Source organism: Pseudorca crassidens, chromosome 17 (genome assembly GCF_039906515.1).
Source record: "Pseudorca crassidens isolate mPseCra1 chromosome 17, mPseCra1.hap1, whole genome shotgun sequence".
NCBI lineage: Eukaryota > Metazoa > Chordata > Mammalia > Artiodactyla > Delphinidae > Pseudorca > Pseudorca crassidens.
In genome coordinates this window covers 49,981,873-50,052,501 of record NC_090312.1, presented here as the reverse complement: position 1 = coordinate 50,052,501, position 70,629 = coordinate 49,981,873, and positions in this window count along the sequence as shown.

Genomic DNA, 70,629 nt, shown 5'->3' with positions numbered 1-70,629 from the left:
CTCTGTGCATGCCGCGTGATGGGCAACACCCTGTACGTTCCTTGAGGAGAGGTACATTTCCACAGTCTTCGAACAGCCTCAGGACAACATTTCTGGAGAGTCCGACTTTGTCATGGCCCTTGTGTGAGCTTCCGTGAGAAAACAGTGTGCTTTGAGTACTTCGAGGACCTCGTACCCGAAGTCACTCTGCCTGAGGAGAAAGTCAGCATCTCACCATGCGTTGTCGCTAACGGCACACCCAGCCTGAACAGATGCCTGGAAGTAAGGCCCTGATTTGCCGTGCACAAGCGGAGGCGTGCAGCAGTTTCCATGAGGCGGTGGCCTCTGCTCTGGGTAACTTCCACGGCAGCACAGTTTTCTGGACACCTAGGAGGCTAGCGTGGGCACCCTGCTCCCGGCAGGAACACTGAGTACCCCCAGGCCCACCTGGGTCTGCTAAGCAACATCCAGGCCCGTAGCCCTTTAGAGCCCCTCTGTGTATGCCGAGAGTAGGGAAACGCACTGCACTCTCTTTGGGAGCAGCTTAATTTCCTCAGCACTCGCACACGTTCACGAACACCGTTGTGGCACGTCCCTCATGGCGTCGAAGTCTGACGCATTGCCCTAGTCTGACCTGAACTCAGAGTAACCCTCGGCTTCGCATTCCATCCAGGAGCTCCTGCCTGAAGTCACCGTGCCTCCCAGAGATAGTGGGCGTGCGTTCTAACTGCCATTTAAGACAGTCCTGCTCTTCCTGTGACACTGCAGGCTTTTGGATAGCCACAGGCCCAGAGGAGCAGCTGCGGCGTTCCTTGGTTGAGGCAGTTCGCTTGATGCAGAACACCCTACTTCGAGAAGTTGATTCAGGGGAGGAAACACAGGGTAACCTGTGTCTCTTTAGACTTGGTAGAAACCACACGGGTGTTTGCTGCATGTGCCCATGGAAACGGGGGCCTGCTGGAACTAGCCTTGCTTTCCCATTTTGAAGGCTGCATTCATGCTGCCTTGAAGCTACCTGACATTCCCTGCTCTTGACAGGCCTGTCAACCCTGTAAGAATGCTTCGCTGAAAAGTATGAGTCTGTTCTGTCTGAGCCAGATGCTTCCGTGGCCGCGGTTGTGGTCTGCCTGACAAGCTCTAGAGCTAAAGGGAATCTCAACGTGAAAACTTGCCTCCAGGTTAGGTCACTAGTAGCCGTGCAGAAAGGGAGGCAGGCAGCTGTTTCCATCAGTTCTTAGTCGCTTACATGCTTGATGTGAAAGGAAGTACACTTTTGAGGACTTGTAGGCCTCTCGGGTACGTATCACTTTCCTCCAAGTTCACTGAGTACCTCCACACCCCCGTGGGCCTGCTGAGCCACTTCGAGACCCGTTGGTTGATCCCTCGGAGGCCCTCTGTGCATGCCGCGTGATGGGCAACACCCTGTACGTTCCTTGAGGAGAGGTACATTTCCACAGTCTTCGAACAGCCTCAGGACAACATTTCTGGAGAGTCCGACTTTGTCATGGCCCTTGTGTGAGCTTCCGTGAGAAAAGAGTGTGCTTTGAGTACTTCGAGGACCTCGTACCCGAAGTCACTCTGCCTGAGGAGAAAGTCAGCATCTCACCATGCGTTGTCGCTAACGGCACACCCAGCCTGAACAGATGCCTGGAAGTAAGGCCCTGATTTGCCGTGCACAAGCGGAGGCGTGCAGCAGTTTCCATGAGGCGGTGGCCTCTGCTCTGGGTAACTTCCACGGCAGCACAGTTTTCTGGACACCTAGGAGGCTAGCGTGGGCACCCTGCTCCCGGCAGGAACACTGAGTACCCCCAGGCCCACCTGGGTCTGCTAAGCAACATCCAGGCCCGTAGCCCTTTAGAGCCCCTCTGTGTATGCCGAGAGTAGGGAAACGCACTGCACTCTCTTTGGGAGCAGCTTAATTTCCTCAGCACTCGCACACGTTCACGAACACCGTTGTGGCACGTCCCTCATGGCGTCGAAGTCTGACGCATTGCCCTAGTCTGACCTGAACTCAGAGTAACCCTCGGCTTCGCATTCCATCCAGGAGCTCCTGCCTGAAGTCACCGTGCCTCCCAGAGATAGTGGGCGTGCGTTCTAACTGCCATTTAAGACAGTCCTGCTCTTCCTGTGACACTGCAGGCTTTTGGATAGCCACAGGCCCAGAGGAGCAGCTGCGGCGTTCCTTGGTTGAGGCAGTTCGCTTGATGCAGAACACCCTACTTCGAGAAGTTGATTCAGGGGAGGAAACACAGGGTAACCTGTGTCTCTTTAGACTTGGTAGAAACCACAGGAGTGTATGCTGAGTGTGCCCATGGAAACGGGTTCCTGCTGGAACTAGCCTTGCTGTCCCATTTTGAAGGCTGCATTCATGCTGCCTTGAAGCTACCTGACATTCCCTGCTCTTGACAGGCCTGTCAACCCTGTAAGAATGCTTTGCGGAAAAGTATGCGTCCGTTCTGTCTGAACCAGGTGCTTCCGTGGCCGCGGTTGTGGTCCGCCTGACAAGCTCTAGCGCTATAGGGAATCTCAACGTGAAAACTTGCCTCCAGGTTTGGCCCCTAGTAGCCGTGCAGAAAGGGAGGCAGGCAGCTGTTTCCATCAGTTCTTAGTCGCTTACATGCTTTATGTGAAAGGAAGTACACTTTTGAGGACTTGTAGGCCTCTCGGGTACGTATCACTTTCCTCCAAGTTCAGTACCTCCACACCCCCGTGGGCCTGCTGAGCCACTTCGAGACCCGTTGGTTGATCCCTCGGAGGCCCTCTGTGCATGCCGCGTGATGGGCAACACCCTGTACGTTCCTTGAGGAGAGGTACATTTCCACAGTCTTCGAACAGCCTCAGGACAACATTTCTGGAGAGTCCGACTTTGTCATGGCCCTTGTGTGAGCTTCCGTGAGAAAACAGTGTGCTTTGAGTACTTCGAGGACCTCGTACCCGAAGTCACTCTGCCTGAGGAGAAAGTCAGCATCTCACCATGCGTTGTCGCTAACGGCACACCCAGCCTGAACAGATGCCTGGAAGTAAGGCCCTGATTTGCCGTGCACAAGCGGAGGCGTGCAGCAGTTTCCATGAGGCGGTGGCCTCTGCTCTGGGTAACTTCCACGGCAGCACAGTTTTCTGGACACCTAGGAGGCTAGCGTGGGCACCCTGCTCCCGGCAGGAACACTGAGTACCCCCAGGCCCACCTGGGTCTGCTAAGCAACATCCAGGCCCGTAGCCCTTTAGAGCCCCTCTGTGTATGCCGAGAGTAGGGAAACGCACTGCACTCTCTTTGGGAGCAGCTTAATTTCCTCAGCACTCGCACACGTTCACGAACACCGTTGTGGCACGTCCCTCATGGCGTCGAAGTCTGACGCATTGCCCTAGTCTGACCTGAACTCAGAGTAACCCTCGGCTTCGCATTCCATCCAGGAGCTCCTGCCTGAAGTCACCGTGCCTCCCAGAGATAGTGGGCGTACGTTCTAACTGCCATTTAAGACAGTCCTGCTCTTCCTGGGACACTGCAGGCTTTTGGATAGCCACAGGCCCAGAGGAGCAGCTGCGGCGTTCCTTGGTTGAGGCAGTTCGCTTGATGCAGAACACCCTACTTCGAGAAGTTGATTCAGGGGAGGAAACACAGGGTAACCTGTGTCTCTTTAGACTTGGTAGAAACCACAGAAGTGTATGCTGAGTGTGCCCATGGAAACGGGTTTCTGCTGGAACTAGCCTTGCTGTCCCATTTTGAAGGCTGCATTCATGCTGCCTTGAAGCTACCTGACATTCCCTGCTCTTGACAGGCCTGTCAACCCTGTAAGAATGCTTTGCGGAAAAGTATGCGTCCGTTCTGTCTGAACCAGGTGCTTCCGTGGCCGCGGTTGTGGTCCGCCTGACAAGCTCTAGCGCTATAGGGAATCTCAACGTGAAAACTTGCCTCCAGGTTTGGCCCCTAGTAGCCGTGCAGAAAGGGAGGCAGGCAGCTGTTTCCATCAGTTCTTAGTCGCTTACATGCTTGATGTGAAAGGAAGTACACTTTTGAGGACTTGTAGGCCTCTCGGGTACGTATCACTTTCCTCCAAGTTCACTGAGTACCTCCACACCCCCGTGGGCCTGCTGAGCCACTTCGAGACCCGTTGGTTGATCCCTCGGAGGCCCTCTGTGCATGCCGCGTGATGGGCAACACCCTGTACGTTCCTTGAGGAGAGGTACATTTCCACAGTCTTCGAACAGCCTCAGGACAACATTTCTGGAGAGTCCGACTTTGTCATGGCCCTTGTGTGAGCTTCCGTGAGAAAAGAGTGTGCTTTGAGTACTTCGAGGACCTCGTACCCGAAGTCACTCTGCCTGAGGAGAAAGTCAGCATCTCACCATGCGTTGTCGCTAACGGCACACCCAGCCTGAACAGATGCCTGGAAGTAAGGCCCTGATTTGCCGTGCACAAGCGGAGGCGTGCAGCAGTTTCCATGAGGCGGTGGCCTCTGCTCTGGGTAACTTCCACGGCAGCACAGTTTTCTGGACACCTAGGAGGCTAGCGTGGGCACCCTGCTCCCGGCAGGAACACTGAGTACCCCCAGGCCCACCTGGGTCTGCTAAGCAACATCCAGGCCCGTAGCCCTTTAGAGCCCCTCTGTGTATGCCGAGAGTAGGGAAACGCACTGCACTCTCTTTGGGAGCAGCTTAATTTCCTCAGCACTCGCACACGTTCACGAACACCGTTGTGGCACGTCCCTCATGGCGTCGAAGTCTGACGCATTGCCCTAGTCTGACCTGAACTCAGAGTAACCCTCGGCTTCGCATTCCATCCAGGAGCTCCTGCCTGAAGTCACCGTGCCTCCCAGAGATAGTGGGCGTGCGTTCTAACTGCCATTTAAGACAGTCCTGCTCTTCCTGTGACACTGCAGGCTTTTGGATAGCCACAGGCCCAGAGGAGCAGCTGCGGCGTTCCTTGGTTGAGGCAGTTCGCTTGATGCAGAACACCCTACTTCGAGAAGTTGATTCAGGGGAGGAAACACAGGGTAACCTGTGTCTCTTTAGACTTGGTAGAAACCACACGGGTGTTTGCTGCATGTGCCCATGGAAACGGGGGCCTGCTGGAACTAGCCTTGCTTTCCCATTTTGAAGGCTGCATTCATGCTGCCTTGAAGCTACCTGACATTCCCTGCTCTTGACAGGCCTGTCAACCCTGTAAGAATGCTTCGCTGAAAAGTATGAGTCTGTTCTGTCTGAGCCAGATGCTTCCGTGGCCGCGGTTGTGGTCTGCCTGACAAGCTCTAGAGCTAAAGGGAATCTCAACGTGAAAACTTGCCTCCAGGTTAGGTCACTAGTAGCCGTGCAGAAAGGGAGGCAGGCAGCTGTTTCCATCAGTTCTTAGTCGCTTACATGCTTGATGTGAAAGGAAGTACACTTTTGAGGACTTGTAGGCCTCTCGGGTACGTATCACTTTCCTCCAAGTTCACTGAGTACCTCCACACCCCCGTGGGCCTGCTGAGCCACTTCGAGACCCGTTGGTTGATCCCTCGGAGGCCCTCTGTGCATGCCGCGTGATGGGCAACACCCTGTACGTTCCTTGAGGAGAGGTACATTTCCACAGTCTTCGAACAGCCTCAGGACAACATTTCTGGAGAGTCCGACTTTGTCATGGCCCTTGTGTGAGCTTCCGTGAGAAAACAGTGTGCTTTGAGTACTTCGAGGACCTCGTACCCGAAGTCACTCTGCCTGAGGAGAAAGTCAGCATCTCACCATGCGTTGTCGCTAACGGCACACCCAGCCTGAACAGATGCCTGGAAGTAAGGCCCTGATTTGCCGTGCACAAGCGGAGGCGTGCAGCAGTTTCCATGAGGCGGTGGCCTCTGCTCTGGGTAACTTCCACGGCAGCACAGTTTTCTGGACACCTAGGAGGCTAGCGTGGGCACCCTGCTCCCGGCAGGAACACTGAGTACCCCCAGGCCCACCTGGGTCTGCTAAGCAACATCCAGGCCCGTAGCCCTTTAGAGCCCCTCTGTGTATGCCGAGAGTAGGGAAACGCACTGCACTCTCTTTGGGAGCAGCTTAATTTCCTCAGCACTCGCACACGTTCACGAACACCGTTGTGGCACGTCCCTCATGGCGTCGAAGTCTGACGCATTGCCCTAGTCTGACCTGAACTCAGAGTAACCCTCGGCTTCGCATTCCATCCAGGAGCTCCTGCCTGAAGTCACCGTGCCTCCCAGAGATAGTGGGCGTGCGTTCTAACTGCCATTTAAGACAGTCCTGCTCTTCCTGTGACACTGCAGGCTTTTGGATAGCCACAGGCCCAGAGGAGCAGCTGCGGCGTTCCTTGGTTGAGGCAGTTCGCTTGATGCAGAACACCCTACTTCGAGAAGTTGATTCAGGGGAGGAAACACAGGGTAACCTGTGTCTCTTTAGACTTGGTAGAAACCACAGGAGTGTATGCTGAGTGTGCCCATGGAAACGGGTTCCTGCTGGAACTAGCCTTGCTGTCCCATTTTGAAGGCTGCATTCATGCTGCCTTGAAGCTACCTGACATTCCCTGCTCTTGACAGGCCTGTCAACCCTGTAAGAATGCTTTGCGGAAAAGTATGCGTCCGTTCTGTCTGAACCAGGTGCTTCCGTGGCCGCGGTTGTGGTCCGCCTGACAAGCTCTAGCGCTATAGGGAATCTCAACGTGAAAACTTGCCTCCAGGTTTGGCCCCTAGTAGCCGTGCAGAAAGGGAGGCAGGCAGCTGTTTCCATCAGTTCTTAGTCGCTTACATGCTTTATGTGAAAGGAAGTACACTTTTGAGGACTTGTAGGCCTCTCGGGTACGTATCACTTTCCTCCAAGTTCAGTACCTCCACACCCCCGTGGGCCTGCTGAGCCACTTCGAGACCCGTTGGTTGATCCCTCGGAGGCCCTCTGTGCATGCCGCGTGATGGGCAACACCCTGTACGTTCCTTGAGGAGAGGTACATTTCCACAGTCTTCGAACAGCCTCAGGACAACATTTCTGGAGAGTCCGACTTTGTCATGGCCCTTGTGTGAGCTTCCGTGAGAAAAGAGTGTGCTTTGAGTACTTCGAGGACCTCGTACCCGAAGTCACTCTGCCTGAGGAGAAAGTCAGCATCTCACCATGCGTTGTCGCTAACGGCACACCCAGCCTGAACAGATGCCTGGAAGTAAGGCCCTGACCTGCCGTGCACAAGCGGAGGCGTGCAGCAGTTTCCATGAGGCGGTGGCCTCTGCTCTGGGTAACTTCCACGGCAGCACAGTTTTCTGGACACCTAGGAGGCTAGCGTGGGCACCCTGCTCCCGGCAGGAACACTGAGTACCCCCAGGCCCACCTGGGTCTGCTAAGCAACATCCAGGCCCGTAGCCCTTTAGAGCCCCTCTGTGTATGCCGAGAGTAGGGAAACGCACTGCACTCTCTTTGGGAGCAGCTTAATTTCCTCAGCACTCGCACACGTTCACGAACACCGTTGTGGCACGTCCCTCATGGCGTCGAAGTCTGACGCATTGCCCTAGTCTGACCTGAACTCAGAGTAACCCTCGGCTTCGCATTCCATCCAGGAGCTCCTGCCTGAAGTCACCGTGCCTCCCAGAGATAGTGGGCGTGCGTTCTAACTGCCATTTAAGACAGTCCTGCTCTTCCTGTGACACTGCAGGCTTTTGGATAGCCACAGGCCCAGAGGAGCAGCTGCGGCGTTCCTTGGTTGAGGCAGTTCGCTTGATGCAGAACACCCTACTTCGAGAAGTTGATTCAGGGGAGGAAACACAGGGTAACCTGTGTCTCTTTAGACTTGGTAGAAACCACAGGAGTGTATGCTGAGTGTGCCCATGGAAACGGGTTCCTGCTGGAACTAGCCTTGCTGTCCCATTTTGAAGGCTGCATTCATGCTGCCTTGAAGCTACCTGACATTCCCTGCTCTTGACAGGCCTGTCAACCCTGTAAGAATGCTTCGCTGAAAAGTATGAGTCTGTTCTGTCTGAGCCAGATGCTTCCGTGGCCGCGGTTGTGGTCTGCCTGACAAGCTCTAGAGCTAAAGGGAATCTCAACGTGAAAACTTGCCTCCAGGTTAGGTCACTAGTAGCCGTGCAGAAAGGGAGGCAGGCAGCTGTTTCCATCAGTTCTTAGTCGCTTACATGCTTGATGTGAAAGGAAGTACACTTTTGAGGACTTGTAGGCCTCTCGGGTACGTATCACTTTCCTCCAAGTTCACTGAGTACCTCCACACCCCCGTGGGCCTGCTGAGCCACTTCGAGACCCGTTGGTTGATCCCTCGGAGGCCCTCTGTGCATGCCGCGTGATGGGCAACACCCTGTACGTTCCTTGAGGAGAGGTACATTTCCACAGTCTTCGAACAGCCTCAGGACAACATTTCTGGAGAGTCCGACTTTGTCATGGCCCTTGTGTGAGCTTCCGAGAGAAAAGAGTGTGCTTTGAGTACTTCGAGGACCTCGTACCCGAAGTCACTCTGCCTGAGGAGAAAGTCAGCATCTCACCATGCGTTGTCGCTAACGGCACACCCAGCCTGAACAGATGCCTGGAAGTAAGGCCCTGATTTGCCGTGCACAAGCGGAGGCGTGCAGCAGTTTCCATGAGGCGGTGGCCTCTGCTCTGGGTAACTTCCACGGCAGCACAGTTTTCTGGACACCTAGGAGGCTAGCGTGGGCACCCTGCTCCCGGCAGGAACACTGAGTACCCCCAGGCCCACCTGGGTCTGCTAAGCAACATCCAGGCCCGTAGCCCTTTAGAGCCCCTCTGTGTATGCCGAGAGTAGGGAAACGCACTGCACTCTCTTTGGGAGCAGCTTAATTTCCTCAGCACTCGCACACGTTCACGAACACCGTTGTGGCACGTCCCTCATGGCGTCGAAGTCTGACGCATTGCCCTAGTCTGACCTGAACTCAGAGTAACCCTCGGCTTCGCATTCCATCCAGGAGCTCCTGCCTGAAGTCACCGTGCCTCCCAGAGATAGTGGGCGTGCGTTCTAACTGCCATTTAAGACAGTCCTGCTCTTCCTGTGACACTGCAGGCTTTTGGATAGCCACAGGCCCAGAGGAGCAGCTGCGGCGTTCCTTGGTTGAGGCAGTTCGCTTGATGCAGAACACCCTACTTCGAGAAGTTGATTCAGGGGAGGAAACACAGGGTAACCTGTGTCTCTTTAGACTTGGTAGAAACCACAGAAGTGTATGCTGAGTGTGCCCATGGAAACGGGTTTCTGCTGGAACTAGCCTTGCTGTCCCATTTTGAAGGCTGCATTCATGCTGCCTTGAAGCTACCTGACATTCCCTGCTCTTGACAGGCCTGTCAACCCTGTAAGAATGCTTTGCGGAAAAGTATGCGTCCGTTCTGTCTGAACCAGGTGCTTCCGTGGCCGCGGTTGTGGTCCGCCTGACAAGCTCTAGCGCTATAGGGAATCTCAACGTGAAAACTTGCCTCCAGGTTTGGCCCCTAGTAGCCGTGCAGAAAGGGAGGCAGGCAGCTGTTTCCATCAGTTCTTAGTCGCTTACATGCTTGATGTGAAAGGAAGTACACTTTTGAGGACTTGTAGGCCTCTCGGGTACGTATCACTTTCCTCCAAGTTCACTGAGTACCTCCACACCCCCGTGGGCCTGCTGAGCCACTTCGAGACCCGTTGGTTGATCCCTCGGAGGCCCTCTGTGCATGCCGCGTGATGGGCAACACCCTGTACGTTCCTTGAGGAGAGGTACATTTCCACAGTCTTCGAACAGCCTCAGGACAACATTTCTGGAGAGTCCGACTTTGTCATGGCCCTTGTGTGAGCTTCCGTGAGAAAAGAGTGTGCTTTGAGTACTTCGAGGACCTCGTACCCGAAGTCACTCTGCCTGAGGAGAAAGTCAGCATCTCACCATGCGTTGTCGCTAACGGCACACCCAGCCTGAACAGATGCCTGGAAGTAAGGCCCTGATTTGCCGTGCACAAGCGGAGGCGTGCAGCAGTTTCCATGAGGCGGTGGCCTCTGCTCTGGGTAACTTCCACGGCAGCACAGTTTTCTGGACACCTAGGAGGCTAGCGTGGGCACCCTGCTCCCGGCAGGAACACTGAGTACCCCCAGGCCCACCTGGGTCTGCTAAGCAACATCCAGGCCCGTAGCCCTTTAGAGCCCCTCTGTGTATGCCGAGAGTAGGGAAACGCACTGCACTCTCTTTGGGAGCAGCTTAATTTCCTCAGCACTCGCACACGTTCACGAACACCGTTGTGGCACGTCCCTCATGGCGTCGAAGTCTGACGCATTGCCCTAGTCTGACCTGAACTCAGAGTAACCCTCGGCTTCGCATTCCATCCAGGAGCTCCTGCCTGAAGTCACCGTGCCTCCCAGAGATAGTGGGCGTGCGTTCTAACTGCCATTTAAGACAGTCCTGCTCTTCCTGTGACACTGCAGGCTTTTGGATAGCCACAGGCCCAGAGGAGCAGCTGCGGCGTTCCTTGGTTGAGGCAGTTCGCTTGATGCAGAACACCCTACTTCGAGAAGTTGATTCAGGGGAGGAAACACAGGGTAACCTGTGTCTCTTTAGACTTGGTAGAAACCACAGAAGTGTATGCTGAGTGTGCCCATGGAAACGGGTTTCTGCTGGAACTAGCCTTGCTGTCCCATTTTGAAGGCTGCATTCATGCTGCCTTGAAGCTACCTGACATTCCCTGCTCTTGACAGGCCTGTCAACCCTGTAAGAATGCTTTGCGGAAAAGTATGCGTCCGTTCTGTCTGAACCAGGTGCTTCCGTGGCCGCGGTTGTGGTCCGCCTGACAAGCTCTAGCGCTATAGGGAATCTCAACGTGAAAACTTGCCTCCAGGTTTGGCCCCTAGTAGCCGTGCAGAAAGGGAGGCAGGCAGCTGTTTCCATCAGTTCTTAGTCGCTTACATGCTTGATGTGAAAGGAAGTACACTTTTGAGGACTTGTAGGCCTCTCGGGTACGTATCACTTTCCTCCAAGTTCACTGAGTACCTCCACACCCCCGTGGGCCTGCTGAGCCACTTCGAGACCCGTTGGTTGATCCCTCGGAGGCCCTCTGTGCATGCCGCGTGATGGGCAACACCCTGTACGTTCCTTGAGGAGAGGTACATTTCCACAGTCTTCGAACAGCCTCAGGACAACATTTCTGGAGAGTCCGACTTTGTCATGGCCCTTGTGTGAGCTTCCGTGAGAAAAGAGTGTGCTTTGAGTACTTCGAGGACCTCGTACCCGAAGTCACTCTGCCTGAGGAGAAAGTCAGCATCTCACCATGCGTTGTCGCTAACGGCACACCCAGCCTGAACAGATGCCTGGAAGTAAGGCCCTGATTTGCCGTGCACAAGCGGAGGCGTGCAGCAGTTTCCATGAGGCGGTGGCCTCTGCTCTGGGTAACTTCCACGGCAGCACAGTTTTCTGGACACCTAGGAGGCTAGCGTGGGCACCCTGCTCCCGGCAGGAACACTGAGTACCCCCAGGCCCACCTGGGTCTGCTAAGCAACATCCAGGCCCGTAGCCCTTTAGAGCCCCTCTGTGTATGCCGAGAGTAGGGAAACGCACTGCACTCTCTTTGGGAGCAGCTTAATTTCCTCAGCACTCGCACACGTTCACGAACACCGTTGTGGCACGTCCCTCATGGCGTCGAAGTCTGACGCATTGCCCTAGTCTGACCTGAACTCAGAGTAACCCTCGGCTTCGCATTCCATCCAGGAGCTCCTGCCTGAAGTCACCGTGCCTCCCAGAGATAGTGGGCGTGCGTTCTAACTGCCATTTAAGACAGTCCTGCTCTTCCTGTGACACTGCAGGCTTTTGGATAGCCACAGGCCCAGAGGAGCAGCTGCGGCGTTCCTTGGTTGAGGCAGTTCGCTTGATGCAGAACACCCTACTTCGAGAAGTTGATTCAGGGGAGGAAACACAGGGTAACCTGTGTCTCTTTAGACTTGGTAGAAACCACAGGAGTGTATGCTGAGTGTGCCCATGGAAACGGGTTCCTGCTGGAACTAGCCTTGCTGTCCCATTTTGAAGGCTGCATTCATGCTGCCTTGAAGCTACCTGACATTCCCTGCTCTTGACAGGCCTGTCAACCCTGTAAGAATGCTTTGCGGAAAAGTATGCGTCCGTTCTGTCTGAACCAGGTGCTTCCGTGGCCGCGGTTGTGGTCCGCCTGACAAGCTCTAGCGCTATAGGGAATCTCAACGTGAAAACTTGCCTCCAGGTTTGGCCCCTAGTAGCCGTGCAGAAAGGGAGGCAGGCAGCTGTTTCCATCAGTTCTTAGTCGCTTACATGCTTTATGTGAAAGGAAGTACACTTTTGAGGACTTGTAGGCCTCTCGGGTACGTATCACTTTCCTCCAAGTTCAGTACCTCCACACCCCCGTGGGCCTGCTGAGCCACTTCGAGACCCGTTGGTTGATCCCTCGGAGGCCCTCTGTGCATGCCGCGTGATGGGCAACACCCTGTACGTTCCTTGAGGAGAGGTACATTTCCACAGTCTTCGAACAGCCTCAGGACAACATTTCTGGAGAGTCCGACTTTGTCATGGCCCTTGTGTGAGCTTCCGTGAGAAAACAGTGTGCTTTGAGTACTTCGAGGACCTCGTACCCGAAGTCACTCTGCCTGAGGAGAAAGTCAGCATCTCACCATGCGTTGTCGCTAACGGCACACCCAGCCTGAACAGATGCCTGGAAGTAAGGCCCTGATTTGCCGTGCACAAGCGGAGGCGTGCAGCAGTTTCCATGAGGCGGTGGCCTCTGCTCTGGGTAACTTCCACGGCAGCACAGTTTTCTGGACACCTAGGAGGCTAGCGTGGGCACCCTGCTCCCGGCAGGAACACTGAGTACCCCCAGGCCCACCTGGGTCTGCTAAGCAACATCCAGGCCCGTAGCCCTTTAGAGCCCCTCTGTGTATGCCGAGAGTAGGGAAACGCACTGCACTCTCTTTGGGAGCAGCTTAATTTCCTCAGCACTCGCACACGTTCACGAACACCGTTGTGGCACGTCCCTCATGGCGTCGAAGTCTGACGCATTGCCCTAGTCTGACCTGAACTCAGAGTAACCCTCGGCTTCGCATTCCATCCAGGAGCTCCTGCCTGAAGTCACCGTGCCTCCCAGAGATAGTGGGCGTGCGTTCTAACTGCCATTTAAGACAGTCCTGCTCTTCCTGGGACACTGCAGGCTTTTGGATAGCCACAGGCCCAGAGGAGCAGCTGCGGCGTTCCTTGGTTGAGGCAGTTCGCTTGATGCAGAACACCCTACTTCGAGAAGTTGATTCAGGGGAGGAAACACAGGGTAACCTGTGTCTCTTTAGACTTGGTAGAAACCACAGGAGTGTATGCTGAGTGTGCCCATGGAAACGGGTTCCTGCTGGAACTAGCCTTGCTGTCCCATTTTGAAGGCTGCATTCATGCTGCCTTGAAGCTACCTGACATTCCCTGCTCTTGACAGGCCTGTCAACCCTGTAAGAATGCTTTGCGGAAAAGTATGCGTCCGTTCTGTCTGAACCAGGTGCTTCCGTGGCCGCGGTTGTGGTCCGCCTGACAAGCTCTAGCGCTATAGGGAATCTCAACGTGAAAACTTGCCTCCAGGTTTGGCCCCTAGTAGCCGTGCAGAAAGGGAGGCAGGCAGCTGTTTCCATCAGTTCTTAGTCGCTTACATGCTTTATGTGAAAGGAAGTACACTTTTGAGGACTTGTAGGCCTCTCGGGTACGTATCACTTTCCTCCAAGTTCAGTACCTCCACACCCCCGTGGGCCTGCTGAGCCACTTCGAGACCCGTTGGTTGATCCCTCGGAGGCCCTCTGTGCATGCCGCGTGATGGGCAACACCCTGTACGTTCCTTGAGGAGAGGTACATTTCCACAGTCTTCGAACAGCCTCAGGACAACATTTATGGCGAGTCCGACTTTGTCATGGCCCTTGTGTGAGCTTCCGTGAGAAAACAGTGTGCTTTGAGTACTTCGAGGACCTCGTACCCGAAGTCACTCTGCCTGAGGAGAAAGTCAGCATCTCACCATGCGGTGTCGCTAACGGCACACCCAGCCTGAACAGATGCCTGGAAGTAAGGCCCTGATTTGCCGTGCACAAGCGGAGGCGTGCAGCAGTTTCCATGAGGCGGTGGCCTCTGCTCTGGGTAACTTCCACGGCAGCACAGTTTTCTGGACACCTAGGAGGCTAGCGTGGGCACCCTGCTCCCGGCAGGAACACTGAGTACCCCCAGGCCCACCTGGGTCTGCTAAGCAACATCCAGGCCCGTAGCCCTTTAGAGCCCCTCTGTGTATGCCGAGAGTAGGGAAACGCACTGCACTCTCTTTGGGAGCAGCTTAATTTCCTCAGCACTCGCACACGTTCACGAACACCGTTGTGGCACGTCCCTCATGGCGTCGAAGTCTGACGCATTGCCCTAGTCTGACCTGAACTCAGAGTAACCCTCGGCTTCGCATTCCATCCAGGAGCTCCTGCCTGAAGTCACCGTGCCTCCCAGAGATAGTGGGCGTGCGTTCTAACTGCCATTTAAGACAGTCCTGCTCTTCCTGTGACACTGCAGGCTTTTGGATAGCCACAGGCCCAGAGGAGCAGCTGCGGCGTTCCTTGGTTGAGGCAGTTCGCTTGATGCAGAACACCCTACTTCGAGAAGTTGATTCAGGGGAGGAAACACAGGGTAACCTGTGTCTCTTTAGACTTGGTAGAAACCACAGAAGTGTATGCTGAGTGTGCCCATGGAAACGGGTTTCTGCTGGAACTAGCCTTGCTGTCCCATTTTGAAGGCTGCATTCATGCTGCCTTGAAGCTACCTGACATTCCCTGCTCTTGACAGGCCTGTCAACCCTGTAAGAATGCTTTGCGGAAAAGTATGCGTCCGTTCTGTCTGAACCAGGTGCTTCCGTGGCCGCGGTTGTGGTCCGCCTGACAAGCTCTAGCGCTATAGGGAATCTCAACGTGAAAACTTGCCTCCAGGTTTGGCCCCTAGTAGCCGTGCAGAAAGGGAGGCAGGCAGCTGTTTCCATCAGTTCTTAGTCGCTTACATGCTTGATGTGAAAGGAAGTACACTTTTGAGGACTTGTAGGCCTCTCGGGTACGTATCACTTTCCTCCAAGTTCACTGAGTACCTCCACACCCCCGTGGGCCTGCTGAGCCACTTCGAGACCCGTTGGTTGATCCCTCGGAGGCCCTCTGTGCATGCCGCGTGATGGGCAACACCCTGTACGTTCCTTGAGGAGAGGTACATTTCCACAGTCTTCGAACAGCCTCAGGACAACATTTCTGGAGAGTCCGACTTTGTCATGGCCCTTGTGTGAGCTTCCGTGAGAAAAGAGTGTGCTTTGAGTACTTCGAGGACCTCGTACCCGAAGTCACTCTGCCTGAGGAGAAAGTCAGCATCTCACCATGCGTTGTCGCTAACGGCACACCCAGCCTGAACAGATGCCTGGAAGTAAGGCCCTGATTTGCCGTGCACAAGCGGAGGCGTGCAGCAGTTTCCATGAGGCGGTGGCCTCTGCTCTGGGTAACTTCCACGGCAGCACAGTTTTCTGGACACCTAGGAGGCTAGCGTGGGCACCCTGCTCCCGGCAGGAACACTGAGTACCCCCAGGCCCACCTGGGTCTGCTAAGCAACATCCAGGCCCGTAGCCCTTTAGAGCCCCTCTGTGTATGCCGAGAGTAGGGAAACGCACTGCACTCTCTTTGGGAGCAGCTTAATTTCCTCAGCACTCGCACACGTTCACGAACACCGTTGTGGCACGTCCCTCATGGCGTCGAAGTCTGACGCATTGCCCTAGTCTGACCTGAACTCAGAGTAACCCTCGGCTTCGCATTCCATCCAGGAGCTCCTGCCTGAAGTCACCGTGCCTCCCAGAGATAGTGGGCGTGCGTTCTAACTGCCATTTAAGACAGTCCTGCTCTTCCTGTGACACTGCAGGCTTTTGGATAGCCACAGGCCCAGAGGAGCAGCTGCGGCGTTCCTTGGTTGAGGCAGTTCGCTTGATGCAGAACACCCTACTTCGAGAAGTTGATTCAGGGGAGGAAACACAGGGTAACCTGTGTCTCTTTAGACTTGGTAGAAACCACAGGAGTGTATGCTGAGTGTGCCCATGGAAACGGGTTCCTGCTGGAACTAGCCTTGCTGTCCCATTTTGAAGGCTGCATTCATGCTGCCTTGAAGCTACCTGACATTCCCTGCTCTTGACAGGCCTGTCAACCCTGTAAGAATGCTTTGCGGAAAAGTATGCGTCCGTTCTGTCTGAACCAGGTGCTTCCGTGGCCGCGGTTGTGGTCCGCCTGACAAGCTCTAGCGCTATAGGGAATCTCAACGTGAAAACTTGCCTCCAGGTTTGGCCCCTAGTAGCCGTGCAGAAAGGGAGGCAGGCAGCTGTTTCCATCAGTTCTTAGTCGCTTACATGCTTTATGTGAAAGGAAGTACACTTTTGAGGACTTGTAGGCCTCTCGGGTACGTATCACTTTCCTCCAAGTTCAGTACCTCCACACCCCCGTGGGCCTGCTGAGCCACTTCGAGACCCGTTGGTTGATCCCTCGGAGGCCCTCTGTGCATGCCGCGTGATGGGCAACACCCTGTACGTTCCTTGAGGAGAGGTACATTTCCACAGTCTTCGAACAGCCTCAGGACAACATTTCTGGAGAGTCCGACTTTGTCATGGCCCTTGTGTGAGCTTCCGTGAGAAAACAGTGTGCTTTGAGTACTTCGAGGACCTCGTACCCGAAGTCACTCTGCCTGAGGAGAAAGTCAGCATCTCACCATGCGTTGTCGCTAACGGCACACCCAGCCTGAACAGATGCCTGGAAGTAAGGCCCTGATTTGCCGTGCACAAGCGGAGGCGTGCAGCAGTTTCCATGAGGCGGTGGCCTCTGCTCTGGGTAACTTCCACGGCAGCACAGTTTTCTGGACACCTAGGAGGCTAGCGTGGGCACCCTGCTCCCGGCAGGAACACTGAGTACCCCCAGGCCCACCTGGGTCTGCTAAGCAACATCCAGGCCCGTAGCCCTTTAGAGCCCCTCTGTGTATGCCGAGAGTAGGGAAACGCACTGCACTCTCTTTGGGAGCAGCTTAATTTCCTCAGCACTCGCACACGTTCACGAACACCGTTGTGGCACGTCCCTCATGGCGTCGAAGTCTGACGCATTGCCCTAGTCTGACCTGAACTCAGAGTAACCCTCGGCTTCGCATTCCATCCAGGAGCTCCTGCCTGAAGTCACCGTGCCTCCCAGAGATAGTGGGCGTGCGTTCTAACTGCCATTTAAGACAGTCCTGCTCTTCCTGGGACACTGCAGGCTTTTGGATAGCCACAGGCCCAGAGGAGCAGCTGCGGCGTTCCTTGGTTGAGGCAGTTCGCTTGATGCAGAACACCCTACTTCGAGAAGTTGATTCAGGGGAGGAAACACAGGGTAACCTGTGTCTCTTTAGACTTGGTAGAAACCACAGGAGTGTATGCTGAGTGTGCCCATGGAAACGGGTTCCTGCTGGAACTAGCCTTGCTGTCCCATTTTGAAGGCTGCATTCATGCTGCCTTGAAGCTACCTGACATTCCCTGCTCTTGACAGGCCTGTCAACCCTGTAAGAATGCTTTGCGGAAAAGTATGCGTCCGTTCTGTCTGAACCAGGTGCTTCCGTGGCCGCGGTTGTGGTCCGCCTGACAAGCTCTAGCGCTATAGGGAATCTCAACGTGAAAACTTGCCTCCAGGTTTGGCCCCTAGTAGCCGTGCAGAAAGGGAGGCAGGCAGCTGTTTCCATCAGTTCTTAGTCGCTTACATGCTTTATGTGAAAGGAAGTACACTTTTGAGGACTTGTAGGCCTCTCGGGTACGTATCACTTTCCTCCAAGTTCAGTACCTCCACACCCCCGTGGGCCTGCTGAGCCACTTCGAGACCCGTTGGTTGATCCCTCGGAGGCCCTCTGTGCATGCCGCGTGATGGGCAACACCCTGTACGTTCCTTGAGGAGAGGTACATTTCCACAGTCTTCGAACAGCCTCAGGACAACATTTATGGCGAGTCCGACTTTGTCATGGCCCTTGTGTGAGCTTCCGTGAGAAAACAGTGTGCTTTGAGTACTTCGAGGACCTCGTACCCGAAGTCACTCTGCCTGAGGAGAAAGTCAGCATCTCACCATGCGTTGTCGCTAACGGCACACCCAGCCTGAACAGATGCCTGGAAGTAAGGCCCTGATTTGCCGTGCACAAGCGGAGGCGTGCAGCAGTTTCCATGAGGCGGTGGCCTCTGCTCTGGGTAACTTCCACGGCAGCACAGTTTTCTGGACACCTAGGAGGCTAGCGTGGGCACCCTGCTCCCGGCAGGAACACTGAGTACCCCCAGGCCCACCTGGGTCTGCTAAGCAACATCCAGGCCCGTAGCCCTTTAGAGCCCCTCTGTGTATGCCGAGAGTAGGGAAACGCACTGCACTCTCTTTGGGAGCAGCTTAATTTCCTCAGCACTCGCACACGTTCACGAACACCGTTGTGGCACGTCCCTCATGGCGTCGAAGTCTGACGCATTGCCCTAGTCTGACCTGAACTCAGAGTAACCCTCGGCTTCGCATTCCATCCAGGAGCTCCTGCCTGAAGTCACCGTGCCTCCCAGAGATAGTGGGCGTGCGTTCTAACTGCCATTTAAGACAGTCCTGCTCTTCCTGTGACACTGCAGGCTTTTGGATAGCCACAGGCCCAGAGGAGCAGCTGCGGCGTTCCTTGGTTGAGGCAGTTCGCTTGATGCAGAACACCCTACTTCGAGAAGTTGATTCAGGGGAGGAAACACAGGGTAACCTGTGTCTCTTTAGACTTGGTAGAAACCACACGGGTGTTTGCTGCATGTGCCCATGGAAACGGGGGCCTGCTGGAACTAGCCTTGCTTTCCCATTTTGAAGGCTGCATTCATGCTGCCTTGAAGCTACCTGACATTCCCTGCTCTTGACAGGCCTGTCAACCCTGTAAGAATGCTTCGCTGAAAAGTATGAGTCTGTTCTGTCTGAGCCAGATGCTTCCGTGGCCGCGGTTGTGGTCTGCCTGACAAGCTCTAGAGCTAAAGGGAATCTCAACGTGAAAACTTGCCTCCAGGTTAGGTCACTAGTAGCCGTGCAGAAAGGGAGGCAGGCAGCTGTTTCCATCAGTTCTTAGTCGCTTACATGCTTGATGTGAAAGGAAGTACACTTTTGAGGACTTGTAGGCCTCTCGGGTACGTATCACTTTCCTCCAAGTTCACTGAGTACCTCCACACCCCCGTGGGCCTGCTGAGCCACTTCGAGACCCGTTGGTTGATCCCTCGGAGGCCCTCTGTGCATGCCGCGTGATGGGCAACACCCTGTACGTTCCTTGATGAGAGGTACATTTCCACAGTCTTCGAACAGCCTCAGGACAACATTTCTGGAGAGTCCGACTTTGTCATGGCCCTTGTGTGAGCTTCCGTGAGAAAACAGTGTGCTTTGAGTACTTCGAGGACCTCGTACCCGAAGTCACTCTGCCTGAGGAGAAAGTCAGCATCTCACCATGCGTTGTCGCTAACGGCACACCCAGCCTGAACAGATGCCTGGAAGTAAGGCCCTGATTTGCCGTGCACAAGCGGAGGCGTGCAGCAGTTTCCATGAGGCGGTGGCCTCTGCTCTGGGTAACTTCCACGGCAGCACAGTTTTCTGGACACCTAGGAGGCTAGCGTGGGCACCCTGCTCCCGGCAGGAACACTGAGTACCCCCAGGCCCACCTGGGTCTGCTAAGCAACATCCAGGCCCGTAGCCCTTTAGAGCCCCTCTGTGTATGCCGAGAGTAGGGAAACGCACTGCACTCTCTTTGGGAGCAGCTTAATTTCCTCAGCACTCGCACACGTTCACGAACACCGTTGTGGCACGTCCCTCATGGCGTCGAAGTCTGACGCATTGCCCTAGTCTGACCTGAACTCAGAGTAACCCTCGGCTTCGCATTCCATCCAGGAGCTCCTGCCTGAAGTCACCGTGCCTCCCAGAGATAGTGGGCGTGCGTTCTAACTGCCATTTAAGACAGTCCTGCTCTTCCTGTGACACTGCAGGCTTTTGGATAGCCACAGGCCCAGAGGAGCAGCTGCGGCGTTCCTTGGTTGAGGCAGTTCGCTTGATGCAGAACACCCTACTTCGAGAAGTTGATTCAGGGGAGGAAACACAGGGTAACCTGTGTCTCTTTAGACTTGGTAGAAACCACAGGAGTGTATGCTGAGTGTGCCCATGGAAACGGGTTCCTGCTGGAACTAGCCTTGCTGTCCCATTTTGAAGGCTGCATTCATGCTGCCTTGAAGCTACCTGACATTCCCTGCTCTTGACAGGCCTGTCAACCCTGTAAGAATGCTTTGCGGAAAAGTATGCGTCCGTTCTGTCTGAACCAGGTGCTTCCGTGGCCGCGGTTGTGGTCCGCCTGACAAGCTCTAGCGCTATAGGGAATCTCAACGTGAAAACTTGCCTCCAGGTTTGGCCCCTAGTAGCCGTGCAGAAAGGGAGGCAGGCAGCTGTTTCCATCAGTTCTTAGTCGCTTACATGCTTTATGTGAAAGGAAGTACACTTTTGAGGACTTGTAGGCCTCTCGGGTACGTATCACTTTCCTCCAAGTTCACTGAGTACCTCCACACCCCCGTGGGCCTGCTGAGCCACTTCGAGACCCGTTGGTTGATCCCTCGGAGGCCCTCTGTGCATGCCGCGTGATGGGCAACACCCTGTACGTTCCTTGAGGAGAGGTACATTTCCACAGTCTTCGAACAGCCTCAGGACAACATTTCTGGAGAGTCCGACTTTGTCATGGCCCTTGTGTGAGCTTCCGTGAGAAAACAGTGTGCTTTGAGTACTTCGAGGACCTCGTACCCGAAGTCACTCTGCCTGAGGAGAAAGTCAGCATCTCACCATGCGTTGTCGCTAACGGCACACCCAGCCTGAACAGATGCCTGGAAGTAAGGCCCTGATTTGCCGTGCACAAGCGGAGGCGTGCAGCAGTTTCCATGAGGCGGTGGCCTCTGCTCTGGGTAACTTCCACGGCAGCACAGTTTTCTGGACACCTAGGAGGCTAGCGTGGGCACCCTGCTCCCGGCAGGAACACTGAGTACCCCCAGGCCCACCTGGGTCTGCTAAGCAACATCCAGGCCCGTAGCCCTTTAGAGCCCCTCTCTGTATGCCGAGAGTAGGGAAACGCACTGCACTCTCTTTGGGAGCAGCTTAATTTCCTCAGCACTCGCACACGTTCACGAACACCGTTGTGGCACGTCCCTCATGGCGTCGAAGTCTGACGCATTGCCCTAGTCTGACCTGAACTCAGAGTAACCCTCGGCTTCGCATTCCATCCAGGAGCTCCTGCCTGAAGTCACCGTGCCTCCCAGAGATAGTGGGCGTGCGTTCTAACTGCCATTTAAGACAGTCCTGCTCTTCCTGTGACACTGCAGGCTTTTGGATAGCCACAGGCCCAGAGGAGCAGCTGCGGCGTTCCTTGGTTGAGACAGTTCGCTTGATGCAGAACACCCTACTTCGAGAAGTTGATTCAGGGGAGGAAACACAGGGTAACCTGTGTCTCTTTAGACTTGGTAGAAACCACACGGGTGTTTGCTGCATGTGCCCATGGAAACGGGGGCCTGCTGGAACTAGCCTTGCTTTCCCATTTTGAAGGCTGCATTCATGCTGCCTTGAAGCTACCTGACATTCCCTGCTCTTGACAGGCCTGTCAACCCTGTAAGAATGCTTCGCTGAAAAGTATGAGTCTGTTCTGTCTGAGCCAGATGCTTCCGTGGCCGCGGTTGTGGTCTGCCTGACAAGCTCTAGAGCTAAAGGGAATCTCAACGTGAAAACTTGCCTCCAGGTTAGGTCACTAGTAGCCGTGCAGAAAGGGAGGCAGGCAGCTGTTTCCATCAGTTCTTAGTCGCTTACATGCTTGATGTGAAAGGAAGTACACTTTTGAGGACTTGTAGGCCTCTCGGGTACGTATCACTTTCCTCCAAGTTCACTGAGTACCTCCACACCCCCGTGGGCCTGCTGAGCCACTTCGAGACCTGTTGGTTGATCCCTCGGAGGCCCTCTGTGCATGCCGCGTGATGGGCAACACCCTGTACGTTCCTTGAGGAGAGGTACATTTCCACAGTCTTCGAACAGCCTCAGGACAACATTTCTGGAGAGTCCGACTTTGTCATGGCCCTTGTGTGAGCTTCCGTGAGAAAACAGTGTGCTTTGAGTACTTCGAGGACCTCGTACCCGAAGTCACTCTGCCTGAGGAGAAAGTCAGCATCTCACCATGCGTTGTCGCTAACGGCACACCCAGCCTGAACAGATGCCTGGAAGTAAGGCCCTGATTTGCCGTGCACAAGCGGAGGCGTGCAGCAGTTTCCATGAGGCGGTGGCCTCTGCTCTGGGTAACTTCCACGGCAGCACAGTTTTCTGGACACCTAGGAGGCTAGCGTGGGCACCCTGCTCCCGGCAGGAACACTGAGTACCCCCAGGCCCACCTGGGTCTGCTAAGCAACATCCAGGCCCGTAGCCCTTTAGAGCCCCTCTGTGTATGCCGAGAGTAGGGAAACGCACTGCACTCTCTTTGGGAGCAGCTTAATTTCCTCAGCACTCGCACACGTTCACGAACACCGTTGTGGCACGTCCCTCATGGCGTCGAAGTCTGACGCATTGCCCTAGTCTGACCTGAACTCAGAGTAACCCTCGGCTTCGCATTCCATCCAGGAGCTCCTGCCTGAAGTCACCGTGCCTCCCAGAGATAGTGGGCGTGCGTTCTAACTGCCATTTAAGACAGTCCTGCTCTTCCTGTGACACTGCAGGCTTTTGGATAGCCACAGGCCCAGAGGAGCAGCTGCGGCGTTCCTTGGTTGAGGCAGTTCGCTTGATGCAGAACACCCTACTTCGAGAAGTTGATTCAGGGGAGGAAACACAGGGTAACCTGTGTCTCTTTAGACTTGGTAGAAACCACAGGAGTGTATGCTGAGTGTGCCCATGGAAACGGGTTCCTGCTGGAACTAGCCTTGCTGTCCCATTTTGAAGGCTGCATTCATGCTGCCTTGAAGCTACCTGACATTCCCTGCTCTTGACAGGCCTGTCAACCCTGTAAGAATGCTTTGCGGAAAAGTATGCGTCCGTTCTGTCTGAACCAGGTGCTTCCGTGGCCGCGGTTGTGGTCCGCCTGACAAGCTCTAGCGCTATAGGGAATCTCAACGTGAAAACTTGCCTCCAGGTTTGGCCCCTAGTAGCCGTGCAGAAAGGGAGGCAGGCAGCTGTTTCCATCAGTTCTTAGTCGCTTACATGCTTTATGTGAAAGGAAGTACACTTTTGAGGACTTGTAGGCCTCTCGGGTACGTATCACTTTCCTCCAAGTTCAGTACCTCCACACCCCCGTGGGCCTGCTGAGCCACTTCGAGACCCGTTGGTTGATCCCTCGGAGGCCCTCTGTGCATGCCGCGTGATGGGCAACACCCTGTACGTTCCTTGAGGAGAGGTACATTTCCACAGTCTTCGAACAGCCTCAGGACAACATTTATGGCGAGTCCGACTTTGTCATGGCCCTTGTGTGAGCTTCCGTGAGAAAACAGTGTGCTTTGAGTACTTCGAGGACCTCGTACCCGAAGTCACTCTGCCTGAGGAGAAAGTCAGCATCTCACCATGCGTTGTCGCTAACGGCACACCCAGCCTGAACAGATGCCTGGAAGTAAGGCCCTGATTTGCCGTGCACAAGCGGAGGCGTGCAGCAGTTTCCATGAGGCGGTGGCCTCTGCTCTGGGTAACTTCCACGGCAGCACAGTTTTCTGGACACCTAGGAGGCTAGCGTGGGCACCCTGCTCCCGGCAGGAACACTGAGTACCCCCAGGCCCACCTGGGTCTGCTAAGCAACATCCAGGCCCGTAGCCCTTTAGAGCCCCTCTGTGTATGCCGAGAGTAGGGAAACGCACTGCACTCTCTTTGGGAGCAGCTTAATTTCCTCAGCACTCGCACACGTTCACGAACACCGTTGTGGCACGTCCCTCATGGCGTCGAAGTCTGACGCATTGCCCTAGTCTGACCTGAACTCAGAGTAACCCTCGGCTTCGCATTCCATCCAGGAGCTCCTGCCTGAAGTCACCGTGCCTCCCAGAGATAGTGGGCGTGCGTTCTAACTGCCATTTAAGACAGTCCTGCTCTTCCTGTGACACTGCAGGCTTTTGGATAGCCACAGGCCCAGAGGAGCAGCTGCGGCGTTCCTTGGTTGAGGCAGTTCGCTTGATGCAGAACACCCTACTTCGAGAAGTTGATTCAGGGGAGGAAACACAGGGTAACCTGTGTCTCTTTAGACTTGGTAGAAACCACACGGGTGTTTGCTGCATGTGCCCATGGAAACGGGGGCCTGCTGGAACTAGCCTTGCTTTCCCATTTTGAAGGCTGCATTCATGCTGCCTTGAAGCTACCTGACATTCCCTGCTCTTGACAGGCCTGTCAACCCTGTAAGAATGCTTCGCTGAAAAGTATGAGTCTGTTCTGTCTGAGCCAGATGCTTCCGTGGCCGCGGTTGTGGTCTGCCTGACAAGCTCTAGAGCTAAAGGGAATCTCAACGTGAAAACTTGCCTCCAGGTTAGGTCACTAGTAGCCGTGCAGAAAGGGAGGCAGGCAGCTGTTTCCATCAGTTCTTAGTCGCTTACATGCTTGATGTGAAAGGAAGTACACTTTTGAGGACTTGTAGGCCTCTCGGGTACGTATCACTTTCCTCCAAGTTCACTGAGTACCTCCACACCCCCGTGGGCCTGCTGAGCCACTTCGAGACCCGTTGGTTGATCCCTCGGAGGCCCTCTGTGCATGCCGCGTGATGGGCAACACCCTGTACGTTCCTTGAGGAGAGGTACATTTCCACAGTCTTCGAACAGCCTCAGGACAACATTTCTGGAGAGTCCGACTTTGTCATGGCCCTTGTGTGAGCTTCCGTGAGAAAACAGTGTGCTTTGAGTACTTCGAGGACCTCGTACCCGAAGTCACTCTGCCTGAGGAGAAAGTCAGCATCTCACCATGCGTTGTCGCTAACGGCACACCCAGCCTGAACAGATGCCTGGAAGTAAGGCCCTGATTTGCCGTGCACAAGCGGAGGCGTGCAGCAGTTTCCATGAGGCGGTGGCCTCTGCTCTGGGTAACTTCCACGGCAGCACAGTTTTCTGGACACCTAGGAGGCTAGCGTGGGCACCCTGCTCCCGGCAGGAACACTGAGTACCCCCAGGCCCACCTGGGTCTGCTAAGCAACATCCAGGCCCGTAGCCCTTTAGAGCCCCTCTGTGTATGCCGAGAGTAGGGAAACGCACTGCACTCTCTTTGGGAGCAGCTTAATTTCCTCAGCACTCGCACACGTTCACGAACACCGTTGTGGCACGTCCCTCATGGCGTCGAAGTCTGACGCATTGCCCTAGTCTGACCTGAACTCAGAGTAACCCTCGGCTTCGCATTCCATCCAGGAGCTCCTGCCTGAAGTCACCGTGCCTCCCAGAGATAGTGGGCGTGCGTTCTAACTGCCATTTAAGACAGTCCTGCTCTTCCTGTGACACTGCAGGCTTTTGGATAGCCACAGGCCCAGAGGAGCAGCTGCGGCGTTCCTTGGTTGAGGCAGTTCGCTTGATGCAGAACACCCTACTTCGAGAAGTTGATTCAGGGGAGGAAACACAGGGTAACCTGTGTCTCTTTAGACTTGGTAGAAACCACAGGAGTGTATGCTGAGTGTGCCCATGGAAACGGGTTCCTGCTGGAACTAGCCTTGCTGTCCCATTTTGAAGGCTGCATTCATGCTGCCTTGAAGCTACCTGACATTCCCTGCTCTTGACAGGCCTGTCAACCCTGTAAGAATGCTTTGCGGAAAAGTATGCGTCCGTTCTGTCTGAACCAGGTGCTTCCGTGGCCGCGGTTGTGGTCCGCCTGACAAGCTCTAGCGCTATAGGGAATCTCAACGTGAAAACTTGCCTCCAGGTTTGGCCCCTAGTAGCCGTGCAGAAAGGGAGGCAGGCAGCTGTTTCCATCAGTTCTTAGTCGCTTACATGCTTTATGTGAAAGGAAGTACACTTTTGAGGACTTGTAGGCCTCTCGGGTACGTATCACTTTCCTCCAAGTTCACTGAGTACCTCCACACCCCCGTGGGCCTGCTGAGCCACTTCGAGACCCGTTGGTTGATCCCTCGGAGGCCCTCTGTGCATGCCGCGTGATGGGCAACACCCTGTACGTTCCTTGAGGAGAGGTACATTTCCACAGTCTTCGAACAGCCTCAGGACAACATTTCTGGAGAGTCCGACTTTGTCATGGCCCTTGTGTGAGCTTCCGTGAGAAAACAGTGTGCTTTGAGTACTTCGAGGACCTCGTACCCGAAGTCACTCTGCCTGAGGAGAAAGTCAGCATCTCACCATGCGTTGTCGCTAACGGCACACCCAGCCTGAACAGATGCCTGGAAGTAAGGCCCTGATTTGCCGTGCACAAGCGGAGGCGTGCAGCAGTTTCCATGAGGCGGTGGCCTCTGCTCTGGGTAACTTCCACGGCAGCACAGTTTTCTGGACACCTAGGAGGCTAGCGTGGGCACCCTGCTCCCGGCAGGAACACTGAGTACCCCCAGGCCCACCTGGGTCTGCTAAGCAACATCCAGGCCCGTAGCCCTTTAGAGCCCCTCTGTGTATGCCGAGAGTAGGGAAACGCACTGCACTCTCTTTGGGAGCAGCTTAATTTCCTCAGCACTCGCACACGTTCACGAACACCGTTGTGGCACGTCCCTCATGGCGTCGAAGTCTGACGCATTGCCCTAGTCTGACCTGAACTCAGAGTAACCCTCGGCTTCGCATTCCATCCAGGAGCTCCTGCCTGAAGTCACCGTGCCTCCCAGAGATAGTGGGCGTGCGTTCTAACTGCCATTTAAGACAGTCCTGCTCTTCCTGTGACACTGCAGGCTTTTGGATAGCCACAGGCCCAGAGGAGCAGCTGCGGCGTTCCTTGGTTGAGGCAGTTCGCTTGATGCAGAACACCCTACTTCGAGAAGTTGATTCAGGGGAGGAAACACAGGGTAACCTGTGTCTCTTTAGACTTGGTAGAAACCACAGGAGTGTATGCTGAGTGTGCCCATGGAAACGGGTTCCTGCTGGAACTAGCCTTGCTGTCCCATTTTGAAGGCTGCATTCATGCTGCCTTGAAGCTACCTGACATTCCCTGCTCTTGACAGGCCTGTCAACCCTGTAAGAATGCTTTGCGGAAAAGTATGCGTCCGTTCTGTCTGAACCAGGTGCTTCCGTGGCCGCGGTTGTGGTCCGCCTGACAAGCTCTAGCGCTATAGGGAATCTCAACGTGAAAACTTGCCTCCAGGTTTGGCCCCTAGTAGCCGTGCAGAAAGGGAGGCAGGCAGCTGTTTCCATCAGTTCTTAGTCGCTTACATGCTTTATGTGAAAGGAAGTACACTTTTGAGGACTTGTAGGCCTCTCGGGTACGTATCACTTTCCTCCAAGTTCACTGAGTACCTCCACACCCCCGTGGGCCTGCTGAGCCACTTCGAGACCCGTTGGTTGATCCCTCGGAGGCCCTCTGTGCATGCCGCGTGATGGGCAACACCCTGTACGTTCCTTGAGGAGAGGTACATTTCCACAGTCTTCGAACAGCCTCAGGACAACATTTCTGGAGAGTCCGACTTTGTCATGGCCCTTGTGTGAGCTTCCGTGAGAAAACAGTGTGCTTTGAGTACTTCGAGGACCTCGTACCCGAAGTCACTCTGCCTGAGGAGAAAGTCAGCATCTCACCATGCGTTGTCGCTAACGGCACACCCAGCCTGAACAGATGCCTGGAAGTAAGGCCCTGATTTGCCGTGCACAAGCGGAGGCGTGCAGCAGTTTCCATGAGGCGGTGGCCTCTGCTCTGGGTAACTTCCACGGCAGCACAGTTTTCTGGACACCTAGGAGGCTAGCGTGGGCACCCTGCTCCCGGCAGGAACACTGAGTACCCCCAGGCCCACCTGGGTCTGCTAAGCAACATCCAGGCCCGTAGCCCTTTAGAGCCCCTCTGTGTATGCCGAGAGTAGGGAAACGCACTGCACTCTCTTTGGGAGCAGCTTAATTTCCTCAGCACTCGCACACGTTCACGAACACCGTTGTGGCACGTCCCTCATGGCGTCGAAGTCTGACGCATTGCCCTAGTCTGACCTGAACTCAGAGTAACCCTCGGCTTCGCATTCCATCCAGGAGCTCCTGCCTGAAGTCACCGTGCCTCCCAGAGATAGTGGGCGTGCGTTCTAACTGCCATTTAAGACAGTCCTGCTCTTCCTGTGACACTGCAGGCTTTTGGATAGCCACAGGCCCAGAGGAGCAGCTGCGGCGTTCCTTGGTTGAGGCAGTTCGCTTGATGCAGAACACCCTACTTCGAGAAGTTGATTCAGGGGAGGAAACACAGGGTAACCTGTGTCTCTTTAGACTTGGTAGAAACCACAGGAGTGTATGCTGAGTGTGCCCATGGAAACGGGTTCCTGCTGGAACTAGCCTTGCTGTCCCATTTTGAAGGCTGCATTCATGCTGCCTTGAAGCTACCTGACATTCCCTGCTCTTGACAGGCCTGTCAACCCTGTAAGAATGCTTTGCGGAAAAGTATGCGTCCGTTCTGTCTGAACCAGGTGCTTCCGTGGCCGCGGTTGTGGTCCGCCTGACAAGCTCTAGCGCTATAGGGAATCTCAACGTGAAAACTTGCCTCCAGGTTTGGCCCCTAGTAGCCGTGCAGAAAGGGAGGCAGGCAGCTGTTTCCATCAGTTCTTAGTCGCTTACATGCTTTATGTGAAAGGAAGTACACTTTTGAGGACTTGTAGGCCTCTCGGGTACGTATCACTTTCCTCCAAGTTCAGTACCTCCACACCCCCGTGGGCCTGCTGAGCCACTTCGAGACCCGTTGGTTGATCCCTCGGAGGCCCTCTGTGCATGCCGCGTGATGGGCAACACCCTGTACGTTCCTTGAGGAGAGGTACATTTCCACAGTCTTCGAACAGCCTCAGGACAACATTTATGGCGAGTCCGACTTTGTCATGGCCCTTGTGTGAGCTTCCGTGAGAAAACAGTGTGCTTTGAGTACTTCGAGGACCTCGTACCCGAAGTCACTCTGCCTGAGGAGAAAGTCAGCATCTCACCATGCGTTGTCGCTAACGGCACACCCAGCCTGAACAGATGCCTGGAAGTAAGGCCCTGATTTGCCGTGCACAAGCGGAGGCGTGCAGCAGTTTCCATGAGGCGGTGGCCTCTGCTCTGGGTAACTTCCACGGCAGCACAGTTTTCTGGACACCTAGGAGGCTAGCGTGGGCACCCTGCTCCCGGCAGGAACACTGAGTACCCCCAGGCCCACCTGGGTCTGCTAAGCAACATCCAGGCCCGTAGCCCTTTAGAGCCCCTCTGTGTATGCCGAGAGTAGGGAAACGCACTGCACTCTCTTTGGGAGCAGCTTAATTTCCTCAGCACTCGCACACGTTCACGAACACCGTTGTGGCACGTCCCTCATGGCGTCGAAGTCTGACGCATTGCCCTAGTCTGACCTGAACTCAGAGTAACCCTCGGCTTCGCATTCCATCCAGGAGCTCCTGCCTGAAGTCACCGTGCCTCCCAGAGATAGTGGGCGTGCGTTCTAACTGCCATTTAAGACAGTCCTGCTCTTCCTGTGACACTGCAGGCTTTTGGATAGCCACAGGCCCAGAGGAGCAGCTGCGGCGTTCCTTGGTTGAGGCAGTTCGCTTGATGCAGAACACCCTACTTCGAGAAGTTGATTCAGGGGAGGAAACACAGGGTAACCTGTGTCTCTTTAGACTTGGTAGAAACCACAGGAGTGTATGCTGAGTGTGCCCATGGAAACGGGTTCCTGCTGGAACTAGCCTTGCTGTCCCATTTTGAAGGCTGCATTCATGCTGCCTTGAAGCTACCTGACATTCCCTGCTCTTGACAGGCCTGTCAACCCTGTAAGAATGCTTTGCGGAAAAGTATGCGTCCGTTCTGTCTGAACCAGGTGCTTCCGTGGCCGCGGTTGTGGTCCGCCTGACAAGCTCTAGCGCTATAGGGAATCTCAACGTGAAAACTTGCCTCCAGGTTTGGCCCCTAGTAGCCGTGCAGAAAGGGAGGCAGGCAGCTGTTTCCATCAGTTCTTAGTCGCTTACATGCTTTATGTGAAAGGAAGTACACTTTTGAGGACTTGTAGGCCTCTCGGGTACGTATCACTTTCCTCCAAGTTCAGTACCTCCACACCCCCGTGGGCCTGCTGAGTCACTTCGAGACCCGTTGGTTGATCCCTCGGAGGCCCTCTGTGCATGCCGCGTGATGGGCAACACCCTGTACGTTCCTTGAGGAGAGGTACATTTCCACAGTCTTCGAACAGCCTCAGGACAACATTTATGGCGAGTCCGACTTTGTCATGGCCCTTGTGTGAGCTTCCGTGAGAAAACAGTGTGCTTTGAGTACTTCGAGGACCTCGTACCCGAAGTCACTCTGCCTGAGGAGAAAGTCAGCATCTCACCATGCGTTGTCGCTAACGGCACACCCAGCCTGAACAGATGCCTGGAAGTAAGGCCCTGATTTGCCGTGCACAAGCGGAGGCGTGCAGCAGTTTCCATGAGGCGGTGGCCTCTGCTCTGGGTAACTTCCACGGCAGCACAGTTTTCTGGACACCTAGGAGGCTAGCGTGGGCACCCTGCTCCCGGCAGGAACACTGAGTACCCCCAGGCCCACCTGGGTCTGCTAAGCAACATCCAGGCCCGTAGCCCTTTAAAGCCCCTCTGTGTATGCCGAGAGTAGGGAAACGCACTGCACTCTCTTTGGGAGCAGCTTAATTTCCTCAGCACTCGCACACGTTCACGAACACCGTTGTGGCACGTCCCTCATGGCGTCGAAGTCTGACGCATTGCCCTAGTCTGACCTGAACTCAGAGTAACCCTCGGCTTCGCATTCCATCCAGGAGCTCCTGCCTGAAGTCACCGTGCCTCCCAGAGATAGTGGGCGTGCGTTCTAACTGCCATTTAAGACAGTCCTGCTCTTCCTGTGACACTGCAGGCTTTTGGATAGCCACAGGCCCAGAGGAGCAGCTGCGGCGTTCCTTGGTTGAGGCAGTTCGCTTGATGCAGAACACCCTACTTCGAGAAGTTGATTCAGGGGAGGAAACACAGGGTAACCTGTGTCTCTTTAGACTTGGTAGAAACCACACGGGTGTTTGCTGCATGTGCCCATGGAAACGGGGGCCTGCTGGAACTAGCCTTGCTTTCCCATTTTGAAGGCTGCATTCATGCTGCCTTGAAGCTACCTGACATTCCCTGCTCTTGACAGGCCTGTCAACCCTGTAAGAATGCTTCGCTGAAAAGTATGAGTCTGTTCTGTCTGAGCCAGATGCTTCCGTGGCCGCGGTTGTGGTCTGCCTGACAAGCTCTAGAGCTAAAGGGAATCTCAACGTGAAAACTTGCCTCCAGGTTAGGTCACTAGTAGCCGTGCAGAAAGGGAGGCAGGCAGCTGTTTCCATCAGTTCTTAGTCGCTTACATGCTTGATGTGAAAGGAAGTACACTTTTGAGGACTTGTAGGCCTCTCGGGTACGTATCACTTTCCTCCAAGTTCACTGAGTACCTCCACACCCCCGTGGGCATGCTGAGCCACTTCGAGACCCGTTGGTTGATCCCTCGGAGGCCCTCTGTGCATGCCGCGTGATGGGCAACACCCTGTACGTTCCTTGAGGAGAGGTACATTTCCACAGTCTTCGAACAGCCTCAGGACAACATTTATGGCGAGTCCGACTTTGTCATGGCCCTTGTGTGAGCTTCCGTGAGAAAACAGTGTGCTTTGAGTACTTCGAGGACCTCGTACCCGAAGTCACTCTGCCTGAGGAGAAAGTCAGCATCTCACCATGCGTTGTCGCTAACGGCACACCCAGCCTGAACAGATGCCTGGAAGTAAGGCCCTGATTTGCCGTGCACAAGCGGAGGCGAGCAGCAGTTTCCATGAGGCGGTGACCTCTGCTCTGGGTAACTTCCACGGCAGCACAGTTTTCTGGACACCTAGGAGGCTAGCGTGGGCACCCTGCTCCCGGCAGGAACACTGAGTACCCCCAGGCCCACCTGGGTCTGCTAAGCAACATCCAGGCCCGTAGCCCTTTAGAGCCCCTCTGTGTATGCCGAGAGTAGGGAAACGCACTGCACTCTCTTTGGGAGCAGCTTAATTTCCTCAGCACTCGCACACGTTCACGAACACCGTTGTGGCACGTCCCTCATGGCGTCGAAGTCTGACGCATTGCCCTAGTCTGACCTGAACTCAGAGTAACCCTCGGCTTCGCATTCCATCCAGGAGCTCCTGCCTGAAGTCACCGTGCCTCCCAGAGATAGTGGGCGTGCGTTTTAACTGCCATTTAAGACAGTCCTGCTCTTCCTGTGACACTGCAGGCTTTTGGATAGCCACAGGCCCAGAGGAGCAGCTGCGGCGTTCCTTGGTTGAGGCAGTTCGCTTGATGCAGAACACCCTACTTCGAGAAGTTGATTCAGGGGAGGAAACACAGGGTAACCTGTGTCTCTTTAGACTTGGTAGAAACCACAGGAGTGTATGCTGAGTGTGCCCATGGAAACGGGTTCCTGCTGGAACTAGCCTTGCTGTCCCATTTTGAAGGCTGCATTCATGCTGCCTTGAAGCTACCTGACATTCCCTGCTCTTGACAGGCCTGTCAACCCTGTAAGAATGCTTTGCGGAAAAGTATGCGTCCGTTCTGTCTGAACCAGGTGCTTCCGTGGCCGCGGTTGTGGTCCGCCTGACAAGCTCTAGCGCTATAGGGAATCTCAACGTGAAAACTTGCCTCCAGGTTTGGCCCCTAGTAGCCGTGCAGAAAGGGAGGCAGGCAGCTGTTTCCATGATTTCTTAGTCGCTTATATGCTTGATGTGAAAGGAAGTACACTTTTGAGGACTCTTAGGCCTCTCCGGTATGCATCACTTTCGCTCCAAGTTCACTGACTACCTCCACACCCCCGTGGGCCGGCTGAGCCACTTCGAGACCCGTTGCTTGAACCCTCGGAGGCCCTCTGTGCCTGCCGATTGATGGGCAACACCCTGTATGTTCCTTGAGGAGAGCTACATTTCCGGAGTCCTCGAACAGCCTCAGGACAACATTTCTGGAGAGTCCGACTTTGTCATGGCCCTTGTGTGAGCTTCCGTGAGAAAACAGTGTGCTTTGAGTACTTCGAGGACCTCGTACCCGAAGTCACTCTGCCTGAGGAGAAAGTCAGCATCTCACCATGCGTTGTCGCTAACGGCACACCCAGCCTGAACAGATGCCTGGAAGTAAGGCCCTGATTTGCCGTGCACAAGCGGAGGCGTGCAGCAGTTTCCATGAGGCGGTGGCCTCTGCTCTGGGTAACTTCCACGGCAGCACAGTTTTCTGGACACCTAGGAGGCTAGCGTGGGCACCCTGCTCCCGGCAGGAACACTGAGTACCCCCAGGCCCACCTGGGTCTGCTAAGCAACATCCAGGCCCGTAGCCCTTTAGAGCCCCTCTGTGTATGCCGAGAGTAGGGAAACGCACTGCACTCTCTTTGGGAGCAGCTTAATTTCCTCAGCACTCGCACACGTTCACGAACACCGTTGTGGCACGTCCCTCATGGCGTCGAAGTCTGACGCATTGCCCTAGTCTGACCTGAACTCAGAGTAACCCTCGGCTTCGCATTCCATCCAGGAGCTCCTGCCTGAAGTCACCGTGCCTCCCAGAGATAGTGGGCGTGCGTTCTAACTGCCATTTAAGACAGTCCTGCTCTTCCTGTGACACTGCAGGCTTTTGGATAGCCACAGGCCCAGAGGAGCAGCTGCGGCGTTCCTTGGTTGAGGCAGTTCGCTTGATGCAGAACACCCTACTTCGAGAAGTTGATTCAGGGGAGGAAACACAGGGTAACCTGTGTCTCTTTAGACTTGGTAGAAACCACAGGAGTGTATGCTGAGTGTGCCCATGGAAACGGGTTCCTGCTGGAACTAGCCTTGCTGTCCCATTTTGAAGGCTGCATTCATGCTGCCTTGAAGCTACCTGACATTCCCTGCTCTTGACAGGCCTGTCAACCCTGTAAGAATGCTTTGCGGAAAAGTAGGCGTCCGTTCTGTCTGAACCAGGTGCTTCCGTGGCCGCGGTTGTGGTCCGCCTGACAAGCTCTAGCGCTATAGGGAATCTCAACGTGAAAACTTGCCTCCAGGTTTGGCCCCTAGTAGCCGTGCAGAAAGGGAAGCGGGCAGCTGTTTCCATGAGTTCTTAGTCGCTTATATGCTTGATGTGAAAGGAAGTACACTTTTGAGGACTCTTAGGCCTCTCCGGTATGCATCACTTTCGCTCCAAGTTCACTGACTACCTCCACACCCCCGTGGGCCGGCTGAGCCACTTCGAGACCCGTTGCTTGAACCCTCGGAGGCCCTCTGTGCCTGCCGATTGATGGGCAACACCCTGTATGTTCCTTGAGGAGAGCTACATTTCCGGAGTCCTCGAACAGCCTCAGGACAACATTTATGGCGAATCCGACTTTGTCATGGCCCTTGTGTGAGCTTCCGTGAGAAAACAGTGTGCTTTGAGTACTTCGAGGACCTCGTACCCGAAGTCACTCTGCCTGAGGAGAAAGTCAGCATCTCACCATGCGGTGTCGCTAACGGCACACCCAGCCTGAACAGATGCCTGGAAGTAAGGCCCTGACCTGCCGTGCAGAAGCGGAGGCGTGCAGCAGTTTCCATGAGGCGGTGGCCTCTGCTCTGGGTAACTTCCACGGCAGCACAGTTTTCTGGACACCTAGGAGGCTAGCGTGGGCACCCTGCTCCCGGCAGGAACACTGAGTACCCCCAGGCCCACCTGGGTCTGCTAAGTAACATTCAGGCCCGTAGCCCTTTACAGCCCCTCTGTGTATGCCGAGCGTAGGGAAACGCACTGCACTCTCTTTGGGAGCAGCTTAATTTCCTCACCACTCGCACACGTTCAGGAACACCGTTGTGGCACTTCCCTCATGGCGTCGAAGTCTGACGCATTGCCCTAGTCTGAGCTGAACTCAGAGTAACCCTCGGCTTCGCATTCCATCTAGAAGCTCCTGCCTGAAGTCACCGTGCCTCCCAGAGATAGTGGGCGTGCGTTCTAACTGCCATTTAAGACAGTCCTGCTCTTCCTGTGACACTGCAGGCTTTTGGATAGCCACAGGCCCAGAGGAGCAGCTGCGGCGTTCCTTGGTTGAGGCAGTTCGCTTGATGCAGAACACCCTACTTCGAGAAGTTGATTCAGGGGAGGAAACACAGGGTAACCTGTGTCTCTTTAGACTTGGTAGAAACCACACGGGTGTTTGCTGCATGTGCCCATGGAAACGGGGGCCTGCTGGAACTAGCCTTGCTGTCCCATTTTGAAGGCTGCATTCATGCTGCCTTGAAGCTACCTGACATTCCCTGCTCTTGACAGGCCTGTCAACCCTGTAAGAATGCTTCGCTGAAAAGTATGAGTCTGTTCTGTCTGAGCCAGATGCTTCCGTGGCCGCGGTTGTGGTCTGCCTGACAAGCTCTAGAGCTAAAGGGAATCTCAACGTGAAAACTTGCCTCCAGGTTAGGTCACTAGTAGCCGTGCAGAAAGGGAGGCAGGCAGCTGTTTCCATCAGTTCTTAGTCGCTTACATGCTTGATGTGAAAGGAAGTACACTTTTGAGGACTTGTAGGCCTCTCGGGTACGTATCACTTTCCTCCAAGTTCACTGAGTACCTCCACACCCCCGTGGGCCTGCTGAGCCACTTCGAGACCCGTTGGTTGATCCCTCGGAGGCCCTCTGTGCATGCCGCGTGATGGGCAACACCCTGTACGTTCCTTGAGGAGAGGTACATTTCCACAGTCTTCGAACAGCCTCAGGACAACATTTATGGCGAGTCCGACTTTGTCATGGCCCTTGTGTGAGCTTCCGTGAGAAAACAGTGTGCTTTGAGTACTTCGAGGACCTCGTACCCGAAGTCACTCTGCCTGAGGAGAAAGTCAGCATCTCACCATGCGTTGTCGCTAACGGCACACCCAGCCTGAACAGATGCCTGGAAGTAAGGCCCTGACCTGCCGTGCACAAGCGGAGGCGTGCAGCAGTTTCCATGAGGCGGTGGCCTCTGCTCTGGGTAACTTCCACGGCAGCACAGTTTTCTGGACACCTAGGAGGCTAGCGTGGGCACCCTGCTCCCGGCAGGAACACTGAGTACCCCCAGGCCCACCTGGGTCTGCTAAGCAACATCCAGGCCCGTAGCCCTTTACAGCCCCTCTGTGTATGCCGAGCGTAGGGAAACGCACTGCACTCTCTTTGGGAGCAGCTTAACTTCCTCACCACTCGCACACGTTCAGGAACACCGTTGTGGCACTTCCCTCATGGCGTCGAAGTCTGACGCATTGCCCTAGTCTGAGCTGAACTCAGAGTAACCCTCGGCTTCGCATTCCATCTAGAAGCTCCTGCCTGAAGTCACCGTGCCTCCCAGAGATAGTGGGCGTGCGTTCTAACTGCCATTTAAGACAGTCCTGCTCTTCCTGTGACACTGCAGGCTTTTGGATAGCCACAGGCCCAGAGGAGCAGCTGCGGCGTTCCTTGGTTGAGGCAGTTCGCTTGATGCAGAACACCCTACTTCGAGAAGTTGATTCAGGGGAGGAAACACAGGGTAACCTGTGTCTCTTTAGACTTGGTAGAAACCACACGGGTGTTTGCTGCATGTGCCCATGGAAACGGGGGCCTGCTGGAACTAGCCTTGCTGTCCCATTTTGAAGGCTGCATTCATGCTGCCTTGAAGCTACCTGACATTCCCTGCTCTTGACAGGCCTGTCAACCCTGTAAGAATGCTTCGCTGAAAAGTATGAGTCTGTTCTGTCTGAGCCAGATGCTTCCGTGGCCGCGGTTGTGGTCTGCCTGACAAGCTCTAGAGCTAAAGGGAATCTCAACGTGAAAACTTGCCTCCAGGTTAGGTCACTAGTAGCCGTGCAGAAAGGGAGGCAGGCAGCTGTTTCCATCAGTTCTTAGTCGCTTACATGCTTGATGTGAAAGGAAGTACACTTTTGAGGACTTGTAGGCCTCTCGGGTACGTATCACTTTCCTCCAAGTTCACTGAGTACCTCCACACCCCCGTGGGCCTGCTGAGCCACTTCTTGACCCGTTGGTTGATCCCTCGGAGGCCCTCTGTGCATGCCGCGTGATGGGCAACACCCTGTACGTTCCTTGAGGAGAGGTACATTTCCACAGTCTTCGAACAGCCTCAGGACAACATTTCTGGAGAGTCCGACTTTGTCATGGCCCTTGTGTGAGCTTCCGTGAGAAAACAGTGTGCTTTGAGTACTTCGAGGACCTCGTACCCGAAGTCACTCTGCCTGAGGAGAAAGTCAGCATCTCACCATGCGTTGTCGCTAACGGCACACCCAGCCTGAACAGATGCCTGGAAGTAAGGCCCTGATTTGCCGTGCACAAGCGGAGGCGTGCAGCAGTTTCCATGAGGCGGTGGCCTCTGCTCTGGGTAACTTCCACGGCAGCACAGTTTTCTGGACACCTAGGAGGCTAGCGTGGGCACCCTGCTCCCGGCAGGAACACTGAGTACCCCCAGGCCCACCTGGGTCTGCTAAGCAACATCCAGGCCCGTAGCCCTTTAGAGCCCCTCTGTGTATGCCGAGAGTAGGGAAACGCACTGCACTCTCTTTGGGAGCAGCTTAATTTCCTCAGCACTCGCACACGTTCACGAACACCGTTGTGGCACGTCCCTCATGGCGTCGAAGTCTGACGCATTGCCCTAGTCTGACCTGAACTCAGAGTAACCCTCGGCTTCGCATTCCATCCAGGAGCTCCTGCCTGAAGTCACCGTGCCTCCCAGAGATAGTGGGCGTGCGTTCTAACTGCCATTTAAGACAGTCCTGCTCTTCCTGTGACACTGCAGGCTTTTGGATAGCCACAGGCCCAGAGGAGCAGCTGCGGCGTTCCTTGGTTGAGGCAGTTCGCTTGATGCAGAACACCCTACTTCGAGAAGTTGATTCAGGGGAGGAAACACAGGGTAACCTGTGTCTCTTTAGACTTGGTAGAAACCACAGGAGTGTATGCTGAGTGTGCCCATGGAAACGGGTTCCTGCTGGAACTAGCCTTGCTGTCCCATTTTGAAGGCTGCATTCATGCTGCCTTGAAGCTACCTGACATTCCCTGCTCTTGACAGGCCTGTCAACCCTGTAAGAATGCTTTGCGGAAAAGTATGCGTCCGTTCTGTCTGAACCAGGTGCTTCCGTGGCCGCGGTTGTGGTCCGCCTGACAAGCTCTAGCGCTATAGGGAATCTCAACGTGAAAACTTGCCTCCAGGTTTGGCCCCTAGTAGCCGTGCAGAAAGGGAGGCAGGCAGCTGTTTCCATCAGTTCTTAGTCGCTTACATGCTTTATGTGAAAGGAAGTACACTTTTGAGGACTTGTAGGCCTCTCGGGTACGTATCACTTTCCTCCAAGTTCAGTACCTCCACACCCCCGTGGGCCTGCTGAGCCACTTCGAGACCCGTTGGTTGATCCCTCGGAGGCCCTCTGTGCATGCCGCGTGATGGGCAACACCCTGTACGTTCCTTGAGGAGAGGTACATTTCCACAGTCTTCGAACAGCCTCAGGACAACATTTATGGCGAGTCCGACTTTGTCATGGCCCTTGTGTGAGCTTCCGTGAGAAAACAGTGTGCTTTGAGTACTTCGAGGACCTCGTACCCGAAGTCACTCTGCCTGAGGAGAAAGTCAGCATCTCACCATGCGTTGTCGCTAACGGCACACCCAGCCTGAACAGATGCCTGGAAGTAAGGCCCTGACTTGCCGTGCAGAAGCGGAGGCGTGCAGCAGTTTCCATGAGGCGGTGGCCTCTGCTCTGGGTAACTTCCACGGCAGCACAGTTTTCTGGACACCTAGGAGGCTAGCGTGGGCACCCTGCTCCCGGCAGGAACACTGAGTACCCCCAGGCCCACCTGGGTCTGCTAAGCAACATCCAGGCCCGTAGCCCTTTAGAGCCCCTCTGTGTATGCCGAGAGTAGGGAAACGCACTGCACTCTCTTTGGGAGCAGCTTAATTTCCTCAGCACTCGCACACGTTCACGAACACCGTTGTGGCACGTCCCTCATGGCGTCGAAGTCTGACGCATTGCCCTAGTCTGACCTGAACTCAGAGTAACCCTCGGCTTCGCATTCCATCCAGGAGCTCCTGCCTGAAGTCACCGTGCCTCCCAGAGATAGTGGGCGTGCGTTCTAACTGCCATTTAAGACAGTCCTGCTCTTCCTGTGACACTGCAGGCTTTTGGATAGCCACAGGCCCAGAGGAGCAGCTGCGGCGTTCCTTGGTTGAGGCAGTTCGCTTGATGCAGAACACCCTACTTCGAGAAGTTGATTCAGGGGAGGAAACACAGGGTAACCTGTGTCTCTTTAGACTTGGTAGAAACCACAGGAGTGTATGCTGAGTGTGCCCATGGAAACGGGTTCCTGCTGGAACTAGCCTTGCTGTCCCATTTTGAAGGCTGCATTCATGCTGCCTTGAAGCTACCTGACATTCCCTGCTCTTGACAGGCCTGTCAACCCTGTAAGAATGCTTTGCGGAAAAGTATGCGTCCGTTCTGTCTGAACCAGGTGCTTCCGTGGCCGCGGTTGTGGTCCGCCTGACAAGCTCTAGCGCTATAGGGAATCTCAACGTGAAAACTTGCCTCCAGGTTTGGCCCCTAGTAGCCGTGCAGAAAGGGAGGCAGGCAGCTGTTTCCATGAGTTCTTAGTCGCTTATATGCTTGATGTGAAAGGAAGTACACTTTTGAGGACTCTTAGGCCTCTCCGGTATGCATCACTTTCGCTCCAAGTTCACTGACTACCTCCACACCCCCGTGGGCCGGCTGAGCCACTTCGAGACCCGTTGCTTGAACCCTCGGAGGCCCTCTGTGCCTGACGATTGATGGGCAACACCCTGTATGTTCCTTGAGGAGAGCTACATTTCCGGAGTCCTCGAACAGCCTCAGGACAACATTTATGGCGAGTCCGACTTTGTCATGGCCCTTGTGTGAGCTTCCGTGAGAAAAGAGTGTGCTTTGAGTACTTCGAGGACCTCGTACCCGAAGTCACTCTGCCTGAGGAGAAAGTCAGCATCTCACCATGCGTTGTCGCTAACGGCACACCCAGCCTGAACAGATGCCTGGAAGTAAGGCCCTGACCTGCCGTGCAGAAGCGGAGGCGTGCAGCAGTTTCCATGAGGCGGTGGCCTCTGCTCTGGGTAACTTCCACAGCAGCACAGTTTTCTGGACACCTAAGAGGCTAGCGTGGGCACCCTGCTCCCGGCAGGAACACTGAGTACCCCCAGGCCCACCTGGGTCTGCTAAGTAACATTCAGGCCCGTAGCCCTTTACAGCCCCTCTGTGTATGCCGAGCGTAGGGAAACGCACTGCACTCTCTTTGGGAGCAGCTTAATTTCCTCACCACTCGCACACGTTCAGGAACACCGTTGTGGCACTTCCCTCATGGCGTCGAAGTCTGACGCATTGCCCTAGTCTGAGCTGAACTCAGAGTAACCCTCGGCTTCGCATTCCATCTAGAAGCTCCTGCCTGAAGTCACCGTGCCTCCCAGAGATAGTGGGCGTGCGTTCTAACTGCCATTTAAGACAGTCCTGCTCTTCCTGTGACACTGCAGGCTTTTGGATAGCCACAGGCCCAGAGGAGCAGCTGCGGCGTTCCTTGGTTGAGGCAGTTCGCTTGATGCAGAACACCCTACTTCGAGAAGTTGATTCAGGGGAGGAAACACAGGGTAACCTGTGTCTCTTTAGACTTGGTAGAAACCACACGGGTGTTTGCTGCATGTGCCCATGGAAACGGGGGCCTGCTGGAACTAGCCTTGCTTTCCCATTTTGAAGGCTGCATTCATGCTGCCTTGAAGCTACCTGACATTCCCTGCTCTTGACAGGCCTGTCAACCCTGTAAGAATGCTTCGCTGAAAAGTATGAGTCTGTTCTGTCTGAGCCAGATGCTTCCGTGGCCGCGGTTGTGGTCTGCCTGACAAGCTCTAGAGCTAAAGGGAATCTCAACGTGAAAACTTGCCTCCAGGTTAGGTCACTAGTAGCCGTGCAGAAAGGGAGGCAGGCAGCTGTTTCCATCAGTTCTTAGTCGCTTACATGCTTTATGTGAAAGGAAGTACACTTTTGAGGACTTGTAGGCCTCTCGGGTACGTATCACTTTCCTCCAAGTTCACTGAGTACCTCCACACCCCCGTGGGCATGCTGAGCCACTTCGAGACCCGTTGGTTGATCCCTCGGAGGCCCTCTGTGCATGCCGCGTGATGGGCAACACCCTGTACGTTCCTTGAGGAGAGGTACATTTCCACAGTCTTCGAACAGCCTCAGGACAACATTTATGGCGAGTCCGACTTTGTCATGGCCCTTGTGTGAGCTTCCGTGAGAAAACAGTGTGCTTTGAGTACTTCGAGGACCTCGTACCCGAAGTCACTCTGCCTGAGGAGAAAGTCAGCATCTCACCATGCGGTGTCGCTAACGGCACACCCAGCCTGAACAGATGCCTGGAAGTAAGGCCCTGATTTGCCGTGCACAAGCGGAGGCGTGCAGCAGTTTCCATGAGGCGGTGACCTCTGCTCTGGGTAACTTCCACGGCAGCACAGTTTTCTGGACACCTAGGAGGCTAGCGTGGGCACCCTGCTCCCGGCAGGAACACTGAGTACCCCCAGGCCCACCTGGGTCTGCTAAGCAACATCCAGGCCCGTAGCCCTTTAGAGCCCCTCTGTGTATGCCGAGAGTAGGGAAACGCACTGCACTCTCTTTGGGAGCAGCTTAATTTCCTCAGCACTCGCACACGTTCACGAACACCGTTGTGGCACGTCCCTCATGGCGTCGAAGTCTGACGCATTGCCCTAGTCTGACCTGAACTCAGAGTAACCCTCGGCTTCGCATTCCATCCAGGAGCTCCTGCCTGAAGTCACCGTGCCTCCCAGAGATAGTGGGCGTGCGTTCTAACTGCCATTTAAGACAGTCCTGCTCTTCCTGTGACACTGCAGGCTTTTGGATAGCCACAGGCCCAGAGGAGCAGCTGCGGCGTTCCTTGGTTGAGGCAGTTCGCTTGATGCAGAACACCCTACTTCGAGAAGTTGATTCAGGGGAGGAAACACAGGGTAACCTGTGTCTCTTTAGACTTGGTAGAAACCACAGGAGTGTATGCTGAGTGTGCCCATGGAAACGGGTTCCTGCTGGAACTAGCCTTGCTGTCCCATTTTGAAGGCTGCATTCATGCTGCCTTGAAGCTACCTGACATTCCCTGCTCTTGACAGGCCTGTCAACCCTGTAAGAATGCTTTGCGGAAAAGTATGCGTCCGTTCTGTCTGAACCAGGTGCTTCCGTGGCCGCGGTTGTGGTCCGCCTGACAAGCTCTAGCGCTATAGGGAATCTCAACGTGAAAACTTGCCTCCAGGTTTGGCCCCTAGTAGCCGTGCAGAAAGGGAGGCAGGCAGCTGTTTCCATGAGTTCTTAGTCGCTTATATGCTTGATGTGAAAGGAAGTACACTTTTGAGGACTCTTAGGCCTCTCCGGTATGCATCACTTTCGCTCCAAGTTCACTGACTACCTCCACACCCCCGTGGGCCGGCTGAGCCACTTCGAGACCCGTTGCTTGAACCCTCGGAGGCCCTCTGTGCCTGCCGATTGATGGGCAACACCCTGTATGTTCCTTGAGGAGAGCTACATTTCCGGAGTCCTCGAACAGCCTCAGGACAACATTTCTGGAGAGTCCGACTTTGTCATGGCCCTTGTGTGAGCTTCCGTGAGAAAACAGTGTGCTTTGAGTACTTCGAGGACCTCGTACCCGAAGTCACTCTGCCTGAGGAGAAAGTCAGCATCTCACCATGCGTTGTCGCTAACGGCACACCCAGCCTGAACAGATGCCTGGAAGTAAGGCCCTGATTTGCCGTGCACAAGCGGAGGCGTGCAGCAGTTTCCATGAGGCGGTGGCCTCTGCTCTGGGTAACTTCCACGGCAGCACAGTTTTCTGGACACCTAGGAGGCTAGCGTGGGCACCCTGCTCCCGGCAGGAACACTGAGTACCCCCAGGCCCACCTGGGTCTGCTAAGCAACATCCAGGCCCGTAGCCCTTTAGAGCCCCTCTGTGTATGCCGAGAGTAGGGAAACGCACTGCACTCTCTTTGGGAGCAGCTTAATTTCCTCAGCACTCGCACACGTTCACGAACACCGTTGTGGCACGTCCCTCATGGCGTCGAAGTCTGACGCATTGCCCTAGTCTGACCTGAACTCAGAGTAACCCTCGGCTTCGCATTCCATCCAGGAGCTCCTGCCTGAAGTCACCGTGCCTCCCAGAGATAGTGGGCGTGCGTTCTAACTGCCATTTAAGACAGTCCTGCTCTTCCTGTGACACTGCAGGCTTTTGGATAGCCACAGGCCCAGAGGAGCAGCTGCGGCGTTCCTTGGTTGAGGCAGTTCGCTTGATGCAGAACACCCTACTTCGAGAAGTTGATTCAGGGGAGGAAACACAGGGTAACCTGTGTCTCTTTAGACTTGGTAGAAACCACACGGGTGTTTGCTGCATGTGCCCATGGAAACGGGTTCCTGCTGGAACTAGCCTTGCTGTCCCATTTTGAAGGCTGCATTCATGCTGCCTTGAAGCTACCTGACATTCCCTGCTCTTGACAGGCCTGTCAACCCTGTAAGAATGCTTCGCTGAAAAGTATGAGTCTGTTCTGTCTGAGCCAGATGCTTCCGTGGCCGCGGTTGTGGTCTGCCTGACAAGCTCTAGAGCTAAAGGGAATCTCAACGTGAAAACTTGCCTCCAGGTTAGGTCACTAGTAGCCGTGCAGAAAGGGAGGCAGGCAGCTGTTTCCATCAGTTCTTAGTCGCTTACATGCTTTATGTGAAAGGAAGTACACTTTTGAGGACTTGTAGGCCTCTCGGGTACGTATCACTTTCCTCCAAGTTCACTGAGTACCTCCACACCCCCGTGGGCCTGCTGAGCCACTTCGAGACCCGTTGGTTGATCCCTCGGAGGCCCTCTGTGCATGCCGCGTGATGGGCAACACCCTGTACGTTCCTTGAGGAGAGGTACATTTCCACAGTCTTCGAACAGCCTCAGGACAACATTTATGGCGAGTCCGACTTTGTCATGGCCCTTGTGTGAGCTTCCGTGAGAAAACAGTGTGCTTTGAGTACTTCGAGGACCTCGTACCCGAAGTCACTCTGCCTGAGGAGAAAGTCAGCATCTCACCATGCGTTGTCGCTAACGGCACACCCAGCCTGAACAGATGCCTGGAAGTAAGGCCCTGACCTGCCGTGCAGAAGCGGAGGCGTGCAGCAGTTTCCATGAGGCGGTGGCCTCTGCTCTGGGTAACTTCCACGGCAGCACAGTTTTCTGGACACCTAGGAGGCTAGCGTGGGCACCCTGCTCCCGGCAGGAACACTGAGTACCCCCAGGCCCACCTGGGTCTGCTAAGTAACATTCAGGCCCGTAGCCCTTTACAGCCCCTCTGTGTATGCCGAGAGTAGGGAAACGCACTGCACTCTCTTTGGGAGCAGCTTAATTTCCTCACCACTCGCACACGTTCAGGAACACCGTTGTGGCACTTCCCTCATGGCGTCGAAGTCTGACGCATTGCCCTAGTCTGAGCTGAACTCAGAGTAACCCTCGGCTTCGCATTCCATCTAGAAGCTCCTGCCTGAAGTCACCGTGCCTCCCAGAGATAGTGGGCGTGCGTTCTAACTGCCATTTAAGACAGTCCTGCTCTTCCTGTGACACTGCAGGCTTTTGGATAGCCACAGGCCCAGAGGAGCAGCTGCGGCGTTCCTTGGTTGAGGCAGTTCGCTTGATGCAGAACACCCTACTTCGAGAAGTTGATTCAGGGGAGGAAACACAGGGTAACCTGTGTCTCTTTAGACTTGGTAGAAACCACACGGGTGTTTGCTGCATGTGCCCATGGAAACGGGGGCCTGCTGGAACTAGCCTTGCTTTCCCATTTTGAAGGCTGCATTCATGCTGCCTTGAAGCTACCTGACATTCCCTGCTCTTGACAGGCCTGTCAACTCTGTAAGAATGCTTCGCTGAAAAGTATGAGTCTGTTCTGTCTGAGCCAGATGCTTCCGTGGCCGCGGTTGTGGTCTGCCTGACAAGCTCTAGAGCTAAAGGGAATCTCAACGTGAAAACTTGCCTCCAGGTTAGGTCACTAGTAGCCGTGCAGAAAGGGAGGCAGGCAGCTGTTTCCATCAGTTCTTAGTCGCTTACATGCTTTATGTGAAAGGAAGTACACTTTTGAGGACTTGTAGGCCTCTCGGGTACGTATCACTTTCCTCCAAGTTCACTGAGTACCTCCACACCCCCGTGGGCCTGCTGAGCCACTTCGAGACCCGTTGGTTGATCCCTCGGAGGCCCTCTGTGCATGCCGCGTGATGGGCAACACCCTGTACGTTCCTTGAGGAGAGGTACATTTCCACAGTCTTCGAACAGCCTCAGGACAACATTTATGGCGAGTCCGACTTTGTCATGGCCCTTGTGTGAGCTTCCGTGAGAAAACAGTGTGCTTTGAGTACTTCAAGGACCTCGTACCCGAAGTCACTCTGCCTGAGGAGAAAGTCAGCATCTCACCATGCGTTGTCGCTAACGGCACACCCAGCCTGAACAGATGCCTGGAAGTAAGGCCCTGACCTGCCGTGCAGAAGCGGAGGCGTGCAGCAGTTTCCATGAGGCGGTGGCCTCTGCTCTGGGTAACTTCCACGGCAGCACAGTTTTCTGGACACCTAGGAGGCTAGCGTGGGCACCCTGCTCCCGGCAGGAACACTGAGTACCCCCAGGCCCACCTGGGTCTGCTAAGTAACATTCAGGCCCGTAGCCCTTTACAGCCCCTCTGTGTATGCCGAGCGTAGGGAAACGCACTGCACTCTCTTTGGGAGCAGCTTAATTTCCTCACCACTCGCACACGTTCAGGAACACCGTTGTGGCACTTCCCTCATGGCGTCGAAGTCTGACGCATTGCCCTAGTCTGAGCTGAACTCAGAGTAACCCTCGGCTTCGCATTCCATCTAGAAGCTCCTGCCTGAAGTCACCGTGCCTCCCAGAGATAGTGGGCGTGCGTTCTAACTGCCATTTAAGACAGTCCTGCTCTTCCTGTGACACTGCAGGCTTTTGGATAGCCACAGGCCCAGAGGAGCAGCTGCGGCGTTCCTTGGTTGAGGCAGTTCGCTTGATGCAGAACACCCTACTTCGAGAAGTTGATTCAGGGGAGGAAACACAGGGTAACCTGTGTCTCTTTAGACTTGGTAGAAACCACACGGGTGTTTGCTGCATGTGCCCATGGAAACGGGGGCCTGCTGGAACTAGCCTTGCTGTCCCATTTTGAAGGCTGCATTCATGCTGCCTTGAAGCTACCTGACATTCCCTGCTCTTGACAGGCCTGTCAACCCTGTAAGAATGCTTCGCTGAAAAGTATGAGTCTGTTCTGTCTGAGCCAGATGCTTCCGTGGCCGCGGTTGTGGTCTGCCTGACAAGCTCTAGAGCTAAAGGGAATCTCAACGTGAAAACTTGCCTCCAGGTTAGGTCACTAGTAGCCGTGCAGAAAGGGAGGCAGGCAGCTGTTTCCATCAGTTCTTAGTCGCTTACATGCTTGATGTGAAAGGAAGTACACTTTTGAGGACTTGTAGGCCTCTCGGGTACGTATCACTTTCCTCCAAGTTCACTGAGTACCTCCACACCCCCGTGGGCCTGCTGAGCCACTTCGAGACCCGTTGGTTGATCCCTCGGAGGCCCTCTGTGCATGCCGCGTGATGGGCAACACCCTGTACGTTCCTTGAGGAGAGGTACATTTCCACAGTCTTCGAACAGCCTCAGGACAACATTTATGGCGAGTCCGACTTTGTCATGGCCCTTGTGTGAGCTTCCGTGAGAAAACAGTGTGCTTTGAGTACTTCGAGGACCTCGTACCCGAAGTCACTCTGCCTGAGGAGAAAGTCAGCATCTCACCATGCGTTGTCGCTAACGGCACACCCAGCCTGAACAGATGCCTGGAAGTAAGGCCCTGACCTGCCGTGCACAAGCGGAGGCGTGCAGCAGTTTCCATGAGGCGGTGGCCTCTGCTCTGGGTAACTTCCACGGCAGCACAGTTTTCTGGACACCTAGGAGGCTAGCGTGGGCACCCTGCTCCCGGCAGGAACACTGAGTACCCCCAGGCCCACCTGGGTCTGCTAAGTAACATTCAGGCCCGTAGCCCTTTACAGCCCCTCTGTGTATGCCGAGAGTAGGGAAACGCACTGCACTCTCTTTGGGAGCAGCTTAATTTCCTCACCACTCGCACACGTTCAGGAACACCGTTGTGGCACTTCCCTCATGGCGTCGAAGTCTGACGCATTGCCCTAGTCTGAGCTGAACTCAGAGTAACCCTCGGCTTCGCATTCCATCTAGAAGCTCCTGCCTGAAGTCACCGTGCCTCCCAGAGATAGTGGGCGTGCGTTCTAACTGCCATTTAAGACAGTCCTGCTCTTCCTGTGACACTGCAGGCTTTTGGATAGCCACAGGCCCAGAGGAGCAGCTGCGGCGTTCCTTGGTTGAGGCAGTTCGCTTGATGCAGAACACCCTACTTCGAGAAGTTGATTCAGGGGAGGAAACACAGGGTAACCTGTGTCTCTTTAGACTTGGTAGAAACCACACGGGTGTTTGCTGCATGTGCCCATGGAAACGGGGGCCTGCTGGAACTAGCCTTGCTTTCCCATTTTGAAGGCTGCATTCATGCTGCCTTGAAGCTACCTGACATTCCCTGCTCTTGACAGGCCTGTCAACTCTGTAAGAATGCTTCGCTGAAAAGTATGAGTCTGTTCTGTCTGAGCCAGATGCTTCCGTGGCCGCGGTTGTGGTCTGCCTGACAAGCTCTAGAGCTAAAGGGAATCTCAACGTGAAAACTTGCCTCCAGGTTAGGTCACTAGTAGCCGTGCAGAAAGGGAGGCAGGCAGCTGTTTCCATCAGTTCTTAGTCGCTTACATGCTTGATGTGAAAGGAAGTACACTTTTGAGGACTTGTAGGCCTCTCGGGTACGTATCACTTTCCTCCAAGTTCACTGAGTACCTCCACACCCCCGTGGGCCTGCTGAGCCACTTCGAGACCCGTTGGTTGATCCCTCGGAGGCCCTCTGTGCATGCCGCGTGATGGGCAACACCCTGTACGTTCCTTGAGGAGAGGTACATTTCCACAGTCTTCGAACAGCCTCAGGACAACATTTATGGCGAGTCCGACTTTGTCATGGCCATTGTGTGAGCTTCCGTGAGAAAACAGTGTGCTTTGAGTACTTCAAGGACCTCGTACCCGAAGTCACTCTGCCTGAGGAGAAAGTCAGCATCTCACCATGCGTTGTCGCTAACGGCACACCCAGCCTGAACAGATGCCTGGAAGTAAGGCCCTGACCTGCCGTGCAGAAGCGGAGGCGTGCAGCAGTTTCCATGAGGCGGTGGCCTCTGCTCTGGGTAACTTCCACGGCAGCACAGTTTTCTGGACACCTAGGAGGCTAGCGTGGGCACCCTGCTCCCGGCAGGAACACTGAGTACCCCCAGGCCCACCTGGGTCTGCTAAGTAACATTCAGGCCCGTAGCCCTTTACAGCCCCTCTGTGTATGCCGAGCGTAGGGAAACGCACTGCACTCTCTTTGGGAGCAGCTTAATTTCCTCACCACTCGCACACGTTCAGGAACACCGTTGTGGCACTTCCCTCATGGCGTCGAAGTCTGACGCATTGCCCTAGTCTGAGCTGAACTCAGAGTAACCCTCGGCTTCGCATTCCATCTAGAAGCTCCTGCCTGAAGTCACCGTGCCTCCCAGAGATAGTGGGCGTGCGTTCTAACTGCCATTTAAGACAGTCCTGCTCTTCCTGTGACACTGCAGGCTTTTGGATAGCCACAGGCCCAGAGGAGCAGCTGCGGCGTTCCTTGGTTGAGGCAGTTCGCTTGATGCAGAACACCCTACTTCGAGAAGTTGATTCAGGGGAGGAAACACAGGGTAACCTGTGTCTCTTTAGACTTGGTAGAAACCACACGGGTGTTTGCTGCATGTGCCCATGGAAACGGGGGCCTGCTGGAACTAGCCTTGCTGTCCCATTTTGAAGGCTGCATTCATGCTGCCTTGAAGCTACCTGACATTCCCTGCTCTTGACAGGCCTGTCAACCCTGTAAGAATGCTTCGCTGAAAAGTATGAGTCTGTTCTGTCTGAGCCAGATGCTTCCGTGGCCGCGGTTGTGGTCTGCCTGACAAGCTCTAGAGCTAAAGGGAATCTCAACGTGAAAACTTGCCTCCAGGTTAGGTCACTAGTAGCCGTGCAGAAAGGGAGGCAGGCAGCTGTTTCCATCAGTTCTTAGTCGCTTACATGCTTGATGTGAAAGGAAGTACACTTTTGAGGACTTGTAGGCCTCTCGGGTACGTATCACTTTCCTCCAAGTTCACTGAGTACCTCCACACCCCCGTGGGCCTGCTGAGCCACTTCGAGACCCGTTGGTTGATCCCTCGGAGGCCCTCTGTGCATGCCGCGTGATGGGCAACACCCTGTACGTTCCTTGAGGAGAGGTACATTTCCACAGTCTTCGAACAGCCTCAGGACAACATTTATGGCGAGTCCGACTTTGTCATGGCCCTTGTGTGAGCTTCCGTGAGAAAACAGTGTGCTTTGAGTACTTCGAGGACCTCGTACCCGAAGTCACTCTGCCTGAGGAGAAAGTCAGCATCTCACCATGCGTTGTCGCTAACGGCACACCCAGCCTGAACAGATGCCTGGAAGTAAGGCCCTGACCTGCCGTGCACAAGCGGAGGCGTGCAGCAGTTTCCATGAGGCGGTGGCCTCTGCTCTGGGTAACTTCCACGGCAGCACAGTTTTCTGGACACCTAGGAGGCTAGCGTGGGCACCCTGCTCCCGGCAGGAACACTGAGTACCCCCAGGCCCACCTGGGTCTGCTAAGTAACATTCAGGCCCGTAGCCCTTTACAGCCCCTCTGTGTATGCCGAGAGTAGGGAAACGCACTGCACTCTCTTTGGGAGCAGCTTAATTTCCTCACCACTCGCACACGTTCAGGAACACCGTTGTGGCACTTCCCTCATGGCGTCGAAGTCTGACGCATTGCCCTAGTCTGAGCTGAACTCAGAGTAACCCTCGGCTTCGCATTCCATCTAGAAGCTCCTGCCTGAAGTCACCGTGCCTCCCAGAGATAGTGGGCGTGCGTTCTAACTGCCATTTAAGACAGTCCTGCTCTTCCTGTGACACTGCAGGCTTTTGGATAGCCACAGGCCCAGAGGAGCAGCTGCGGCGTTCCTTGGTTGAGGCAGTTCGCTTGATGCAGAACACCCTACTTCGAGAAGTTGATTCAGGGGAGGAAACACAGGGTAACCTGTGTCTCTTTAGACTTGGTAGAAACCACACGGGTGTTTGCTGCATGTGCCCATGGAAACGGGGGCCTGCTGGAACTAGCCTTGCTTTCCCATTTTGAAGGCTGCATTCATGCTGCCTTGAAGCTACCTGACATTCCCTGCTCTTGACAGGCCTGTCAACTCTGTAAGAATGCTTCGCTGAAAAGTATGAGTCTGTTCTGTCTGAGCCAGATGCTTCCGTGGCCGCGGTTGTGGTCTGCCTGACAAGCTCTAGAGCTAAAGGGAATCTCAACGTGAAAACTTGCCTCCAGGTTAGGTCACTAGTAGCCGTGCAGAAAGGGAGGCAGGCAGCTGTTTCCATCAGTTCTTAGTCGCTTACATGCTTGATGTGAAAGGAAGTACACTTTTGAGGACTTGTAGGCCTCTCGGGTACGTATCACTTTCCTCCAAGTTCACTGAGTACCTCCACACCCCCGTGGGCCTGCTGAGCCACTTCGAGACCCGTTGGTTGATCCCTCGGAGGCCCTCTGTGCATGCCGCGTGATGGGCAACACCCTGTACGTTCCTTGAGGAGAGGTACATTTCCACAGTCTTCGAACAGCCTCAGGACAACATTTATGGCGAGTCCGACTTTGTCATGGCCCTTGTGTGAGCTTCCGTGAGAAAACAGTGTGCTTTGAGTACTTCAAGGACCTCGTACCCGAAGTCACTCTGCCTGAGGAGAAAGTCAGCATCTCACCATGCGTTGTCGCTAACGGCACACCCAGCCTGAACAGATGCCTGGAAGTAAGGCCCTGACCTGCCGTGCAGAAGCGGAGGCGTGCAGCAGTTTCCATGAGGCGGTGGCCTCTGCTCTGGGTAACTTCCACGGCAGCACAGTTTTCTGGACACCTAGGAGGCTAGCGTGGGCACCCTGCTCCCGGCAGGAACACTGAGTACCCCCAGGCCCACCTGGGTCTGCTAAGTAACATTCAGGCCCGTAGCCCTTTACAGCCCCTCTGTGTATGCCGAGCGTAGGGAAACGCACTGCACTCTCTTTGGGAGCAGCTTAATTTCCTCACCACTCGCACACGTTCAGGAACACCGTTGTGGCACTTCCCTCATGGCGTCGAAGTCTGACGCATTGCCCTAGTCTGAGCTGAACTCAGAGTAACCCTCGGCTTCGCATTCCATCTAGAAGCTCCTGCCTGAAGTCACCGTGCCTCCCAGAGATAGTGGGCGTGCGTTCTAACTGCCATTTAAGACAGTCCTGCTCTTCCTGTGACACTGCAGGCTTTTGGATAGCCACAGGCCCAGAGGAGCAGCTGCGGCGTTCCTTGGTTGAGGCAGTTCGCTTGATGCAGAACACCCTACTTCGAGAAGTTGATTCAGGGGAGGAAACACAGGGTAACCTGTGTCTCTTTAGACTTGGTAGAAACCACACGGGTGTTTGCTGCATGTGCCCATGGAAACGGGGGCCTGCTGGAACTAGCCTTGCTGTCCCATTTTGAAGGCTGCATTCATGCTGCCTTGAAGCTACCTGACATTCCCTGCTCTTGACAGGCCTGTCAACCCTGTAAGAATGCTTCGCTGAAAAGTATGAGTCTGTTCTGTCTGAGCCAGATGCTTCCGTGGCCGCGGTTGTGGTCTGCCTGACAAGCTCTAGAGCTAAAGGGAGTCTCAACGTGAAAACTTGCCTCCAGGTTAGGTCACTAGTAGCCGTGCAGAAAGGGAGGCAGGCAGCTGTTTCCATCAGTTCTTAGTCGCTTACATGCTTGATGTGAAAGGAAGTACACTTTTGAGGACTTGTAGGCCTCTCGGGTACGTATCACTTTCCTCCAAGTTCACTGAGTACCTCCACACCCCCGTGGGCCTGCTGAGCCACTTCGAGACCCGTTGGTTGATCCCTCGGAGGCCCTCTGTGCATGCCGCGTGATGGGCAACACCCTGTACGTTCCTTGAGGAGAGGTACATTTCCACAGTCTTCGAACAGCCTCAGGACAACATTTATGGCGAGTCCGACTTTGTCATGGCCCTTGTGTGAGCTTCCGTGAGAAAAGAGTGTGCTTTGAGTACTTCGAGGACCTCGTACCCGAAGTCACTCTGCCTGAGGAGAAAGTCAGCATCTCACCATGCGTTGTCGCTAACGGCACACCCAGCCTGAACAGATGCCTGGAAGTAAGGCCCTGACCTGCCGTGCAGAAGCGGAGGCGTGCAGCAGTTTCCATGAGGCGGTGGCCTCTGCTCTGGGTAACTTCCACGGCAGCACAGTTTTCTGGACACCTAGGAGGCTAGCGTGGGCACCCTGCTCCCGGCAGGAACACTGAGTACCCCCAGGCCCACCTGGGTCTGCTAAGCAACATCCAGGCCCGTAGCCCTTTAGAGCCCCTCTGTGTATGCCGAGAGTAGGGAAACGCACTGCACTCTCTTTGGGAGCAGCTTAATTTCCTCAGCGCTCGCACACGTTCACGAACACCGTTGTGGCACGTCCCTCATGGCGTCGAAGTCTGACGCATTGCCCTAGTCTGACCTGAACTCAGAGTAACCCTCGGCTTCGCATTCCATCCAGGAGCTCCTGCCTGAAGTCACCGTGCCTCCCAGAGATAGTGGGCGTGCGTTCTAACTGCCATTTAAGACAGTCCTGCTCTTCCTGTGACACTGCAGGCTTTTGGATAGCCACAGGCCCAGAGGAGCAGCTGCGGCGTTCCTTGGTTGAGGCAGTTCGCTTGATGCAGAACACCCTACTTCGAGAAGTTGATTCAGGGGAGGAAACACAGGGTAACCTGTGTCTCTTTAGACTTGGTAGAAACCACACGGGTGTTTGCTGCATGTGCCCATGGAAACGGGGGCCTGCTGGAACTAGCCTTGCTGTCCCATTTTGAAGGCTGCATTCATGCTGCCTTGAAGCTACCTGACATTCCCTGCTCTTGACAGGCCTGTCAACCCTGTAAGAATGCTTCGCTGAAAAGTATGAGTCTGTTCTGTCTGAGCCAGATGCTTCCGTGGCCGCGGTTGTGGTCTGCCTGACAAGCTCTAGAGCTAAAGGGAATCTCAACGTGAAAACTTGCCTCCAGGTTAGGTCACTAGTAGCCGTGCAGAAAGGGAGGCAGGCAGCTGTTTCCATCAGTTCTTAGTCGCTTACATGCTTGATGTGAAAGGAAGTACACTTTTGAGGACTTGTAGGCCTCTCGGGTACGTATCACTTTCCTCCAAGTTCACTGAGTACCTCCACACCCCCGTGGGCCTGCTGAGCCACTTCGAGACCCGTTGGTTGATCCCTCGGAGGCCCTCTGTGCATGCCGCGTGATGGGCAACACCCTGTACGTTCCTTGAGGAGAGGTACATTTCCACAGTCTTCGAACAGCCTCAGGACAACATTTATGGCGAGTCCGACTTTGTCATGGCCCTTGTGTGAGCTTCCGTGAGAAAAGAGTGTGCTTTGAGTACTTCGAGGACCTCGTACCCGAAGTCACTCTGCCTGAGGAGAAAGTCAGCATCTCACCATGCGTTGTCGCTAACGGCACACCCAGCCTGAACAGATGCCTGGAAGTAAGGCCCTGACCTGCCGTGCACAAGCGGAGGCGTGCAGCAGTTTCCATGAGGCGGTGGCCTCTGCTCTGGGTAACTTCCACGGCAGCACAGTTTTCTGGACACCTAGGAGGCTAGCGTGGGCACCCTGCTCCCGGCAGGAACACTGAGTACCCCCAGGCCCACCTGGGTCTGCTAAGCAACATCCAGGCCCGTAGCCCTTTAGAGCCCCTCTGTGTATGCCGAGAGTAGGGAAACGCACTGCACTCTCTTTGGGAGCAGCTTAATTTCCTCAGCACTCGCACACGTTCACGAGCACCGTTGTGGCACGTCCCTCATGGCGTCGAAGTCTGACGCATTGCCCTAGTCTGACCTGAACTCAGAGTAACCCTCGGCTTCGCATTCCATCCAGGAGCTCCTGCCTGAAGTCACCGTGCCTCCCAGAGATAGTGGGCGTGCGTTCTAACTGCCATTTAAGACAGTCCTGCTCTTCCTGTGACACTGCAGGCTTTTGGATAGCCACAGGCCCAGAGGAGCAGCTGCGGCGTTCCTTGGTTGAGGCAGTTCGCTTGATGCAGAACACCCTACTTCGAGAAGTTGATTCAGGGGAGGAAACACAGGGTAACCTGTGTCTCTTTAGACTTGGTAGAAACCACAGGAGTGTATGCTGAGTGTGCCCATGGAAACGGGTTCCTGCTGGAACTAGCCTTGCTGTCCCATTTTGAAGGCTGCATTCATGCTGCCTTGAAGCTACCTGACATTCCCTGCTCTTGACAGGCCTGTCAACCCTGTAAGAAATGCTTTGCGGAAAAGTATGCGTCCGTTCTGTCTGAACCAGGTGCTTCCGTGGCCGCGGTTGTGGTCCGCCTGACAAGCTCTAGCGCTATAGGGAATCTCAACGTGAAAACTTGCCTCCAGGTTTGGCCCCTAGTAGCCGTGCAGAAAGGGAGGCAGGCAGCTGTTTCCATCAGTTCTTAGTCGCTTACATGCTTGATGTGAAAGGAAGTACACTTTTGAGGACTTGTAGGCCTCTCGGGTACGTATCACTTTCCTCCAAGTTCAGTACCTCCACACCCCCGTGGGCCTGCTGAGCCACTTCGAGACCCGTTGGTTGATCCCTCGGAGGCCCTCTGTGCATGCCGCGTGATGGGCAACACCCTGTACGTTCCTTGAGGAGAGGTACATTTCCACAGTCTTCGAACAGCCTCAGGACAACATTTATGGCGAGTCCGACTTTGTCATGGCCCTTGTGTGAGCTTCCGTGAGAAAACAGTGTGCTTTGAGTACTTCGAGGACCTCGTACCCGAAGTCACTCTGCCTGAGGAGAAAGTCAGCATCTCACCATGCGTTGTCGCTAACGGCACACCCAGCCTGAACAGATGCCTGGAAGTAAGGCCCTGATTTGCCGTGCACAAGCGGAGGCGTGCAGCAGTTTCCATGAGGCGGTGGCCTCTGCTCTGGGTAACTTCCACGGCAGCACAGTTTTCTGGACACCTAGGAGGCTAGCGTGGGCACCCTGCTCCCGGCAGGAACACTGAGTACCCCCAGGCCCACCTGGGTCTGCTAAGCAACATCCAGGCCCGTAGCCCTTTAGAGCCCCTCTGTGTATGCCGAGAGTAGGGAAACGCACTGCACTCTCTTTGGGAGCAGCTTAATTTCCTCAGCACTCGCACACGTTCACGAACACCGTTGTGGCACGTCCCTCATGGCGTCGAAGTCTGACGCATTGCCCTAGTATGACCTGAACTCAGAGTAACCCTCGGCTTCGCATTCCATCCAGGAGCTCCTGCCTGAAGTCACCGTGCCTCCCAGAGATAGTGGGCGTGCGTTCTAACTGCCATTTAAGACAGTCCTGCTCTTCCTGTGACACTGCAGGCTTTTGGATAGCCACAGGCCCAGAGGAGCAGCTGCGGCGTTCCTTGGTTGAGGCAGTTCGCTTGATGCAGAACACCCTACTTCGAGAAGTTGATTCAGGGGAGGAAACACAGGGTAACCTGTGTCTCTTTAGACTTGGTAGAAACCACACGGGTGTTTGCTGCATGTGCCCATGGAAACGGGGGCCTGCTGGAACTAGCCTTGCTTTCCCATTTTGAAGGCTGCATTCATGCTGCCTTGAAGCTACCTGACATTCCCTGCTCTTGACAGGCCTGTCAACCCTGTAAGAATGCTTCGCTGAAAAGTATGAGTCTGTTCTGTCTGAGCCAGATGCTTCCGTGGCCGCGGTTGTGGTCTGCCTGACAAGCTCTAGAGCTAAAGGGAATCTCAACGTGAAAACTTGCCTCCAGGTTAGGTCACTAGTAGCCGTGCAGAAAGGGAGGCAGGCAGCTGTTTCCATCAGTTCTTAGTCGCTTACATGCTTGATGTGAAAGGAAGTACACTTTTGAGGACTTGTAGGCCTCTCGGGTACGTATCACTTTCCTCCAAGTTCACTGAGTACCTCCACACCCCCGTGGGCCTGCTGAGCCACTTCGAGACCCGTTGGTTGATCCCTCGGAGGCCCTCTGTGCATGCCGCGTGATGGGCAACACCCTGTACGTTCCTTGAGGAGAGGTACATTTCCACAGTCTTCGAACAGCCTCAGGACAACATTTATGGCGAGTCCGACTTTGTCATGGCCCTTGTGTGAGCTTCCGTGAGAAAAGAGTGTGCTTTGAGTACTTCGAGGACCTCGTACCCGAAGTCACTCTGCCTGAGGAGAAAGTCAGCATCTCACCATGCGTTGTCGCTAACGGCACACCCAGCCTGAACAGATGCCTGGAAGTAAGGCCCTGACCTGCCGTGCAGAAGCGGAGGCGTGCAGCAGTTTCCATGAGGCGGTGGCCTCTGCTCTGGGTAACTTCCACGGCAGCACAGTTTTCTGGACACCTAGGAGGCTAGCGTGGGCACCCTGCTCCCGGCAGGAACACTGAGTACCCCCAGGCCCACCTGGGTCTGCTAAGCAACATCCAGGCCCGTAGCCCTTTAGAGCCCCTCTGTGTATGCCGAGAGTAGGGAAACGCACTGCACTCTCTTTGGGAGCAGCTTAATTTCCTCAGCACTCGCACACGTTCACGAACACCGTTGTGGCACGTCCCTCATGGCGTCGAAGTCTGACGCATTGCCCTAGTCTGACCTGAACTCAGAGTAACCCTCGGCTTCGCATTCCATCCAGGAGCTCCTGCCTGAAGTCACCGTGCCTCCCAGAGATAGTGGGCGTGCGTTCTAACTGCCATTTAAGACAGTCCTGCTCTTCCTGTGACACTGCAGGCTTTTGGATAGCCACAGGCCCAGAGGAGCAGCTGCGGCGTTCCTTGGTTGAGGCAGTTCGCTTGATGCAGAACACCCTACTTCGAGAAGTTGATTCAGGGGAGGAAACACAGGGTAACCTGTGTCTCTTTAGACTTGGTAGAAACCACACGGGTGTTTGCTGCATGTGCCCATGGAAACGGGGGCCTGCTGGAACTAGCCTTGCTTTCCCATTTTGAAGGCTGCATTCATGCTGCCTTGAAGCTACCTGACATTCCCTGCTCTTGACAGGCCTGTCAACCCTGTAAGAATGCTTCGCTGAAAAGTATGAGTCTGTTCTGTCTGAGCCAGATGCTTCCGTGGCCGCGGTTGTGGTCTGCCTGACAAGCTCTAGAGCTAAAGGGAATCTCAACGTGAAAACTTGCCTCCAGGTTAGGTCACTAGTAGCCGTGCAGAAAGGGAGGCAGGCAGCTGTTTCCATCAGTTCTTAGTCGCTTACATGCTTGATGTGAAAGGAAGTACACTTTTGAGGACTTGTAGGCCTCTCGGGTACGTATCACTTTCCTCCAAGTTCACTGAGTACCTCCACACCCCCGTGGGCCTGCTGAGCCACTTCGAGACCCGTTGGTTGATCCCTCGGAGGCCCTCTGTGCATGCCGCGTGATGGGCAACACCCTGTACGTTCCTTGAGGAGAGGTACATTTCCACAGTCTTCGAACAGCCTCAGGACAACATTTATGGCGAGTCCGACTTTGTCATGGCCCTTGTGTGAGCTTCCGTGAGAAAAGAGTGTGCTTTGAGTACTTCGAGGACCTAGTACCCGAAGTCACTCTGCCTGAGGAGAAAGTCAGCATCTCACCATGCGTTGTCGCTAACGGCACACCCAGCCTGAACAGATGCCTGGAAGTAAGGCCCTGACCTGCCGTGCACAAGCGGAGGCGTGCAGCAGTTTCCATGAGGCGGTGGCCTCTGCTCTGGGTAACTTCCACGGCAGCACAGTTTTCTGGACACCTAGGAGGCTAGCGTGGGCACCCTGCTCCCGGCAGGAACACTGAGTACCCCCAGGCCCACCTGGGTCTGCTAAGCAACATCCAGGCCCGTAGCCCTTTAGAGCCCCTCTGTGTATGCCGAGAGTAGGGAAACGCACTGCACTCTCTTTGGGAGCAGCTTAATTTCCTCAGCACTCGCACACGTTCACGAGCACCGTTGTGGCACGTCCCTCATGGCGTCGAAGTCTGACGCATTGCCCTAGTCTGACCTGAACTCAGAGTAAACCTCGGCTTCGCATTCCATCCAGGAGCTCCTGCCTGAAGTCACCGTGCCTCCCAGAGATAGTGGGCGTGCGTTCTAACTGCCATTTAAGACAGTCCTGCTCTTCCTGTGACACTGCAGGCTTTTGGATAGCCACAGGCCCAGAGGAGCAGCTGCGGCGTTCCTTGGTTGAGGCAGTTCGCTTGATGCAGAACACCCTACTTCGAGAAGTTGATTCAGGGGAGGAAACACAGGGTAACCTGTGTCTCTTTAGACTTGGTAGAAACCACACGGGTGTTTGCTGCATGTGCCCATGGAAACGGGGGCCTGCTGGAACTAGCCTTGCTTTCCCATTTTGAAGGCTGCATTCATGCTGCCTTGAAGCTACCTGACATTCCCTGCTCTTGACAGGCCTGTCAACCCTGTAAGAATGCTTCGCTGAAAAGTATGAGTCTGTTCTGTCTGAGCCAGATGCTTCCGTGGCCGCGGTTGTGGTCTGCCTGACAAGCTCTAGAGCTAAAGGGAATCTCAACGTGAAAACTTGCCTCCAGGTTAGGTCACTAGTAGCCGTGCAGAAAGGGAGGCAGGCAGCTGTTTCCATCAGTTCTTAGTCGCTTACATGCTTGATGTGAAAGGAAGTACACTTTTGAGGACTTGTAGGCCTCTCGGGTACGTATCACTTTCCTCCAAGTTCACTGAGTACCTCCACACCCCCGTGGGCCTGCTGAGCCACTTCGAGACCCGTTGGTTGATCCCTCGGAGGCCCTCTGTGCATGCCGCGTGATGGGCAACACCCTGTACGTTCCTTGAGGAGAGGTACATTTCCACAGTCTTCGAACAGCCTCAGGACAACATTTATGGCGAGTCCGACTTTGTCATGGCCCTTGTGTGAGCTTCCGTGAGAAAAGAGTGTGCTTTGAGTACTTCGAGGACCTCGTACCCGAAGTCACTCTGCCTGAGGAGAAAGTCAGCATCTCACCATGCGGTGTCGCTAACGGCACACCCAGCCTGAACAGATGCCTGGAAGTAAGGCCCTGACCTGCCGTGCACAAGCGGAGGCGTGCAGCAGTTTCCATGAGGCGGTGGCCTCTGCTCTGGGTAACTTCCACGGCAGCACAGTTTTCTGGACACCTAGGAGGCTAGCGTGGGCACCCTGCTCCCGGCAGGAACACTGAGTACCCCCAGGCCCACCTGGGTCTGCTAAGTAACATTCAGGCCCGTAGCCCTTTACAGCCCCTCTGTGTATGCCGAGCGTAGGGAAACGCACTGCACTCTCTTTGGGAGCAGCTTAATTTCCTCACCACTCGCACACGTTCAGGAACACCGTTGTGGCACTTCCCTCATGGCGTCGAAGTCTGACGCATTGCCCTAGTCTGAGCTGAACTCAGAGTAACCCTCGGCTTCGCATTCCATCTAGAAGCTCCTGCCTGAAGTCACCGTGCCTCCCAGAGATAGTGGGCGTGCGTTCTAACTGCCATTTAAGACAGTCCTGCTCTTCCTGTGACACTGCAGGCTTTTGGATAGCCACAGGCCCAGAGGAGCAGCTGCGGCGTTCCTTGGTTGAGGCAGTTCGCTTGATGCAGAACACCCTACTTCGAGAAGTTGATTCAGGGGAGGAAACACAGGGTAACCTGTGTCTCTTTAGACTTGGTAGAAACCACACGGGTGTTTGCTGCATGTGCCCATGGAAACGGGGGCCTGCTGGAACTAGCCTTGCTTTCCCATTTTGAAGGCTGCATTCATGCTGCCTTGAAGCTACCTGACATTCCCTGCTCTTGACAGGCCTGTCAACCCTGTAAGAATGCTTCGCTGAAAAGTATGAGTCTGTTCTGTCTGAGCCAGATGCTTCCGTGGCCGCGGTTGTGGTCTGCCTGACAAGCTCTAGAGCTAAAGGGAATCTCAACGTGAAAACTTGCCTCCAGGTTAGGTCACTAGTAGCCGTGCAGAAAGGGGGGCAGGCAGCTGTTTCCATCAGTTCTTAGTCGCTTACATGCTTTATGTGAAAGGAAGTACACTTTTGAGGACTTGTAGGCCTCTCGGGTACGTATCACTTTCCTCCAAGTTCACTGAGTACCTCCACACCCCCGTGGGCCTGCTGAGCCACTTCGAGACCCGTTGGTTGATCCCTCGGAGGCCCTCTGTGCATGCCGCGTGATGGGCAACACCCTGTACGTTCCTTGAGGAGAGGTACATTTCCACAGTCTTCGAACAGCCTCAGGACAACATTTATGGCGAGTCCGACTTTGTCATGGCCCTTGTGTGAGCTTCCGTGAGAAAAGAGTGTGCTTTGAGTACTTCGAGGACCTCGTACCCGAAGTCACTCTGCCTGAGGAGAAAGTCAGCATCTCACCATGCGTTGTCGCTAACGGCACACCCAGCCTGAACAGATGCCTGGAAGTAAGGCCCTGATTTGCCGTGCACAAGCGGAGGCGTGCAGCAGTTTCCATGAGGCGGTGGCCTCTGCTCTGGGTAACTTCCACGGCAGCACAGTTTTCTGGACACCTAGGAGGCTAGCGTGGGCACCCTGCTCCCGGCAGGAACACTGAGTACCCCCAGGCCCACCTGCGTCTGCTAAGCAACATCCAGGCCCGTAGCCCTTTAGAGCCCCTCTGTGTATGCCGAGAGTAGGGAAACGCACTGCACTCTCTTTGGGAGCAGCTTAATTTCCTCAGCACTCGCACACGTTCACGAACACCGTTGTGGCACGTCCCTCATGGCGTCGAAGTCTGACGCATTGCCCTAGTCTGACCTGAACTCAGAGTAACCCTCGGCTTTGCATTCCATCCAGGAGCTCCTGCCTGAAGTCACCGTGCCTCCCAGAGATAGTGGGCGTGCGTTCTAACTGCCATTTAAGACAGTCCTGCTCTTCCTGTGACACTGCAGGCTTTTGGATAGCCACAGGCCCAGAGGAGCAGCTGCGGCGTTCCTTGGTTGAGGCAGTTCGCTTGATGCAGAACACCCTACTTCGAGAAGTTGATTCAGGGGAGGAAACACAGGGTAACCTGTGTCTCTTTAGACTTGGTAGAAACCACAGGAGTGTATGCTGAGTGTGCCCATGGAAACGGGTTCCTGCTGGAACTAGCCTTGCTGTCCCATTTTGAAGGCTGCATTCATGCTGCCTTGAAGCTACCTGACATTCCCTGCTCTTGACAGGCCTGTCAACCCTGTAAGAATGCTTTGCGGAAAAGTATGCGTCCGTTCTGTCTGAACCAGGTGCTTCCGTGGCCGCGGTTGTGGTCCGCCTGACAAGCTCTAGCGCTATAGGGAATCTCAACGTGAAAACTTGCCTCCAGGTTTGGCCCCTAGTAGCCGTGCAGAAAGGGAAGCGGGCAGCTGTTTCCATGAGTTCTTAGTCGCTTATATGCTTGATGTGAAAGGAAGTACACTTTTGAGGACTCTTAGGCCTCTCCGGTATGCATCACTTTCGCTCCAAGTTCACTGACTACCTCCACACCCCCGTGGGCCGGCTGAGCCACTTCGAGACCCGTTGCTTGAACCCTCGGAGGCCCTCTGTGCCTGCCGATTGATGGGCAACACCCTGTATGTTCCTTGAGGAGAGCTACATTTCCGGAGTCCTCGAACAGCCTCAGGACAACATTTATGGCGAGTCCGACTTTGTCATGGCCCTTGTGTGAGCTTCCGTGAGAAAACAGTGTGCTTTGAGTACTTCGAGGACCTCGTACCCGAAGTCACTCTGCCTGAGGAGAAAGTCAGCATCTCACCATGCGGTGTCGCTAACGGCACACCCAGCCTGAACAGATGCCTGGAAGTAAGGCCCTGACCTGCCGTGCAGAAGCGGAGGCGTGCAGCAGTTTCCATGAGGCGGTGGCCTCTGCTCTGGGTAACTTCCACGGCAGCACAGTTTTCTGGACACGTAGGAGGCTAGCGTGGGCACCCTGCTCCCGGCAGGAACACTGAGTACCCCCAGGCCCACCTGGGTCTGCTAAGTAACATTCAGGCCCGTAGCCCTTTACAGCCCCTCTGTGTATGCCGAGCGTAGGGAAACGCACTGCACTCTCTTTGGGAGCAGCTTAATTTCCTCACCACTCGCACACGTTCAGGAACACCGTTGTGGCACTTCCCTCATGGCGTCGAAGTCTGACGCATTGCCCTAGTCTGAGCTGAACTCAGAGTAACCCTCGGCTTCGCATTCCATCTAGAAGCTCCTGCCTGAAGTCACCGTGCCTCCCAGAGATAGTGGGCGTGCGTTCTAACTGCCATTTAAGACAGTCCTGCTCTTCCTGTGACACTGCAGGCTTTTGGATAGCCACAGGCCCAGAGGAGCAGCTGCGGCGTTCCTTGGTTGAGGCAGTTCGCTTGATGCAGAACACCCTACTTCGAGAAGTTGATTCAGGGGAGGAAACACAGGGTAACCTGTGTCTCTTTAGACTTGGTAGAAACCACACGGGTGTTTGCTGCATGTGCCCATGGAAACGGGGGCCTGCTGGAACTAGCCTTGCTTTCCCATTTTGAAGGCTGCATTCATGCTGCCTTGAAGCTACCTGACATTCCCTGCTCTTGACAGGCCTGTCAACCCTGTAAGAATGCTTCGCTGAAAAGTATGAGTCTGTTCTGTCTGAGCCAGATGCTTCCGTGGCCGCGGTTGTGGTCTGCCTGACAAGCTCTAGAGCTAAAGGGAATCTCAACGTGAAAACTTGCCTCCAGGTTAGGTCACTAGTAGCCGTGCAGAAAGGGAGGCAGGCAGCTGTTTCCATCAGTTCTTAGTCGCTTACATGCTTGATGTGAAAGGAAGTACACTTTTGAGGACTTGTAGGCCTCTCGGGTACGTATCACTTTCCTCCAAGTTCACTGAGTACCTCCACACCCCCGTGGGCCTGCTGAGCCACTTCGAGACCCGTTGGTTGATCCCTCGGAGGCCCTCTGTGCATGCCGCGTGATGGGCAACACCCTGTACGTTCCTTGAGGAGAGGTACATTTCCACAGTCTTCGAACAGCCTCAGGACAACATTTATGGCGAGTCCGACTTTGTCATGGCCCTTGTGTGAGCTTCCGTGAGAAAAGAGTGTGCTTTGAGTACTTCGAGGACCTCGTACCCGAAGTCACTCTGCCTGAGGAGAAAGTCAGCATCTCACCATGCGGTGTCGCTAACGGCACACCCAGCCTGAACAGATGCCTGGAAGTAAGGCCCTGATTTGCCGTGCACAAGCGGAGGCGTGCAGCAGTTTCCATGAGGCGGTGGCCTCTGCTCTGGGTAACTTCCACGGCAGCACAGTTTTCTGGACACCTAGGAGGCTAGCGTGGGCACCCTGCTCCCGGCAGGAACACTGAGTACCCCCAGGCCCACCTGGGTCTGCTAAGCAACATCCAGGCCCGTAGCCCTTTAGAGCCCCTCTGTGTATGCCGAGAGTAGGGAAACGCACTGCACTCTCTTTGGGAGCAGCTTAATTTCCTCAGCACTCGCACACGTTCACGAACACCGTTGTGGCACGTCCCTCATGGCGTCGAAGTCTGACGCATTGCCCTAGTCTGACCTGAACTCAGAGTAACCCTCGGCTTTGCATTCCATCCAGGAGCTCCTGCCTGAAGTCACCGTGCCTCCCAGAGATAGTGGGCGTGCGTTCTAACTGCCATTTAAGACAGTCCTGCTCTTCCTGTGACACTGCAGGCTTTTGGATAGCCACAGGCCCAGAGGAGCAGCTGCGGCGTTCCTTGGTTGAGGCAGTTCGCTTGATGCAGAACACCCTACTTCGAGAAGTTGATTCAGGGGAGGAAACACAGGGTAACCTGTGTCTCTTTAGACTTGTTAGAAACCACAGGAGTGTATGCTGAGTGTGCCCATGGAAACGGGTTCCTGCTGGAACTAGCCTTGCTGTCCCATTTTGAAGGCTGCATTCATGCTGCCTTGAAGCTACCTGACATTCCCTGCTCTTGACAGGCCTGTCAACCCTGTAAGAATGTTATGCGGAAAAGTATGCGTCCGTTCTGTCTGAACCAGGTGCTTCCGTGGCCGCGGTTGTGGTCCGCCTGACAAGCTCTAGCGCTATAGGGAATCTCAACGTGAAAACTTGCCTCCAGGTTTGGCCCCTAGTAGCCGTGCAGAAAGGGAAGCGGGCAGCTGTTTCCATGAGTTCTTAGTCGCTTATATGCTTGATGTGAAAGGAAGTACACTTTTGAGGACTCTTAGGCCTCTCCGGTATGCATCACTTTCGCTCCAAGTTCACTGACTACCTCCACACCCCCGTGGGCCGGCTGAGCCACTTCGAGACCCGTTGCTTGAACCCTCGGAGGCCCTCTGTGCCTGCCGATTGATGGGCAACACCCTGTATGTTCCTTGAGGAGAGCTACATTTCCGGAGTCCTCGAACAGCCTCAGGACAACATTTATGGCGAGTCCGACTTTGTCATGGCCCTTGTGTGAGCTTCCGTGAGAAAAGAGTGTGCTTTGAGTACTTCGAGGACCTCGTACCCGAAGTCACTCTGCCTGAGGAGAAAGTCAGCATCTCACCATGCGGTGTCGCTAACGGCACACCCAGCCTGAACAGATGCCTGGAAGTAAGGCCCTGACCTGCCGTGCAGAAGCGGAGGCGTGCAGCAGTTTCCATGAGGCGGTGGCCTCTGCTCTGGGTAACTTCCACGGCAGCACAGTTTTCTGGACACCTAGGAGGCTAGCGTGGGCACCCTGCTCCCGGCAGGAACACTGAGTACCCCCAGGCCCACCTGGGTCTGCTAAGTAACATTCAGGCCCGTAGCCCTTTACAGCCCCTCTGTGTATGCCGAGCGTAGGGAAACGCACTGCACTCTCTTTGGGAGCAGCTTAATTTCCTCACCACTCGCACACGTTCAGGAACACCGTTGTGGCACTTCCCTCATGGCGTCGAAGTCTGACGCATTGCCCTAGTCTGACCTGAACTCAGAGTAACCCTCGGCTTCGCATTCCATCTAGGAGCTCCTGCCTGAAGTCACCGTGCCTCCCAGAGATAGTGGGCGTGCGTTCTAACTGCCATTTAAGACAGTCCTGCTCTTCCTGTGACACTGCAGGCTTTTGGATAGCCACAGGCCCAGAGGAGCAGCTGCGGCGTTCCTTGGTTGAGGCAGTTCGCTTGATGCAGAACACCCTACTTCGAGAAGTTGATTCAGGGGAGGAAACACAGGGTAACCTGTGTCTCTTTAGACTTGGTAGAAACCACACGGGTGTTTGCTGCATGTGCCCATGGAAACGGGGGCCTGCTGGAACTAGCCTTGCTTTCCCATTTTGAAGGCTGCATTCATGCTGCCTTGAAGCTACCTGACATTCCCTGCTCTTGACAGGCCTGTCAACCCTGTAAGAATGCTTCGCTGAAAAGTATGAGTCTGTTCTGTCTGAGCCAGATGCTTCCGTGGCCGCGGTTGTGGTCTGCCTGACAAGCTCTAGAGCTAAAGGGAATCTCAACGTGAAAACTTGCCTCCAGGTTAGGTCACTAGTAGCCGTGCAGAAAGGGAGGCAGGCAGCTGTTTCCATCAGTTCTTAGTCGCTTACATGCTTGATGTGAAAGGAAGTACACTTTTGAGGACTTGTAGGCCTCTCGGGTACGTATCACTTTCCTCCAAGTTCACTGAGTACCTCCACACCCCCGTGGGCCTGCTGAGCCACTTCGAGACCCGTTGGTTGATCCCTCGGAGGCCCTCTGTGCATGCCGCGTGATGGGCAACACCCTGTACGTTCCTTGAGGAGAGGTACATTTCCACAGTCTTCGAACAGCCTCAGGACAACATTTATGGCGAGTCCGACTTTGTCATGGCCCTTGTGTGAGCTTCCGTGAGAAAAGAGTGTGCTTTGAGTACTTCGAGGACCTCGTACCCGAAGTCACTCTGCCTGAGGAGAAAGTCAGCATCTCACCATGCGTTGTCGCTAACGGCACACCCAGCCTGAACAGATGCCTGGAAGTAAGGCCCTGACCTGCCGTGCAGAAGCGGAGGCGTGCAGCAGTTTCCATGAGGCGGTGGCCTCTGCTCTGGGTAACTTCCACGGCAGCACAGTTTTCTGGACACGTAGGAGGCTAGCGTGGGCACCCTGCTCCCGGCAGGAACACTGAGTACCCCCAGGCCCACCTGGGTCTGCTAAGTAACATTCAGGCCCGTAGCCCTTTACAGCCCCTCTGTGTATGCCGAGCGTAGGGAAACGCACTGCACTCTCTTTGGGAGCAGCTTAATTTCCTCACCACTCGCACACGTTCAGGAACACCGTTGTGGCACTTCCCTCATGGCGTCGAAGTCTGACGCATTGCCCTAGTCTGAGCTGAACTCAGAGTAACCCTCGGCTTCGCATTCCATCTAGAAGCTCCTGCCTGAAGTCACCGTGCCTCCCAGAGATAGTGGGCGTGCGTTCTAACTGCCATTTAAGACAGTCCTGCTCTTCCTGTGACACTGCAGGCTTTTGGATAGCCACAGGCCCAGAGGAGCAGCTGCGGCGTTCCTTGGTTGAGGCAGTTCGCTTGATGCAGAACACCCTACTTCGAGAAGTTGATTCAGGGGAGGAAACACAGGGTAACCTGTGTCTCTTTAGACTTGGTAGAAACCACACGGGTGTTTGCTGCATGTGCCCATGGAAACGGGGGCCTGCTGGAACTAGCCTTGCTTTCCCATTTTGAAGGCTGCATTCATGCTGCCTTGAAGCTACCTGACATTCCCTGCTCTTGACAGGCCTGTCAACCCTGTAAGAATGCTTCGCTGAAAAGTATGAGTCTGTTCTGTCTGAGCCAGATGCTTCCGTGGCCGCGGTTGTGGTCTGCCTGACAAGCTCTAGAGCTAAAGGGAATCTCAACGTGAAAACTTGCCTCCAGGTTAGGTCACTAGTAGCCGTGCAGAAAGGGAGGCAGGCAGCTGTTTCCATCAGTTCTTAGTCGCTTACATGCTTGATGTGAAAGGAAGTACACTTTTGAGGACTTGTAGGCCTCTCGGGTACGTATCACTTTCCTCCAAGTTCACTGAGTACCTCCACACCCCCGTGGGCCTGCTGAGCCACTTCGAGACCCGTTGGTTGATCCCTCGGAGGCCCTCTGTGCATGCCGCGTGATGGGCAACACCCTGTACGTTCCTTGAGGAGAGGTACATTTCCACAGTCTTCGAACAGCCTCAGGACAACATTTATGGCGAGTCCGACTTTGTCATGGCCCTTGTGTGAGCTTCCGTGAGAAAAGAGTGTGCTTTGAGTACTTCGAGGACCTCGTACCCGAAGTCACTCTGCCTGAGGAGAAAGTCAGCATCTCACCATGCGTTGTCGCTAACGGCACACCCAGCCTGAACAGATGCCTGGAAGTAAGGCCCTGACCTGCCGTGCAGAAGCGGAGGCGTGCAGCAGTTTCCATGAGGCGGTGGCCTCTGCTCTGGGTAACTTCCACGGCAGCACAGTTTTCTGGACACGTAGGAGGCTAGCGTGGGCACCCTGCTCCCGGCAGGAACACTGAGTACCCCCAGGCCCACCTGGGTCTGCTAAGTAACATTCAGGCCCGTAGCCCTTTACAGCCCCTCTGTGTATGCCGAGCGTAGGGAAACGCACTGCACTCTCTTTGGGAGCAGCTTAATTTCCTCACCACTCGCACACGTTCAGGAACACCGTTGTGGCACTTCCCTCATGGCGTCGAAGTCTGACGCATTGCCCTAGTCTGAGCTGAACTCAGAGTAACCCTCGGCTTCGCATTCCATCTAGAAGCTCCTGCCTGAAGTCACCGTGCCTCCCAGAGATAGTGGGCGTGCGTTCTAACTGCCATTTAAGACAGTCCTGCTCTTCCTGTGACACTGCAGGCTTTTGGATAGCCACAGGCCCAGAGGAGCAGCTGCGGCGTTCCTTGGTTGAGGCAGTTCGCTTGATGCAGAACACCCTACTTCGAGAAGTTGATTCAGGGGAGGAAACACAGGGTAACCTGTGTCTCTTTAGACTTGGTAGAAACCACACGGGTGTTTGCTGCATGTGCCCATGGAAACGGGGGCCTGCTGGAACTAGCCTTGCTTTCCCATTTTGAAGGCTGCATTCATGCTGCCTTGAAGCTACCTGACATTCCCTGCTCTTGACAGGCCTGTCAACCCTGTAAGAATGCTTCGCTGAAAAGTATGAGTCTGTTCTGTCTGAGCCAGATGCTTCCGTGGCCGCGGTTGTGGTCTGCCTGACAAGCTCTAGAGCTAAAGGGAATCTCAACGTGAAAACTTGCCTCCAGGTTAGGTCACTAGTAGCCGTGCAGAAAGGGAGGCAGGCAGCTGTTTCCATCAGTTCTTAGTCGCTTACATGCTTGATGTGAAAGGAAGTACACTTTTGAGGACTTGTAGGCCTCTCGGGTACGTATCACTTTCCTCCAAGTTCACTGAGTACCTCCACACCCCCGTGGGCCTGCTGAGCCACTTCGAGACCCGTTGGTTGATCCCTCGGAGGCCCTCTGTGCATGCCGCGTGATGGGCAACACCCTGTACGTTCCTTGAGGAGAGGTACATTTCCACAGTCTTCGAACAGCCTCAGGACAACATTTATGGCGAGTCCGACTTTGTCATGGCCCTTGTGTGAGCTTCCGTGAGAAAAGAGTGTGCTTTGAGTACTTCGAGGACCTCGTACCCGAAGTCACTCTGCCTGAGGAGAAAGTCAGCATCTCACCATGCGTTGTCGCTAACGGCACACCCAGCCTGAACAGATGCCTGGAAGTAAGGCCCTGACCTGCCGTGCAGAAGCGGAGGCGTGCAGCAGTTTCCATGAGGCGGTGGCCTCTGCTCTGGGTAACTTCCACGGCAGCACAGTTTTCTGGACACCTAGGAGGCTAGCGTGGGCACCCTGCTCCCGGCAGGAACACTGAGTACCCCCAGGCCCACCTGGGTCTGCTAAGTAACATTCAGGCCCGTAGCCCTTTACAGCCCCTCTGTGTATGCCGAGCGTAGGGAAACGCACTGCACTCTCTTTGGGAGCAGCTTAATTTCCTCACCACTCGCACACGTTCAGGAACACCGTTGTGGCACTTCCCTCATGGCGTCGAAGTCTGACGCATTGCCCTAGTCTGAGCTGAACTCAGAGTAACCCTCGGCTTCGCATTCCATCTAGAAGCTCCTGCCTGAAGTCACCGTGCCTCCCAGAGATAGTGGGCGTGCGTTCTAACTGCCATTTAAGACAGTCCTGCTCTTCCTGTGACACTGCAGGCTTTTGGATAGCCACAGGCCCAGAGGAGCAGCTGCGGCGTTCCTTGGTTGAGGCAGTTCGCTTGATGCAGAACACCCTACTTCGAGAAGTTGATTCAGGGGAGGAAACACAGGGTAACCTGTGTCTCTTTAGACTTGGTAGAAACCACAGGAGTGTATGCTGAGTGTGCCCATGGAAACGGGTTCCTGCTGGAACTAGCCTTGCTGTCCCATTTTGAAGGCTGCATTCATGCTGCCTTGAAGCTACCTGACATTCCCTGCTCTTGACAGGCCTGTCAACCCTGTAAGAATGCTTTGCGGAAAAGTAGGCGTCCGTTCTGTCTGAACCAGGTGCTTCCGTGGCCGCGGTTGTGGTCCGCCTGACAAGCTCTAGCGCTATAGGGAATCTCAACGTGAAAACTTGCCTCCAGGTTTGGCCCCTAGTAGCCGTGCAGAAAGGGAAGCGGGCAGCTGTTTCCATGAGTTCTTAGTCGCTTATATGCTTGATGTGAAAGGAAGTACACTTTTGAGGACTCTTAGGCCTCTCCGGTATGCATCACTTTCGCTCCAAGTTCACTGACTACCTCCACACCCCCGTGGGCCGGCTGAGCCACTTCGAGACCCGTTGCTTGAACCCTCGGAGGCCCTCTGTGCCTGCCGATTGATGGGCAACACCCTGTATGTTCCTTGAGGAGAGCTACATTTCCGGAGTCCTCGAACAGCCTCAGGACAACATTTATGGCGAGTCCGACTTTGTCATGGCCCTTGTGTGAGCTTCCGTGAGAAAAGAGTGTGCTTTGAGTACTTCGAGGACCTCGTACCCGAAGTCACTCTGCCTGAGGAGAAAGTCAGCATCTCACCATGCGTTGTCGCTAACGGCACACCCAGCCTGAACAGATGCCTGGAAGTAAGGCCCTGACCTGCCGTGCAGAAGCGGAGGCGTGCAGCAGTTTCCATGAGGCGGTGGCCTCTGCTCTGGGTAACTTCCAAGGCAGCACAGTTTTCTGGACACCTAGGAGGCTAGCGTGGGCACCCTGCTCCCGGCAGGAACACTGAGTACCCCCAGGCCCACCTGGGTCTGCTAAGTAACATTCAGGCCCGTAGCCCTTTACAGCCCCTCTGTGTATGCCGAGCGTAGGGAAACGCACTGCACTCTCTTTGGGAGCAGCTTAATTTCCTCACCACTCGCACACGTTCAGGAACACCGTTGTGGCACTTCCCTCATGGCGTCGAAGTCTGACGCATTGCCCTAGTCTGAGCTGAACTCAGAGTAACCCTCGGCTTCGCATTCCATCTAGAAGCTCCTGCCTGAAGTCACCGTGCCTCCCAGAGATAGTGGGCGTGCGTTCTAACTGCCATTTAAGACAGTCCTGCTCTTCCTGTGACACTG